This window comes from Chaetodon trifascialis, chromosome 12 (genome assembly GCF_039877785.1).
Source record: "Chaetodon trifascialis isolate fChaTrf1 chromosome 12, fChaTrf1.hap1, whole genome shotgun sequence".
Lineage (NCBI taxonomy): Eukaryota > Metazoa > Chordata > Actinopteri > Chaetodontiformes > Chaetodontidae > Chaetodon > Chaetodon trifascialis.
This window is the reverse complement of record NC_092067.1, coordinates 4,340,971-4,412,088: the sequence shown is the minus strand read 5'-3', so window position 1 is coordinate 4,412,088 and position 71,118 is coordinate 4,340,971. Positions and strand designations below refer to the sequence as shown.

General features: G+C 42.8%; 5 protein-coding genes and 1 pseudogene across 5 annotated transcripts; 2 read left to right on the top strand and 4 right to left on the bottom strand.

Moving 5' to 3' along the window:
- The first annotated feature begins 20,790 nt into the window (after positions 1-20,790).
- Positions 20,791-22,296, top strand: LOC139340518 (trace amine-associated receptor 13c-like). The gene is made up of 2 exons (XM_070976383.1): positions 20,791-20,963; positions 21,477-22,296. Exons 1-2 carry the CDS (start codon positions 20,791-20,793, stop codon positions 22,294-22,296), a joined length of 993 nt encoding a protein of 330 aa, XP_070832484.1.
- Positions 22,297-28,705: 6,409 nt separating this feature from the next.
- LOC139340607 (trace amine-associated receptor 13c-like) lies at positions 28,706-30,087 on the bottom strand. Its single transcript, XM_070976519.1, has 2 exons — positions 29,918-30,087; positions 28,706-29,543 (listed from the first exon to the last, which is right to left on the bottom strand). The coding sequence occupies exons 1-2, from the start codon at positions 30,085-30,087 to the stop codon at positions 28,706-28,708; spliced, it is 1,008 nt and encodes a 335-aa protein (XP_070832620.1).
- Positions 30,088-35,192: 5,105 nt separating this feature from the next.
- Positions 35,193-36,447, bottom strand: LOC139340606 (trace amine-associated receptor 13c-like). Its single transcript, XM_070976518.1, has 2 exons — positions 36,278-36,447; positions 35,193-36,015 (listed from the first exon to the last, which is right to left on the bottom strand). The coding sequence occupies exons 1-2, from the start codon at positions 36,445-36,447 to the stop codon at positions 35,193-35,195; spliced, it is 993 nt and encodes a 330-aa protein (XP_070832619.1).
- A 2,384-nt stretch (positions 36,448-38,831) lies between these two features.
- Positions 38,832-42,453, bottom strand: LOC139340605 (uncharacterized; annotated as a pseudogene).
- A 4,888-nt stretch (positions 42,454-47,341) lies between these two features.
- LOC139340604 (trace amine-associated receptor 6-like) lies at positions 47,342-48,530 on the top strand. The gene is made up of 2 exons (XM_070976516.1): positions 47,342-47,511; positions 47,720-48,530. The coding sequence occupies exons 1-2, from the start codon at positions 47,342-47,344 to the stop codon at positions 48,528-48,530; spliced, it is 981 nt and encodes a 326-aa protein (XP_070832617.1).
- A 12,578-nt stretch (positions 48,531-61,108) lies between these two features.
- Positions 61,109-62,183, bottom strand: LOC139340603 (trace amine-associated receptor 8a-like; the record flags this gene model as incomplete). The annotated part of the gene is given in 3 exon segments (XM_070976515.1): positions 61,109-61,835; positions 61,837-61,917; positions 62,116-62,183. Coding segments are annotated over 3 exon segments (876 nt in total), but the record flags the coding sequence as incomplete, so codon positions are not given.
- Between the last annotated feature and the right edge of the window lie 8,935 nt (positions 62,184-71,118).

The following is a 71,118-nucleotide window of genomic DNA, read 5'->3' as shown; positions in this document are numbered from 1 at the left end:
TAGACCACAACCGGTGCCACACCTGACTCCACATAAACTGCAAAGTACTGCAGGGCCCAGACCAAGGCAAGGGCCTCCTTTTCAACCACGGAGTAATTCACCTGGTGCCGGTTAAACTTCTTGGAGAAGAAACTAATTGGTCTGTCAACTCCCTGCTCATCTGCCTGCATCAACACTGCCCCTGCTCCTACCTGGCTCGCATCCACCTGCAAAACAAAAGGACAGTCAAAACGGGGGGGAAGCCAACACTGGAGCTGAACACAAGAGAGTCTTGATATTACTGAAAGCCTCCTGGCACTCTGCTGTCCAAACAAACTGAGCCCTGGCCTTCAGCAAGTCTGTAAGCAGCACCACCACTGATGAAAAATTCCTACAGAAACACCGATAATACCCTACCATCCCCAGAAATCTCATGAGTTCCTTCGTAATGGGCTGTGGGAACTGCTCAATTGCCAAGGAGCCACCTGCCCCTGGCCGACCACCCGACCGAGGTAAGTCACAGTACCCCGAGCCAACACACACAAGATTCACTGTGAGCTTTGCCTCGGCCAGCCTGTCAAACAACGCCCTAACCCGCTGCATGTGAGAAAACCAAGAATCACTGTAGACCACTAAATCGTCCAAATAAACCGCACACCCAACCAACCCAGCCACCACACGGTTCATCAGACGTTGAAATGTGGCCGGTGCGTTCCTTAAACCAAAAGGCATCACCTGGTAGGAATACAGCCCTGACGGAGTGATGAAAGCTGCCACTTCCTGTGCTCGCTTGGACAAGGGCACCTGCCAGTAGCCCTTCAGCAGATCAAATTTGCTCACATATCTTGCAGCGCCCACCTGGTCCACGCAGTCCTCCATTCGGGGCAATGGAAATGAGTCTGGCTTTGTCACACTGTTAACCTTCCTAAAATCAGAGCAAAACCTCGGTGTTCCATCACTCTTTGGTACCAAGAGGCAAGGAGAAGCCCAGCTTGAAGAGGAAGGCACAGCAATACCATTATCAATCATATACCCTACCTCAGCATCTAAGCATTTACGCTTTTCAGGAGAAACCCTGTAAAAATGCTGCCGAATAGGCTGTGTCTCACCCACATCAATATCATGTTCAGCCCAATCAGTATGAGACGGCACATCCCCAAACAAACCAGGGTATTTCAAAATCAGCTCCTCATATTCCTGAGCCTGTGTTTCTGGCAAATGACAGAACAACCCCTTTAAGTTCCTGAGGGTCTCTGAATTTTTCAACCAGCCCGACAACACCCCCTCATCAGGCTCAAGAACATCACCCATACCCTCACCCGGAACCACCCCCACTGTACCCACTACCAAAACAGGACTCACTGCCACTGACCCCTGCTGGTCAGTACCAGATACACTGGGAGAGGGAGCATAATAGGGCTTAAGCAGGTTCACATGAAGAAGTTTAACTGACTTCCTCCGACCTGGAGTTGAAATCAAGTAGTTTAGGTCAGAAACATGCTTAACCACTGTGTAAGGGCCCTTAAACCTTGCTTGAAAAGGGGAGCTCACCAATGGACACAGAGCCAAAACTTGGTCCCCCACACTAAACTCACGAAGCTCAGCTCTGCGATCATACCCTTTCTTCATTTTAGCCTGTGATGTAGTCAGCCTTTGTTTTGCCAGCTCCCCAGCAGTGTATAATCTATGCCTAAACCCATTGACATAGTCAATCAAGTTGGTGGGTGGATCTACCTCCTTCCAGCCATCTTTAAATACAGCCAGTGGCCCCCGTACAGCATGACCAAACACCAAATCATTTGGGCTGAACCCTGTGCTTTCTTGCACTACTTCCCTTGCAGCCAAAAGCAACCAGGGGAGCCCCTCCTCCCAGTCCCCATTCAGTTCAGTACAGTAAGCACGCAAAAGTGATTTGAGCGTTTGATGAAAACGCTCCAGGGCGCCTTGACTCTGAGCGTGGTAAGATGAAGACTGGTTGTGTTTGATTCCCAGGAGTTTTAACACTTGGCCCAACAGGTGAGAAGAAAAATTCGATCCCTGGTCACTTTGGATGACTCTAGGGATGCCAAAAACAGAAATGAACTGTGTCAGAGCCTTAACCACTGCCCTTGCTGTAATTGTACGCAATGGGTAAGCCGCTGGATACCTGGTGCTCTGACACATTACAGACAGCAGATACTGGCAACCAGACCGGGCCTTGGGCAGCGGCCCCACACAATCAATGAGCAAATACTCAAAAGGCTGACTGATAGCTGGAATAGGCTGCAGTGGAGCTGGCTTAACGATCTGGTTCGGCTTCCCAGTCAGCTGACACGTACTACAATGTCTAATGTGCAGGGAAACATCCTTTTTAAGTTGTGGCCCAAAAAAATGACGTAAAATCCTGTCATATGTTTTACGGACCCCCAAATGCCCAGACCCATCATGGGCCAGCTTTAACACATGACCACGAAATTTTGTTGGAACTACCACTTGAAAGATGGGATCCCCAACAAAATCCTTCCTGTGGGGCACCCACTTCCTCATCAAGACATCATTCTGAAGACAATAACCACTGGCAACATTTTTCACCTCACAGGGCATCAGCACAGACCCAAACAGCTCCTCCAAAGACCGGTCAGCTCTCCGCTCCTTCTGTAGCTCACTGAGAGACAGACAAAGGAAAATCAGGCAAACATGGCAAAACAGTCTCACCTTCCCCATCTACCCCCTTGGACTCAGCCCGACACATTGCCCGTGTAGCCACACATGCTGGAAAAACCTCAGGGAAGAGCACTGCACTTTCATCAGGCTGTTCTGCCCCCACAGGAGAGAGAGCAACCACCGGAGGGGGTGACCCCTTGGCCCAAACACGGCTGCCTGCAAGGTCGTTGCCCAAAATGATATCAACCCCCCCTACTGGTAGTGCTGGTCTGACACCCATAGGGACCTCACGCTGCACCAACTCACAGTCCAAATTCAACTTATGCACCAGAACAGGAACCACATCCAAACCCATCCCTCGCATAAAGATTCTGTCCCCAGTATCAGTCTTCTCAGAGAAAGCCAAAACAGACTCCAAAACATATGAGTTAAAAGCACCTGTATCCCTTAAAATTTTAACAGGCACTTTAACATCACTATCAACCTGTGTTACAAACCCATCTGAAATAAAAGGCAGATAGGATTCATCCAACACCCCAGTCAGGCCAGGTTTCCCCCACTCAGTTTGGCATGGCCTGGCAACCACAGGATCCACAATACTCACAGCGAGGGCTGCAGGTTTAACACGCCCACCTCCAGCATGCTGCTTTTTAGACCTCAATACTGGGCAGTCTGACTTCCAATGGCCTGCCTCACGGCAATAATTACACACATTCTCCCCCTTCTGAGGCACTGCCCGGAAGCCCCTACCTGTGGGAACGCCAAAACTCACTGGCGACCTAACATCACCCTCCTTTTTCCCAGCAGGTTCCCATCCAGGCTCACCAGACCAACCCTTATGCACAAGCACATACTCATCGGCCAGCCTCAGTAGCAGTGGTAACCTTGCGCTCATTAAGATATGTGGCAACTTGACTGGGCAAAGAGTCTTTAAACTGCTCCAGAATGAACAAATTGCACAAACTTTCAAAATCATTCAACACCTGAGGCAACACACCAACGATTGAAGTGATTAGTCAGCTCTCTTACAAACTCCATATGTGACTGATTAGCCCTCTTCTCCCATGCCCTAAAACGCTGGCGGTATGCCTCTGGGACCAACTCGTACGCTTTCAGTACAGCAGCCTTGACCGAAGCATAAGTAAGGTTTTCACAGCCCAGACATACATACGCCTCCTGTGCTTTCCCCGTCAAAACACACTGCAGCAGCAATGTTTGGTCAGAATCTGACCAGCCTCTTGCTTCTGCAAGCCGCTCAAATAAAGAGAAAAAAGATCCGGATCCCTCTCACTAAACTTAGGCAAGAGCCGCAAACTACTCGCAACATCATAGGACCTTGACGGTGAAGAGGAACCATCCCCCTCCTGCCAAACCTCTCCAGGCAGCTTACCATCCCTAACCAAGCCCAACCTGGTAGCCTCCAAGTCTATCTTGGCCTGCTCTGTCTCACGCCGCAAGCGTTCAATTGTAACCTGCTTCTCCAACTCCATCTTTTGCCTCTCCCAGTCCAACTGCTGCTTGTCCTTCTCATGAGCCAGCTGCAATAACAGCAATTCTTTCTGCTGCTCAAAAGTTAAATTACCTGATGGAACTCCAAAAAAATTGTGATGCCTGCGCCTGAACAGCGTCTCCTTGCTTAACAACCAACACTCCTTTACTAATCAACTGCATCTTTACTAGAGCCTGTAAATTAGCTTTACGTTTAACACTAAGATCACTTAAGTCAAGATCGTATCTCTCCGTAACCTTCAAAAGCTGATCTTTAGTGCAGCCTTCCAAAAACTCCACACAAGGCGAAGCCACAAAATCCTCTATGCCTGCCATAGTAGGCTACAGACACATCAGGCAAAAAGGAAACACAAAACCAGCAGAAGAGAAACAACCGAACCCCCAAACAGTGATGCCAAGGTCATCCAATGCAGAAAAAAAGACACTACACATATCCCCAAACTAATGTGAAGTCTCCATCTAACCTGCGTATCCAAAACTAATCTAACTCACTGTGCCTAGTCTTCGTGCAGATTAACGGTGGGATATTTAAACACTCAAACCATCAACCCGGCCAAGCCCCCAGCAAGCTGGATACTCACCTGACAGCTGTGGATGTGTACCCGAGACTACTGCTCCACCCGCACACCACACAAAAATAACAAACTAAACCAAAAAAAACAACGAGCCCAAATGGGCCACGTCGCTAAACCTAACCAGGGAAACTCCACAAAAGCATAAATTCACACCAAAAGATACGCAATCACTGCTGACAGTTCACACCTGCCCATGTTTGCAAACACATGAGATTACAGGCCAAAAAAAACTCTCCTAACTGAAACAATCAAACCAAACCAAATAACAAAAACATTTATCTCAAAAATGCATCTCCCAAACACAAAAAACAACCCCAAATGAAACCCTACATCAAAGAGCCACCACAAAACGGCCTCAAACCAAACAAATTAAAACAGGACGAGCCCCCACTTGTCACGAACCGGCCCGCACGGCCATGACAAAAGAGGGAGATGCACACAAAAAAACCAATTAAACAAAGTATTTATTTAAAGAAGATAACCAAAAAAAAGCAACCTAATCTAATCATGGCATGTGTGGTCCGTAAGATCAGTGGTGTAAGTGAGTGCAGGCATGTGGAAGTATGTGTGTGTGTTGTAGGGTGGAATAAAGAAACAAAAGGTCAAACAAAAAGCCAGAGCTGTCGCAGGCCAAGGAAAGAGACAGCAACTGAGCTCCAGGAGAGTCTTATAGGCCCACAACCTCCAACAGCCCAGGTGATGCCAATGACACTGACGACCCTGCTGATGTCAGGAGAGAGGGAAAGCAAGCAAACAGGGAGGGTCGTCACAAGACCAAATCTATACATGTTTCTGACGAGGTTGTTATTCTAGTGGGTTCTTTGATTATTTGTACCAGATCAAAGCTGTTTGTTAATGCTTTAAGACATTTCCGATTTGTTTTATCATTCCAATTTACATTAAAGTCTCCCATTAGAATAATTTCGTTTTTAAAATTACATTTTTTAAGAAGGTCTTGCAGTCCATCATAGAACCCACTAGAAGCTGATGGCGGTCTGTATATCCCAATTAATGTGACAGACATTAGTGGGGAGAGAGTGATGTTGAGCCCAATACATTCAAGATTATTCACACACTGCCATTTTACTTGTGTACACTTTAGGTGTTCTCTGACGTAAAACATCACCCCTCCACCTCTACCCTCAGACCTGTCTTTCCTGAAGATGTTATATCCCATCACATTTAGCCCAGCCGTCGGGGAGTTAGAATGAAGCCATGTTTCAGAGATACAAAGAAAGTCTAAATTTGACTCATATAACAGATGTTGCACTTGTTCACATTTAGATGTTATACTGCGTATGTTCAGATGGCCACCGAGAAGGCCCCTTCTATGTATCCTGAATGTAGCTGGGGGTGGAGTTTGGCAGGGGGGTTGATAAAATGGTCTATATATTCGGTGATGGGGTAGGTTTAATCATAAACACCCAAGTCTGCATTGTTATACATGTGTTCCTTTAGTGAGCCTACTCTATTCAATTCAATTCAATTCAATTTTATTTGTATAGCGCCAAATCACAACAGAAGTTGTCTCAGGACACTTTCCATATTGAGCTGGTACAGACCAAGCTCTTTTATTTACAAAGAAACCAACAATTCCCCCATGAGCAAGCACTTGGCGACAGTGGCGAGGAAAAACTTCCTTTTAACAGGCAGAAACCTCGAGCAGAACCAGACTCTGGGTGGGCGGCCATCTGCCTCGACCGGTTGGGTGAGAGAGGAAGAGCAAGAGAGGGAGAGTGAGACAGACAGACAGACAGACAGACAGACAGACAGACAGACAGACAGACAGACAGAAATGCAGTCAGAGAGAGAGAGAGAGAGAGAGAGAGACAGAGACAGAGACAGAGAGACAGACATGCAGTCACAGTAACAGTGACAGTGGATGTAATAACAGCAGTAGCAGTTGCAGTGGATGTCAGGCAGGGCCAAGGCAGGAGATGCAGCTGAAATCCACAATCCAGATTCAGCCACTGTCTATGGGAACCTGCAAGACGACAAAGCACAGAGACTCCGGGGAAGGAGCTAAGTTAGTAACACGCCGTGGTAGGACATGAGAGCGTGCGGATGGAGAGGGACAGAAGGACAGAGGAGCTCGGTGTATCTTTGGATGTCCCCCGACAGTCTAATCCTATAGCAGCATAACTAGGGGCTGGTCCAGGACAAGCCTGAGCCAGCCCTAACTATAAGCTTTATCAAAAAGGAAAGTTTTAAGCCCACTCTTAAATGTAGAGACAGTGTCTGCCTCCCGGACAAAGACTGGAAGATGGTTCCACAGGAGAGGAGCTTGATAGCTAAATGCTCTGACTCCTGTTCTGCTTTTTGAGACTTTTGGAACCATAAGTAGACCTGCATTCTGGGAACGCAGTGTTCGAGTAGGGCAATAAGGTACTATGAGCTCTTTAAGATAAGAAGGTGCCTGGCCATTTATTGCTTTGTAAGTAAGGAGGAGAATTTTAAACTCTATTCTAAACTTTACAGGGAGCCAGTGCAAAGTGGCGAGTATTGGAGAAATATGATCTTGCTTCCTGGTTTTTGTCAGAACACGTGCTGCAGCATTCTGGAGCAACTGGAGAAGGTGAAAAAAGGCAGTCCTTGAAATTTGTTTTACATGGGAGTGAAAGGACATGTCTTGGTCAAAGATAACTCCCAGATTCTTTACGGTGGTGCTGGAGGCCAGCGCAATGCCATCCATAACTGCTATGTCATCAGAAAGTGACTTTCTAAGATGTTTAGGGCCTACTACTATAACTTCAGTTTTGTCCGAGTTTAGCATCAGAAAATTGCAGGTCATCCAGGTCTTTATGTCATGAAGACATGCTTGTAGTCTAGTTAACTGACTGGTTTCTTCCGGTTTCATTGATAAATATAGCTGGGTATCATCTGCATAGCAATGAAAATTTATTGAGTGCTTCCTGATAATCTTACCTAAAGGAAGCATATATAAGGTGAATAGAATTGGTCCAAGCACAGAACCCTGCGGAACTCCATAGCTGACTTTAGTGAGCACAGAGGAGTCGTCATTAACGTGTACAAACTGAGAGCGATCTGACATGTAGGATTTAAACCAGCTTAGCGCAGTTCCCGTAATGCCAATGAAATGTTCCAGTGTCTGCAATAAGATGCCATGGTCAATGGTGTCAAATGCAGCACTAAGATCCAGTAAGACTAGTACAGAGACAAATCCTTTATCAGATGCAATTAGAAGGTCATTTGTAACTTTAACCAGTGCTGTCTCTGTGCTATGATGCACTCTAAATCCTGACTGGAAATCCTCGAATAAACTATTATTGTTTAGAAAGTCGCACAGCTGATTGGCAACTGCTTTCTCAAGAGTTTTTGAGAGAAAGGGAAGGTTGGATATCGGTCTATAGTTGGCTAAAACCCCTGGATCAAGAGTAGGCTTTTTCAGTAGCGGTTTTATCACAGCTACTTTAAAGGACTGTGGTACGTAGCCTGTTGATAAAGAGAGATTGATCATGTCTAAAACTGTAGAGTCAATTAGAGGTAATACTTCTTTAAACAGCTTAGTCGGGATAGGATCTAAAATACAGGTAGATAATTTTGATGATGAAATTATTGAAATTACTTGGTGAAGGTCAACAGGAGTAAAACAGTCTAAGACTGCGACAGACTGAGTAACAGTTTCTACGATTTCTGCGTTTGAAGACAAAACAGTACCTGTTAACGGCAGGAGCCGATGAATTCTGTCTCTAATAGTTAGAATTTTATCATTAAAGAAGCTCATGAAGTCATTACTGTTCAGAGCTAAAGGAATACATGGTTCAATAGAATTATGGCTCTCTGTCAGCCTGGCTACAGTGCTGAAGAGAAACCTGGGATTGTTCTTATTTTCCTCTATTAGTGCAGAGTAATAGGCTGCCCTGGCACTGCGGAGGGCTTTCCTGTATATTTTAAGACTGTCTTGCCAGGCGGACCGAAATTCTTCCAAATTGGTAGAACGCCATTTCCTTTCTATTTTCCGTGAAGTTTGCTTTAATTTCCGGGTTTGAGGAGTATACCATGAAGCTAACCTTTAATTTTCTTCTTTTTTAGGGGAGCAACAGAGTCAAGTGTCATACGCAACGATCCTGTAGCACTATCAACCAGGAAGTCAATCTGGGAGGGACTAACGTTAGCATAAGACTCCTCTGTTGTATTGAGACATGGCATTGAATTAAATACTGATGGGATCATATCCTTAAATTTAGCTACAGCACTATCAGACAGGAGTCTGGTATAAGAATTTTTGCCTACTGGCTGGTAGTCTGGTAATATGAATTGGAAAGTTATTAAATGATGGTCTGATAAAAGAGGATTCTGTGAGGAGACTATTAAGTCTTCGATTTTAATGCCATATGTCAGAACAAGGTCGAGGGTGTGGTTAAAACAGTGAGTCGGTTCATGTACATTCTGGCGGAAGCCAACTGAGTCTAATACTGAGATAAACGCAGTGCTAAGGCTGTCATTATCAACGTCGACATGTACATTAAAGTCACCTACAATAATTACTTTATCTGCTTCAAGAACTAAACTTGATAGAAACTCCGAGAACTCAGCTATAAATTCGGAGTAAGGACCAGGAGAGCGGTATACTACAACAAATAAAAGTGGCTGCACTGTTTTCCATTTCTCATGAGAAAGAGTGAGAACAAGGCTTTCAAATGAGTTATAGTCGAGTTTAGGTTTAGGGTTGATTAAAAGGCTTGAGTCAAAAATGGCTGCAACTCCACCTCCTCTGCCGCTGCCTCGAGGAATGTGGGTATTAATATGGCTCGGAGGAGTAGCTTCATTTAGGCTCACATACTCTTCAGGACACAGCCAGGTTTCAGTCAGACAAAATAAATCAATATTATGGTCTGATATTAACTCATTTACTAGAACAGCTTTAGAGGACAGAGATCTGATGTTAAGGAGTCCACATTTAATTCTCCTATCTTGTTGTACTATTGCAGAGGTTGTTCTAATTTTAATTAGATTCTTATGTTTAAATCCTCTTCTCTGTACCTTTGGTTTACTTAGTTTACGTGGTCGGGGGGCAGACACAGTCTCTATGGAGTGTTGGGTGGGTAACTGCTCTAATGGAGGCGCAGAGAAGCGTGTAGGACTGCAGCTCTGCCTCCTGGTCTCAACTCTGAGTTGTCAGGGGTTAGGTTCATAAATAAAATCGGTCAGATTTCTAGAGATGAGAGCTGCTCCCTCCAAAGTGGGATGGATGCCGTCTCTCCTAATCAGACCAGGTCTTCCCCAGAAAGTCTGCCAGTTATCAATGAAGCCCACACCGTTTGCTGGACACCACCTCGACAGCCAGCGATTGAACGATGACATGCGGCTAAACATGTCATCACTGGTCAGATTTGGCAGGGGTCCAGAGAAAACTACGGAGTCCGACATCGTTTTAGCATATGTACACACCGATTCCACAACTCTATGCACAATGTTCATATATCATACTTCCATCTTCAAATGATACAGAACGGTGGATGGCACTGATTGATTAGTAGTAATTGTGACAAGGTGTGTAACAATCATTCAATTTGCTGAGTAAGCATATAAATAGTGCGGTGACACTCGTGCGTAATGCTGCACAATGGATGTGCTGGCACTGCTGGAAGATCACGCAAATGGTAGGATCAGGATGGAGAGAGGTTTTAGGGACCACGGAGATTTCCTGGCCCGTGATGATGACTGACTAATAAGCCGATTTAGATTCCCTAGAGCGGTGCTCTTGGATCTATGTGCTGAACTGGGCCCAGTGTTAGATAGACCCACCCGCCGGAACCGCGCCATCCCGGTGCATATCCAGGTGCTGACCACTCTGGGGTTTCTGGCGACTGGCTCCTTTCAGCGGGAATTAGCCGACAGGTAAGTGTTTGATATGATTAATATTATATAATGTTACATTGTCTGTCTAAAGCCCCTTTTGGCTATGATATAGCAGTTAAATTATGTCCTTGGGTCTGGGATATCGCAGCCATCCCTCAGCGCCATAATGCCAGCCGTTTTGGATGGCATTATAAAAATGACCAGTCGATACATCAGGTTTCCTTACACTGTGGGTGAACAGGCCGACATTAAAAGGCAATTTGCAGCAATGTCCGGTTTCCCAAACGTAATCGGCGCAATTGACTGTACTCACATTGCTATAAGGGCTCCGAGTGAAAATGAATTTGCTTATGTGAACCAAAAAAATGTGCATTCACTCAATGTACAAATTATTTGTACCTCAGACATGATCTTGACAAATGTAGTGGCACGGTGGCCTGGTTCAACACATGACTCATTCATCCTGACGCACAGTAGTGTAGGGAGCAGGCTGCAGGCAGGCGCTGCGCGTGATGGCTGGCTCCTGGGTAAGTGCATAAACCCCATTGTATAGATTCTACCCATTAAAGCCTGATGTATAATTACTCTTCTGTTATACCTTGCAGGTGACAGTGGCTACCCCCTAAAGCGCTGGCTCCTCACCCCCTTCACCAACCCGCAGAGCGCAGAGGAGGTGCGCTTCAATGTGGCACACTCTTGCGCGCGCTCCATCGTGGAGAGAGCCATCGGTCTCCTCAAAGCTCGGTGGAGGTAGAGCCACGGTGCCAGGACACGCCGTGCCCGGAACCTCCTCGTCACCCACCGCTTCCAACTCCACAATGACTGGGGACACAAAGAAGTCAACTACCTTTTCTGTACTGTACTTTACCAGTCTCCTCTGTGGTCTCTGCCAAATCTGTGTCTCCTTCCTTCTCTGACACTATGCCATACACGCTGGCCGTACCAAGGATCGAGACTATCTTGGTGTCCAGCGGTGTGGGCTCGGGTGCGCCCTTGCCCCCACCAGTAGCAGATGCGCTTCGACGGTGCCATGCCACTTTCTTCTTGGCCTCCACCTTCAAATCCGACCACTTCTTTTTAATTTCTGCCACAGAACGCTCTGTGGCACTGTAACTGTTCACTGCGGTGACGACGTGCTGCCACTCATTTCTTTTTATTTTATTCGTGACGCCACTACTGTGACCACCAAACAAAATATCTTTTCTGGCCTCCACCTCACCCACAAGCACCTTGATTTCACCCTCCGTAAAATTTCTTTTTCTTTTTTCTGCCATGATCGAACGTAAAATGCCATTGATCAGCAGGCATATTTATATGCAAAGACATTCATGAAGTACTTTGCATTGACCATTCATGGTAAAATGTGGGTCTGTCGGGGTGGGATGTGAGGTGAATCCACCTGCGCAATCTTCCAGGTGGAGTGTGACTTATAAAGGGAAACTTGCGTGCAGGTGTGAGTACGCACGGTTTTATAAATCCGAATATTTTTTTGGCGTATGCCATTTCCAGCTTTTGGGCGTACGCACACTTTTAGTATGGATTCCACGCAATGTTTTATAAATGAGACCCCAGGGGCTCTATTTTCTACTCCGCCGCGCGGCGCAGGCGTGGCGCAAAGTCAGGTCCGCTGCGCCGATGGGGCGTGGCAGCGCAGACTTTGGTATTTTCGTGAACTGCGCCGCTGGCGCATCTCCTCCTCCTTCTCATTTCAGTCCCACCCAGCGGCGCAACTCGGAAAGAGGGAGGGGACAAGGTGTGGAGTGGGTTTGGCACAGCCGAGTCAAATCTTCACCAATCACAGCAGCTCCTCGCCTCACCTTTAAGAACGCCGCTGGCGAGGCGCATGGCAAGTTTCCAGGAGACTGACGTCACTCATGTCTCCTGACATCCCTTTGTATTACTTTGCACAACCATTTGTATATACTGTTTAATTTTTCTCAGTATATATATATATATATGTATATATTGTTTTATATTGTTTTGTTTTTGTGGTATATTTTGTTTATATATTTATATTTTCAATATAAATATTTTGTTTTTATATTTGCTTTTTATATATATAGTTCTCTTTCTTTTCTTTCTTCTCTAATTTTATTCTAATTCTATTCTTGTAAGGAGCACTGCAACAAAAACAATTTCCCCTCGGAGATAAATAAAGAATTCCTGATTCTGATTCTGATGTCTAAATATGAGGTCCTTAGATGGTAAATCCTCGGCCTCCTCAAAGCAATGATGTACTCCATCGTTGCAGATAACGTTAAGCATTACAATGATAACATTCGTATTTGGAATGAAATGACGTGGGTAATAGCGGACAACGATCATCACGTACGTTTTTTCATGTGTCTGTCTCTCTCTGTCTCTCGAGTGCTCTGAGATAGATGCAGTATATATGCTCTGTAGGATGCCACGGCTGTTTCTGGTTAGCACAGAGACGTTAACCGATTAGTTCGCCTCCCTGTTTCACCTGTGTACATTCGGTCAGGGTGAGTGACCATTACGCGTGCCGAACGCGCTTGCGATGTCGTCAGATGAGATACGGATCAAAATATAAATTTAGGTCTGACTCTATGTGCTGACTCAGATAGTTGCATTGAATCATGGCTGTTGCTAATAATTGATCGCAGTGAAATGCCAGACACTATGGAAACCTGCCTGTGAGGTATTGGTGACGTGAGCGCACGACTCCACCGGTTTACGAAAATCCACTTGCGCCGCTGGCGCACAGAGTTGACCAGGTCTGAGGTGGCGAGCTTTCAGCGCACTTTTACGCCGCCGGCGCAGACCGAAATGGTCGCTCATTATGCCGACACCTCCCCCCTACTGCACCGCAACGCCCATCCTGGCGCTCCTCTGTACGCCTCGGTTTACCAAAATACCAAATGCGCCGTGCGCCTGCCTGCGCCGCTCGAAAATACCACCGGTGGAGTCGAAAATAGAGCCCTATGTGTTTGCATGTACCTAGTGTGCTGAGGGTGCGCTTATGTTACTGCCTAATGTTGGGTGCTCTGTGTGGACGGGGATGCCAATGTGTGAGTGCCCTGTTGTTTTCAGTAATGAGTTGTGTTATGGCTGGTGAGATGGTGTCCGGGTGTGTTTGCCATGTGGACGGTTAGGGTTAGGATAAGGCTCCAGGAAATGAATGTAAGTCTATGTAATGTCCCCACAAGTGATATAAACACAACGTGTGTGTGTGTGTGTGTGTGTGTGTGTGTGTGTGTGTGTGTGTGTGTGTGTGTGTGTGTGTGTGTGTGTGTGTCTGTGTGTCTGTGTGTCTTGTATGGCATGCCTTAGAGGCAGATTGTCGCATCTGCGGCATATTAGCTTAATTTAGCATAAAAACTGGAGATGGGTAAACAGCCAGCCTGAATCTTTCCAAACTTCTCCTCACTACTCACCAAGTTGTTGATTGGAGACCCAACACTGATCCGTGCTCGTCGTCTGCCACCATCAAAAAGTACGTCATTCACCGTTGAAATGCTGAAACTAAAAGTAAATAAACTGGGTTTGTCTCTGCTTTTAAAGCTGGTGCGTGGAATGTTGTGACCTCACAACATTCCAAGTACCACATCTTCAAAGAGATCAAAGCTAAAGCAGCAGATTAAAGAAAAAAAAAAAGATTTCATGGTACCTGAAAGACAAACAACAGTAACTGGATTCAGTCATATCAAAACATGGTTGGAGACCAAGTCTCATGATCTGTCTACAATCAATATATGCAGCGCTGTCGCAGGGGGGGTACGAGGCCCTGTACGAACCCGAAATGCGAGGCCCTGCTCTTTGACATGAACGCTAAAACATGTGTAGAGATTTAACTTTCCAGCAAGAGAAAGGCTCACACCCTCTTAACCCTCCTAACTCTCAGCACCCAACCCTCATTTTACCTCTCCTCTTACAGGGACGCTGCTCTGTGTGTGCTCCTCTGTGTGTGTGATTCTACTGTTGGTGTGTGATTTTGACTTACTTGAAGAAAGCTCCTTTCTGACTTCAGGATTTTCATCTAAAATACCACTGCTGTGGCTGAAGGGCAGATATCCATGCAGTATTCTAAACAGCAACTACACTGAGCTGCCACGCTCTCATGGGTTCAGCCCAGCAACGCTGGTACAGGAACCCCTGGGGGGGTATAGTGATAGGTTCCAGCAATACACACACAATGACAAAGGTTAATGGTGAGCAACAGAGGAAGAGAACAGGCACACCAAAGATGGTGGATTGGCTCAGAGAACCAGATTCTTATAGGAAGATGGCATACCTTAATCTCTAGAGTATTGCCCCTGTTTCAGGTATGTACCGCAGCCAAAATCAATAATCCTGACGCGTGGAACGTCAGAGCCAGTCTCAATCACAATGTTGTCCAACTTGATGTCCCTGTGGAAGACATTTTGGAGTGGATCTCAATGAGGGCATTGACGAGCTGTTTGACTGATCTGTGAGGAAGAGAAAGAGAAACACAGACATTGGCTTAGCTTACGAAACATATAGAGTGGATACATGAATCAAAGTGTGCGTGTGTGTGTGTGTGTGTGTGTGTGTGTGTTGTGGAGGGTTAGGAATTCTTATCTTATGTAAAAGAATCTGCTCTCCCTTTTAAGGCCTACCTTTCGCTTTCCTTTCTCTTATACTTGTGTTCTGGGTTTGTGGGGATCTGCAGTCTTCCTCCATACTTCTGTGTTTCCCTGTCCCTCTGCCTCTTGTCTGTTTCTCCCACCAGTCTTGTGTGTATGTGATTACTGCAGGGCGTGCATTACATGCATTATGTTCATGAATAATATATAGCTAAGCTATCATTAAATGGCAGAAACCAAGCTTAGCATAAACAGTTGGCCTAACTCTTGGACTTCTTTACATTAAACCCCACCCCTGGGGAACCTCCAGTCTCTGTGCTGTGTGCCATTTGATATAGCCTGTGTGGCAATTCATAGATAAAAAAAAAAGCAATTACTTTTTCCAGCAATAAAGAAAATAAAATATTACATGTTCTTAAGAGTGGTCCTATGTGTACCCAATGTCTTCTTCACACCAGACACTAAGACATTAACAATAGTTACACTCAATTCGAGTTTCCTAGTAAGCCATGACAGTGTGACAGCATGCACCATAGCAGGACCACTGAAACAGCCACATGGAATTCAGCCATGAAATATGTTGAAGTGTTTTCCGTGAAAAAGGCCTATCTGAACCCGTTATTAAGGTTGACTGAGGTAAATGTGCCATATGGCATAGGTTGAGGGGTTATGTTTCAGGAAAATGAAAGTTTTTGAGAAGTTTAGGGGAAGATTCGTTCTTTTTAAAATGTGCCATTTGTTCACTGAGTTATAATAATTATCTATTAAGGAAACATACTACTTTTCTGTGTAAACAGATTTCTTATTCGTGGTTTTCTGTCGTAGAAGAAGCTATGGCTTATACAAGAGTTTGTAGCTTCCTCCAGAACAAAAGATGATGGCAGGGGAAACAAAGCAGTGCTGAAAATGGGTGACCCCGTGAAGCTTTAAATACAAGTAATATGGTGACATCTGCTGGTTTCATTGCTGTTGCTGTTTATGCTTAGCATAAACAGTTGGCCTAACTTTTCAGCTCCTTTACATTAAACCAGGGGTGGAGAACCTCCAGTCTCTGTGCTGTGTGCCATTTGATACAGCATGTGTGGCAATTCATAGATAAAAAAAAAGGCAATGTTGCTGGAAAAAGCAATTACTTTTTCCAGCAACAAAGAAAACAAAATTTTACACGTTCTTAAGAGTGGTCCTATGTGTAGTGGATGGATCACATCAATGCATCGTGTTGACTGTCAGCAAAATATAAGTAGATGTGTAGTGTGGTGCTTTTCAAGAGAAATGGACAATTACTTTTTTGGCTGAAATAAAAGTCAAGCCAGTGTACCTAAATTAGTTTGTGGGGACACACTCACAATGATGAAAAAGGCCAATCTCAAGAGTCATTACAACTTGAAACATGTTAAACTGGATGAGCTGCAAGGACAGATGTACTCAGATAAAGTTAAGAAGTTTAGTTAGTGAAACTTAATTTAGAAGGAGAATTTGTGAAGGAGAGCTTTGTTGCCTCTGCAGAAGGGCTAGAATCAGAATCAGAATCAGTCGAACTGCTCTTAAGTGTATGTCTTGAATAATTCATGGAGATGAAGTCCCAAACTCAGTAATAGCAAGTGTGTGTGCACGCTTTGGCCTTCATGGTGGACATTATCAGGTACCTCTCAGATTACAATGACAGTCACTTGGCAGATGCTTTTATCCAAAGCAACGTACATATGAATTCACATGGAGCTCCTGATTGGCAGACGACCATTCTACCTACTGAGCCACAGCCTTCGCAAGCTGAACCTAAAGCTCCAAGCAGCTTCTCAGCTCTCTGCTTTCAAATGTGAAATTAAAGCTGCGGCAACTATGAAGAGGAAACATTGCATTTTCTTCCCCTGCAAAAACAAAAACTGCTATGACATCTGAATATACTGGTGATTGTCCAATCTCCATCAGGCATTTGACAACAGGTTTCAGGACATGAAAAGTAAGCAACAGGAAATTAACATTTGCTGTGCCTTGTAGTGTGGAACCAGCTGATGTGCCAGACAACCCACCAATAGCAGCTTCCTGTACCTCTATTGGTTGTTTTGCTTGATTGTTGAGAACCTATTTGAAGTGTTGCTTTCAATGTAGGCTTCAACCACATTGACAGTGTTTTCAGTGTCCTTCCCTTCCCCATTTTCCTCAGCATCATTTCAGAGGAATTCATATCTATTCTGAACTGTTGACATCACATTTAGGTGTTCCTTGGGGTGTTGGTCCTGTTCTTTTCAGCTTCAGTTTCATGTCTGATGTTACAAGGTGGTGGTCACTAGGGATACCAGCTCCCCTGTACAATCTCTCATTAAGTATCTCCACTTGTTGTTGATCACCGAATTGTCAGTCTGGTTCTTGTCTCTACCATTTGGGGAGAACTTTTGGATGTTTTGTCTGTGTGTGGGGTCATCAATAATCAATAATTAATAATAATTTTGGTTAGACAGAATGTTGCTAAATTCTTACCAATGTGACCAACCTACCAATCTCTCCACATCCGTGTTTGCCATGTTTCACACTACCGGCCTTCTGTGTGGTTTTGCCAGAGTCAGTCATTTGAGTTTGGAATTCTGGTAGACCTACACATCCAGCTGTAAAGTTTCATTTATTTATTTTTTCCAGATAATGGATTACAGACTCACACCACATGAGGCCAAACAGGTTTTAGGTTGTGCACAACCTGCCCCAGGATGTGAAGCAGTCGTTGTGACACTTCGGTGATTACCTGACTTTAACTTTGACACACCATGAGGTTGACCTTGAAACAGGTATGCTTAGGACCCAATTGCAGTGCTACCTAAACACAGAGGTCTCAGTCTTAGACGAGGCAGGCTTGATGCTCTGTCTGGAGCGATCAATAGCTTCAGGAAATGTTTGGCAAGCCAAATACTTGACTGTTCCAAACAGTAACAGATCCAGGAAGGGCAAGGGAACAAACGCAGTCAGGTACAGAAGGCAGAAGTAATTACCAGGGGGCAGGAGAACAGACAAAATTAGAGGCAGGCAGGGTTGATAACAAGAAGGCAGTCCAACAATAATTGTTAGAGTCTTGCATGTCACGGACATCAACATCAACACGTGCTGTGTGCAGTTTGACTGTGTTTGCCTCAGTAAAACACACATTTAGGGCATTAAAGTTGCTAGTGTTTATGTGTATGAGCAACTTTTGTCACATTTATGTGTGTTTGAAAGATAATGTGCTATTATTGAAGTGTATGAATCCATCCATCCATTATCTATACCGCCTATCCCTTTCGGGGTTGCGGGGGACTGGAGCCTATCCCAGCTACAATGGGCGAGGGTACACCCTGAACCGGTCGCCAGCCGATTGCAGGGCCACATACAAGGACAAACAAACATTCACACTCGCACTCACACCTACGGACAATTTAGAGTCACCAATTAACCTAATGAGCATGTTTTTGGTCTGTGGGAGGAAGCCGGAGTACCTGGAGAGAACCCACGCATGCACGGGAAGAACATGCAAACTTCACACAGAAAGGCCCCATCTGACCCGGGGATCGAACCGGCAACCTTCTTGCTGTGAGGCACGCGCACTACCTGCTGCGCCACCGTGCAGCCTGAAGTGTATGAATGTGATAAGAAACAGAAAATAACACATAGAAGAGACACATTGTTGTGAATGCTTTAGAGGATATTTTATTTTGCAGAGTTTTATAATGTGAGTTCATGTTTATTGGTTTATGGACTATTTTCATGAATACTTACCTCATATTTTATTTTACTTGTAAAGGGGGGAAAAAAGGACAAGTGTATACTTGCCTACCTACCTGTAAAAGAGATCTGAAAAAAAGATGAAATCAGAAATTGAGTTTGTAATATGAAAAATAAGCATACTACTGTTATAAAATGTTACATATAAAGAAAGATTGTACCTCTCTAAATAATTTTTAAAAAATATTACAATCTCAAAGAAGCTGCAAGAGAGGAAGCATCGTGTCCGAGTACCTTTATTCACATCTCCCTTTTCAGGCTGTAACATCTTGAAGTCTGTAAACCTGCAGTCAAATTCCTCCTGTAGCTTCACAATTGCTTCAGCATACTTCTCACCACTGAATGGTGTGCCCACATCCATGAGTGCCTTGCATGCTGGGAAATGGCAGAGGTTTGTCTGAGAGAGCTGGGCTTTCCATAACACAAGTTTTGTGGAGAATGCCCTCACGTTGTCATAGGCAGCACTGACAAGCTGCCCCTGGCCTTGTAACTTCTTGTTCAGTACATTCCGCTCCTGTGTGATGTCAATAAGAAAAGCTAAGTCCATGAGCCATTTGGGATCACTTAACACAGGAACAGCCATCCCATCCTTCTCCATGAAGGCTTTCACTTATGCTCTCCACTCAAAAAACCTCTTCAAGATGTTTCCACTACTGAGCCAAAAACCTCAGTGAAGTAGAGCACATCCTCATATTCTGACTATTTCCTCCGAAAAGGCACAGAACTATCGATGCTTTAAGCCCCTGGATCTGATATGGTTGATGCATTTCACAACAACAGACATCACATTGTCAAACCACAGGCATTTGCGGCAAAGCCCATGCTGATGGATAATGCAGTGCAGAACAATGGCCTCCTAAACTTTGATGTCAAGTAAGGAGCTACAAAATATCATCCCGTGGGCCTCTGGGCCACGAGTTTGAGACCCATGATGTAGCCCCAATATCGGGATAAAATTGTCTCATACTTTCTGACCAAAATATCAGCACACTAACACTCTAGAATAAGATGGTGAACCTGGTAAACACTATACCTCGCACTGTCATAAGCATGTGGCAATTTCATTCAAATCACTGATGTGCCTAAGTATAGCCTCACAGAGCTACAAGCATGGCTGCAAACTCTTAGTATTGTTCCTTTGTCAACAAAGAAGTCATCTATGGTTTTTTGCCAGGCTTGGTTGAGAAGGCAGGAAGTGGGGGATTGACACTTTTATAGGTCCAATTTGGGAAGAATGTTAAAAACACAAATTCATCAGTCTGCTTAGCAATGTCTACAGTGGGGAAAAGCTGCATTGATATAAAGTAACAAATACAGTTAAATATACCCGTAAAATCAGGTGTCTTTCATTAAAGGCAGTAAAACCATATACAGTCAAAGAAAGCAGAAGATTTCTTCATTGCCAAGGAACCAAAAGAACCGTGTTTTTTCAGTGTTCAGGTCAATATTTTAACTTTTAAATTTTAGATTTTCATTTGCAATTTCTTCTCCAAACTGACATTAATAAATACATAAATTAATAAATAAATAGGGACTGATTTGACTCCCTTGTGGAGAACTTCCATGTATAACACCATGCCATCAGCCATAGCTTCAGGTATTGGTGGGCTTTCTCCCTATACTGCATAAGTAGACCCTTGCGAAATTGAGGACAGGGCTTCATACTGACAGATAATGTACAAGAATCTTAATTTACTTAGTTAATTTAATAATCAAGTTTTGCTTTTGTTTTTGATAAAACTATGAAAATTCAACAGAGTTGAGGAGTCCACAAGTTCAGTCCACAAGGTTCTACTCGCCATAAAGCCAGAGTAAATGTATTTGATGATTGCATCACAGAATCAATGCAATTTCTTTGGTTATTGGAAAAGGGGAGGAGTGTGATGAATCTGCTTTATGACAGAGAACACCTCAACAGCTTCTTGTCCCTTTTTCTCTCTCTGGGTATGGAGACCCTGCAAGGAGCTGAACTCTGCTTTCCACAACTGCACAACACCTCCTGCAGGAAGCCAATGCAGCATCATGCTGAGTCCATTTTCCTTTACATCCTGCTGTCTTGCATCTCTTTGCTCACTGTGGCTCTCAATCTGCTGGTCATCATCTCTGTCTCCCACTTCAGGCATGAGGATAAACTTATAAGCTTAGCTGAAATTCTTTTTTACCGAATATCAAGCACTGCATTTTACATGAATAGGCTTTGAGACAATAGGTGTATTGTTACATGAAGGGATTTTATAAAAATATAACATTTAGAGTTTTGATAAGTTTACATGTATTGCATTCAGTATTTATATATCTCTTGCTCAATATTTCTAGCATTCTTACCAACACAACTAATAAGAACTCAGCCATCAGTGAATGCATTGTTGATATGGATATTGGAGTCCAACCTACTCACACTTGCACACTCTCTAACCTTCTCCTACACAAGTACAGAAACACACACAGTATAAATGCAGTAATATACAGAACTGCTTGTACTGTGTCTGCTGCCATGTCCAGGATTTTGATAGCCATCTTTTTTGAAAATCTTTCTTTTCTGTACTATATTGTATCTGGACATATGTTGCTTGACTGAACTGCTACATATCTAAAATGTTAGGCGATAATATATATATATTTTTTTCTCCAGACAGCTCCACACCCCCACCAACCTCCTCCTCCTCTCGCTGGCTGTCTCAGACTTCCTTGTTGGCCTACTGTTGATGCCGATTCAAATCCTACTCATAGGGGGCTGCTGGATTTTGGGGAGTTTGATATGCAGACTGTTTTACTATGCCTCTTTTATCCTCACATCTGCATCAGTAGGAAACATGGTGCTCATATCAGTTGACCGATATGTAGCCATTTGTGACCCTTTGTGTTATTCAACCAAAGTCACTCAGAAAAGAGTTAAAATATGTGTTTTTCTGTGTTGGATCTGCTCTGTGTTCTATAATGGTGTGATACTGATCGACTTCCTGAAACATCCAGATAAACATAACTCCTGCTATGGAGAGTGTGTGGTTGTGATTAACTTCATAACAGGAGCTGTTGATGTCATGTTGACCTTTGTTGGTCCTATTGCTGTTATTATAGTTTTATATATGAGAGTATTTGTGGTGGTATTGTCTCAGGTTGGAGCCATAAGGTCTCATCTTGTAGCCATTACACCACTGGGTTCAGTCAATGTAACTGCAAAGAAATCTGAGAGAAAAGCAGCCAGAACTCTTGGTGTTGTCGTGGTTGTGTTTCTAATATGTTTCTGTCCTTATTTTTATCCATCTCTCACAGGCCAGGACATGTCATCAGGTGTGGAATTTTCAGTTTTTGGGGTCTGGCTTCTTTATTGTAACTCCTGTCTAAATCCAGTGGTCTATGCTTTTTTCTACCCCTGGTTTAGGAGATCTGTGAAAGTCATTGTTAGATTCCAGATATTGCAGCCTGACTCTCGTGATGCCAACATACTATAGAGATGTCTGTATATATATGTTTGTAGTATGTCTGTACTCAGATGACCATCAGTCAACCTGCTACTCAAGGAACAAAGGGCAAAAAAAAAAGTGGGGGGGGACTTGGGAATGCACACTGACAGATTCTTTATTGAGCTCCAGCATGCTGCTAACAATGTGTTTTTCATTAGCTGTGTTTTTATATAAAATTGGACATATTTTTCACATGTTTGGGTCACTGAATTTAAAAACTTGAAATACCTGGATAAGCACAGATTTTTTTCCTTTTTTTTTGCTACCTTGAACTTGTATGTGAATCATGACTCATTTACTGTATTTATTCTTAGTATGTGAACTAATATACATGAAAAATGGCAAATTGTTTTTCTTCCTGTTGCTGAGGTTGTCAGCATGGTTTTCAACTATATTTCATTGATAATATTTGGAAGGAATACTTTGTTACTATATTACAACGCCATTTTCAAAACACTGAAACTACATACTTAATTGAAAGCAGCACAAAGACAAAATATCAAATGTTGAAGTTGAGAAATTTGTCTTTGAAATTTTGATTTTCATTTAGAATGTGATGCCAGCAACGTGTTTAAAAAAAAAAAAAAAAAAAAACTGGCACAGGATCATGCTTAGCACTCTGTTGCATCACACACTTTTCACTCTGTAAGAATTTGGAAACTGAAGAGACCAATTGCTGTCATTTTGGCAGTGGAATGTTTTTCCATTCTTGCTTGATGTACACTACTGTTCAAAAGTTTGGGGTCACTTAGAAATATCCTTAGTTTTTAAAGAACAGCACTGTTTTTTCAATGAAGATAACATTAAATTAATCAGAAATACAGTGTAGACATTGTCAATGTGGTAAATGACTATTCTAGCTGCAAACTGCTGATTTTTAATCAAATATCTACATAGGTGTACAGAGGCCAATTTCCAGCAATCATCATTCCTATGTTTAATGCTACATTGTGTTAGCTAATCGTGTAAAAAGGCTAATGATCAGAAAACCCTTGTGCAATTATGTTAGAACAGCTGAAAACTGTTGTGCTGATTAGAGAAGCTATAAAATTGTCCTTCCTTTGAGCTAGTTGAGTATCTGGAGCATCAGCATTTGTGGGTTTGAATACTCTCAAAATGGCCAGAAAAAGAGAACTTTCTTCTCAAACTCGACAGTCCGCTCTTGTTCTGAGAAATGAAGGCTATTGCCAAGAAACTCAAGATTTCCTACAACGGTGTGTACTACTCCCTTCAGAGAACCACACAAACAGACTCTAACCAGAAGATGCTGGAGGAGTGCCTGACGTAGTGGTGGTCAAGCATGGTAGAGGTAATGTGATGGTCTGGGGCTGCTTTGGTGCTGTTAAAGTGGGAGATTTGTACAAAGTAAAACGGATTTTGAATGAGGAAGGCTATCACTCCATTTTGCAACGTCATGCCATACCCTATGGAAAGGGCTTGATTGGAGCCAAATTCCTCCTACAACAGGACAATGACCCAAAGCACACCTCCAAACTATGCAAGAACTATTGAGGGAAGAAGCAGTCAGCTGGTATTCTGTCTGAAATGGAGTGGCTAGCGCAGTCACTAGATCTCAACCCTATTGAGCAGTTGTGGGAGTAGCTTGACTGTATGGTACGTAAGTAGCCCAATCAAGCCAATCCAACTTGTGGGAGGTCTTCAGGAAGTGCGGGGTGAAATTTCTTCAGATTACCTCAACAAATTAACAGCTAGAATGCCAAAGGTCTGTAAGGCTGTAACTGCTGTAAATGGAGAAAGTTTGAAGGACAAAATTATTATTTCAATTAAAAATCATTTTTTCTAACCTCGTCAATGTGTTGTCTATATTTTCTATTCATTTTGCAACTCATTTGAAATATAATAGTGTGCGTTTTCATGGAAAGCATGAAATTGTCTGGGTGACTCCAACAGTAGCTGCTCAACAGTTCGGGGTCTTCTTTGTTGTATTTTACATTTCATAATGCACCAAACTCATCGGGTGACAAGTCGGAACTGTAGGCAGGCCAATTTAGCTTCTGCATCTCTTTACTACGGAGCCATACTGCTATAATACGTACAGAATGTGGTTTCTCATTGTCTTGCTGAAATAAGCAAGGCCTTCCCTAAAAAAGACATTGTCTACTTGGAAGCATATGTTGCTCTAAAACCTGTATACACCGATCAGGCATAACAACACAGGTCAAGTGAATAATGCTGATTATCTCTTCATCATGGCCACTGTTAGTGGGTGGGGTACATTAAGCAGCAAGTGAACATTTTTTCCTCAAAGTTGATGTGTTAGAAGCAGAAAAATGGGCAAGCATAAGGAGGTTTGACAAAGGCCACATTGCAAAGGCTTGATGACTGGATCAGAGCATCTCCAAAACTGCAGCTTTTGTGGGGTTTTCCCGGTCTGCAGTGGTCAGTATCTATCAAAGTGGTCCAAGGAAGGAACCATGGTGAACCGGAGACAGGCTCATGGCTCATTGATGCACGTGGAGAGCGAAGACTGGCCCATTTGGGCCGATCCAACAGACAAACTACTGTTGCTCAAATTGTCAAAAACATTAATGTTGGTTCTGATAGAAAGGTGTCAGAATACACAGTGCAAACAAGTCTGTTCCATGGTGGCCGTACTTCGCAACTTACAGGACTTTAAGGATCTGCTGCTAATATCTTGGTGCCAGATACGACAGCACACTTTCAGGGGTCTAGTAGAGTCCATGCCTCGACAGGTCAGCACTACAGAACCGTGTCTGTTTTCGGTGCAGTGCCAAAGATCACAGTCTTCCAATATTGGTTGTGGCCTTGTCCCTTGTGTGCAGTGTAGCAGAACCGGCCTTTAACTGACCCCTTCTTTCCCTCCTTTTCTGGTGATAACTCAAGGGAAATGGAGGTGTAAACCCGCCAACTGATTGAATTGTAGACCATCTGGTTTACCTATAATGCAATCTGATTTCGAAGAGAGACAAGATGTCTGGACAAGAGACATCTCCTCCATGTTTTCTTTTCAGGGAAGCCAGGGACACAGACACCTCAACATCAAAGGTGGCCTTCTCCTCACCTTCTCCTCACTATGTTTTTCATGGCAATGCTAATTCTCTCCTGATAGCCCCAAGAGAGATCAAGACAATAAAACCGTCTGGAGAGACAAACGCCAGGCTCCAGAGGAACATCCACAAACATCAGCAAATGCTGATGGGTCGTAAACCAGACATCCATTGAAGCAACTTGTGTATGCTTGTGTGATTTTCCTCAACACTCCAAGATAACCAGATTTTATGTTAAACTTAACTTTTCATGTTTTCAACTTGTAGGACTCGTTGTACGCATAATATTGATGTTTTCCCAGTATCTCTGACCTGAAGTATGACCAAGTTGTGATTTTAACGGTTTTATAAAAGTTTGTCTGAATTGCCACCACAAAACCATACTGCCATCCAGAGTTTCCTAACCATCAGATTGAATATGCTTGACTTGGCACATTTATCGATAAGTAACCGTAATCGTGATAATCATTTTTGGCAAATATAGCCTGCCTTCTTTATTCCTGTATTTTTATTTGAGTATTAGTTATACATTGAATCATTATACCTGTTGAGATGAAACTGTACCATGATTACCATTTAATGTTGTCACCCAACCATAGTAAGTGTCTAATGCGTGCTGTGAACAATATTGAAATGTCATTGAAATTTTGTCATTGAAATTGTATGTGATTGACCATAGTGAGAAGCAGATGAGCCCCTCGTATGAATCATTGATTAGTTCAGCTCCTTGAGGCGATCGCGCGTCACAGACCGTCTCACGTGATTCGATGGCCTGCCCTTTCGACACGCCCCTGAGCGACCTTTAAAAAACAGCGTGTAGTGCGCGTTACTCAGTTTTTAGTCTAAGTTTTTAGTTTAGTTTAAGTTTAGTTTTTTTTGTTTTTAGTCTTGTCTTGTCTTAAGTAGTTGTTGTTGTTTTTTTGTTCTTTTCTTTACTTTTGTCTTAAGTTTTGCACAGTCGTTTTGCTCCTTAAGTTTTCGTCTTCGAGCTACTCCAAGCCATTCCGAGTAGCGTAAATTATCTTCAGAAGACGTATTCTTATAGATTGCCGTAAGCTTCAAAGTTAACTTTCTCTTTAGCCAAACGTTTTGTTTTTAACATCAGTAAATTTAGGCAAGTAATACTAATTTTGTAGCCTTCTTCGACCGGCCATCGAAGAGACTCTTAATTTGTACTATCAGTCTAAAATAGTCCGTCACGGACTCAACCGAACCAATCCCTGCGGCCAGCTGTTGATCCTTGGTCCGGTTCACAACCATCCGGAGCAGTCCCTCATCTGTAACCGACACCGCCGAATCAGTTCCAGAGACGCCCCGTTCAGCACCAGCTCGTCATCTTGGGGGCCTGGGCCTTCCACCAGAACGCCAAGCAGATCGAGCCACGGACAAACATCTGGAACGTCTTCGAGCCAGTTTGGAGCAGAGCACAACGGGACGCCAGCAACCAAGTAGGCACGCTAAGCAGGTTTGAATAAGAGTTGGTCCGTGAGGTTAAGAGTAGGTCAATTCGTCCAAATTCTCTCCATTAATTGTTCATTCCCTTAACTCTGCGTTCGCGTCCCCATTATTCCCTTTCGACTGCCTCTCACTATCGCCAATTTATTTACCATTGTTTTGCCATAAGTTTCTTGTGTGTTCTGTCATATCACCTCCCATCTTCTGTGTTATTACTCATGGTACATTACCTATTATCCACAATTCTGCTTAATAAATGATATTTTGATTTAAGTCCTGGTTAGACGGTGTCCTTTTGAACTGAATATCTACGATCCCTGTATCCAGAATTTACGCTTCAGGTTATCAGACTGGTTTACTGTTAGTCCATTCGTTAGTATTTATCAGCGTTATAGCAGTTAATTTCTGCAGTCCTTCTTAGCTGAGGAAGGTGGTGCCCCGACATTTTATCAACGAATGCAACATCAAATTAAGGTAGTACACACTACAGCAGAATTTTTTTCTAGATTCTCGGAATCTTTAAACATTGATATTTCAAATATGTTATGGCACAACTGGTGTAACAGGGAAGATTTTATACTATTCAATTAAATTAAATTCAATTTATTTGTATAGCGCCAAATCACAACAGAAGTTGTCTCAGGACACTTTCCATATAGAGCTGGTACAGACCAAGCTCTTTTATCTACAGAGAACCAACAATTCCCCCATGAGCAAGCACTTGGCGACAGTGGCGAGGAAAAACTTCCTTTTAACAGGCAGAAACCTCGGGCAGAACCAGACTCTGGGTGGGCGGCCATCTGCCTCGACCGGTTGGGTGAGAGAGGAAGAGCAAGAGAGGGACAGACAGACAGAAATGCAGTCAGAGAGAGAGAAAGACAGAGAGACAGAGAGACAGACATGCAATCACAGTAACAGTGACAGTGGATGTAATAATAGCAGTAGCAGTTGCAGTGGATGTCAGGCAGGGCCAAGGCAGGAGACGCAGCTGCAATCCACAATCCAGATTCAGCCACTGTCCATAGGAACCTGCAAGACGACAAAGCACGGAGACTCCGGGGAAGGAGCTACGTTAGGACATGAAAGCGTGCAGATGGAGAGGGACAGAAGGACAGAGGACCTCGGTGTATCTTTGGAGGTCCCCCGACAGTCTAATCCTATAGCAGCATAACTAGGGGCTGGTCCAGGACAAGCCTGAGCCAGCCCTAACTATAAGCTTTATCAAAAAGAAAAGTTTTAAGCCTACTCTTAAATGTAGAGACAGTGTCTGCCTCCCGGACAAAGACTGGAAGATGGTTCCACAGGAGAGGAGCTTGATAGCTAAATGCTCTGACTCCTGTTCTGCTTTTTGAGACTTTAGGAACTATAGTAGACCTGCATTCTGGGAACGCAGTGTTCGAGTGGGGCAATAAGGTACTATGAGCTCTTTAAGATAAGAAGGTGCCTGGCCATTTATGGCTTTGTAAGTAAGGAGGAGAATTTTAAACTCTATTCTAAACTTTACAGGGAGCCAGTGCAGAGTGGCGAGTATTGGAGAAATATGATCTCTCTTCCTGGTTTTTGTCAGAACACGTGCTGCAGCGTTCTGGAGCAACTGGAGAATATTCAGCAACGAATTTGGGCAACCTGATAGTAAAGCATTGCAATCATCCAGCCTGGAAGTTACGAATGCATGGACTTTTATTTTATTTTATTACTGTGAAAAGAACACAATTAGAAAATAATTTACATTAATGTGCATTTTAAAAATACAAAATACAGCAAGAGCAAGTCATTATATATCATAACTGTGCCAGTGTCAGCTACAATGCATGGGGTATTATCACACGTAACATGTCAAAGTATTATGAGCAGATGATGATAGAGAGAATAAAAAAGCATATTGACAACAGCAGGGAAAAAGGAGTGTTTCTTCACAGAGAACGAATGGATTTGATCACTCTTTCTCTACAGCAGTTGGCTTCATGTGTCCGAAGTGAAAAAATGTCAGAAATAGATTTTCTGAACCAGGGGTAGAAAAAAGCATAGATCACAGGGTTTAGACAGGAGTTTAAATACAACAACCAAATTTCACTGATTGCAGATGACAGCCCTACACTATTGCTCTCAGCTGCAACAGTGAAACAATAATATGGACATGAACATAGAAGAAACACAGCTACAACAACACCAAGAGTCCTAGCTGCTTTTAACTCAGATTTCTTAGCATGTGGTCTCTTTGAATGCTGGAGTGTGACAGGTGCATTTTGGGAGCACATGGCACGAGCCTGAGACACAGCCACCACAAATACTCTCATATACAGAACTATGATGACAATAATGGGGCCAGAAAATGTCACAACAAAGTCAAAAACTCCATCAACATAATTGATTAGAACTACACACTCTCCATAACAGGAATTATACCTGTCTGGTCGTTTTAAGAAATCTCTCAGTAACCAGCTACTGTGAAAAGCAGAAAATATCCAACACAGACAAATACAGAGTTTAACTCTTTTCAGAGTGACTTTGGTGGAATAAAACATGGGATCACAAATAGCCACATAGCGGTCAACTGATATAAGCAGCATGTTTCCTACTGAAACATTGACAACAATCATACCCAAAAAGTAATTTACAGCACATATAAAGTCACCCAGGAACCAACAACCTTGGAAGAGGAGAATTTCAACTGGCATCTGTAGGAAACCCACAAAGAAGTCTGCAACAGCCAGAGAAAGGATGAGTAGGTTGGTAGTGGTCGGGAGCTGCCTGAAATGGGGAAAAAAAAAAAAAAAATTAACAACAAGCACATTGTTATATGCAGTAAGTATAGAAACATGTATGTAAAGCACAGTATTGCAGATATTAAAGTGTTACTAAAAATGATTTCAACAACACCTTCGCTGCCAAGCTCAAAAGCAGCATCATAGTTACCATTAGCTGTTAAAGTAACCTTGATACATGCAGAAGTATGAGTCATATGCCATCTAGTAGATAAAAAAGCCCAAACTGTCAAAATGTATAAATGTTTTCATCAGAGACTTATGCAACATTACGTTGCCTAGCTCAAAGCTGTTTCTTCATGCATCCAACTGTAACTAAAAAAACCATTCTATAGACCATGAAGAAGAGTTTATCTCTGCCTGAAGCGGGAGAGAGAGATGATAACCAGCAGATTAAGAACCACAGTGAGCACAGTGATGCAGGCCAGAAGACTGTAAATGAGCATGGCCTCCAAGTGAGGGCGTATAATCTTCCTGCAGGAGGCATTGATCTCAGGAAAGCAGAGTTCAGCTTCTTCAAGGCCTTTCATTATCAGAGAGACTGAGGAGAGGCTGCTGAGTTTTGGCAGCTTCCTGATCAGTACTCTGTCTTACATCTGATTTATCTGTATTCTTCCTCTCCTCCCCTCCTCTCCCATATGCAAATTCTTCCTATTCAGATGGGCAAAGACAAGTACATCATACTCTGACTCTTGGTATTTCTGAATGTAGTCAGGCACAGTAAAATATGAATCCTTAAAAAGCAGACAAAGAGACAAAGTGACCACATGCTCCTTTGTGGGCCCTTGGTAGTCATGTGATGGTGTGTTGAAAACTTGGAAACATATGATTGCACTCCAGACTATGTTGACAGAAAATGAATTGAACAAAAAAGACTACATTTTGTCTAGCAGCATGTCAATGGACATCAATGGACTTTCCCACAGCACATGAATGCATCACAGTACAACTTAACATGTCACTATACTTTACTTAGAATTACTAAGCAGAGCCAAGTTCATTATCTATCCAGCAATATAATTTCATAGGCAGCCCACTAATGCCAGTAAACTGTGAGTCCTTTGATGATCAATCAACAGGGTTTACAAAGCATAAATTAGCTTTGGGGAAGGAATTACCTTTGGGTCAGATAAAAAGAAGAAAAATGGTAAAATGGTTGAATTTAAGCTAACTTTCTTAATTCAAGTCACCTTCTACTTCTTTTCTACTAACTGACTGAATTGGTTTGGTAAGGAGTTTCAGAGAAGCTTCTGATCAATGACGCTCCGTCCAGTTTAGACGAAACAATGCCAACTTCCATGTGATGAGTGCCTCCACGGCTGTCTCCCAATGGAAACTGCCCTCATGTGGGTCAAATAGTGACCGAGGCAACAAGCAAAAATTACATCATGGAAATGCTACTTGTAGCGGGTCTAATACAACGTTGATGACTGATAACGCTCAGGAAAACTTCCTCATGTCACTAGCAGATGTCACAAACAGTGACAGTAACTGTGGTAGGCTGTTGGCATGTCCTCTGCTGTGATGGAAGCTGCAAGCAACAGTAGGAAGTTTCACAGCTAGCTGCCGCTGCCACTATTTGACCCATGTGAGGCCAGTATGACAAAGTCATTAGTCAACTGCAATACCTTGTATGTAGTCTACAAACTTGAATGTCCATGTAGTTGTTGTTATATTGGATGAACTAAGCGTAAACTGAATCAGGACTGGCCAAACATAAACATGCTATAGGAAATGGCAACCCCCAACACTCCATATCTCTACATTATTAAGAGGCTGACCATGGCGTTTGACTGTATAGAAAACTCAAAACTCAATGGACATAGCTTAAAAAGGCTCTTACAAAGAGAGTCGTTTTGGACATGCACACTGAAAGAATTGTTGGTTTCTTTGTAGATAAAAGAGCTTGGTCTGTACCAGCTCTATATGGAAAGTGTCCTGAGACAACTTCTGTTGTGATTTGGCGCTATACAAATAAAATTGAATTGAATTGAATTGAATTGAATTGAATTGAATTGAATTGAATTGAATTGAATTGAATTGAATTGAATTGAATTGAAAGCTTTGCAATACCCAGGTTTGAATGGGGAACTTGATTTCTCTCCTTTTCTGTAACTGCCCTTTATTTAGAAATGATGATTTGCCTTTGTGTAGTAAATATTAGGATTCTCTGTATTTCTTGCTTCTGTGTATATATTTGTAGCTTTTTTGTGATTGTTCTTGTTTTCACTTGTGATTTCTTCTGCTGAACATGGCTTTTCATGTTACTTTATCTGCTTATACTTATCATGTAACTTCTTTCATTGAGATCATGTGACTGTCAATCTGTAGATAAAAGTGCCTAGAGGAAACCATCTTGTATTTGCCCTGAAGACGGCCTTAATGGCTGAAACACATAGACGTGTGCTTACCAGTATTTTAAATTAATAGCCATGCATTATTAAAGATTTTTTAATACGCTACCTCCTTGAGTGGCTCAGACTTATTTTGTCAGGCTTTGGCCAATAATTTTACTCAAGTCAAGTCAAGCTTGCAAACAAAAAACACTAATTTACAAAATGAATAAACAAAGTGCACTCTCAAGGAGCGGATACAGGCACAAAAATGCACTCAAAAGGAGCGGGAGAAAAACTGACAAAAAAGAGCACACAGGATGAGCTGAGGCAAAGCAACACTGGAAGTGGCTGGTAGGCACTGAAAGAAAAGAGCACACCTGAGTGGCAGTCCAAAAAACAAAAATTAGCACAGACAAGGAAGTGACAAAATAGTCTTGGCGATGCTCACACAGTAAACTGTGTCACCAGAGCTGATCATCTGGATGTCAACTGGATGTTGGTGGTTTTCCACAGTGTGGGGGCATGGTTTCCTGTTAGCTGATAATGTCCTGCAGTCCTCTCCACACTTACACAAGGTCAGTGGCAAAAAACCTGTTTTCCAGCTTTTCAGTCATGATGCAAAAGAAGATTCGTTACTCAGTGTCATGAACAAGGGAGTGATTTCAGACATAGTCACTGAATAGATTGTGTCAGTTTAGGGTGAATAATGAAGCTGTGCCTCCATCCACTGACTAAGTTCACCTGTTTCGTTCATGCTTCACCATCAGTAGCTCATTCATATATCAGATGTGCACAAATATCCATGTGTCTTTTATGCTGCGGGTTTACATCTCTCATCAGAAACCTTATTACTGTGCAGATTTCTTCAGCGCTCTTTCAAAGAGTCAGATTTGGTTATACAATTAGTTTGTCAACCAAATGTCATTGTAAAAGTGATCCTACATATCAGATAATTCCTGTATGTTTGCTATTTGCACCTTTTGTGCTTCTTTACTCATGCTATTTTTCCTAATTTCTACTCCAGTTGATGCCTGTTTCGGCTCCTGCAGCCATCATATGTTTCATATCATATTATTGATTCTAAAGAACAGACATTCAGCAACTTTCATTTTCCCTCAGTGCTTCCTGTCACTGATCAGTAATGCGCTTGTTCTCTGGTAACTACCAATTGAACTATGTTCTATGACTAAGTTGCCAGACAACAGAGATTATATTTAAACAAAACGGTTTATGGCCAAAATGTCATTATTGTATATAAAACATGAGCATGCATTATTTTATATATATCTTTATGATTTGAAAAATATGGTTTTGCTTTTTTAAGAACTGTCATTTAGACAGAAGATAAACTAAGCTTTTTTTTGTTTTGTTGTGTTTTATTGAGATTATATTTCTGGCTTTATAGAAAGCAGAGTGACAGAGTGAGAGGAAAGACAGGACAACATGCAGCAAAGGGCCACAGGTCACAACCAAATGCACTCTACCAGGTGATAGTGATGTTCGATACCACCAATTTCCTTTCCTTTCCGATCCAATACTGAGTAAAATTCAGGCTGGTATCGGTGATACCGATTCAATACCGATACTTTATGCAAATACACCTAATGTGTCTGTGTCTGTATCTTGTGAGTGCTGTTGCTCTTGGGGAATCATCTTCAAACGATACAAAATCACAGGGCAAAACAAATGATGGGGCTATTCTGCATTTAATGCTTAATCATATTTAGATTCAACTGTGTATGTAGTCTCTCCAAATAGCCTACAATAAGGGGATACAAACACTTGCTGTTTTACAATATTGGGTGACTCAAATTGAAATTGCCAGTAAAATATTTAAATGAATGCCACAATAATTGCACAAGTTTGTCAATACCAAATACCAAATTAGACTGTGAATATTAACAGATATATTTTTCAGATAAAATGTTATTTTTTTTATCTTTTCTGGTATATATAAGTTCACCATGGCTGTTTCACAATTGCTCTGTATAATTTAATCACATCTAGTCTCTGAAATTCACTTCAAATGATCTATTCTTTAGGAAATCATACCTGAATAAATCTAGGCTTTTTTGCGTATGTGAGATTATCTCAGTGATAAACATATTATTACTCCATGCTGAACTCATGCAGTTATTTGTTGAAGCATGTATTTATTTTGTTACTTATTTCATAACCATATTTATTAATTTGAACAACTCCAACAGCAACAGTGCTTAGCGCCGCTTAAAGCTCCACATTTTCTTCCTCTGTACCTGGATAGTGCCTGCCTGCAGCACCGAAGGACTCCGCCAGAGACGTCTGTCTTGCCCTAGCAGCAGCACCTGACACTAGGCTCTCCTCCTCTGTCCGCCTCACCAGAAATGCCTCGTATTCTGTGTTGTGGTTTAACCTGAGGTGTTTCACAACGTTTGCTGTGTTGTCACAACTCCTTACTGTTTTTCCACAGATATCGCGTGACTTGGCTGTCTGTGGAGCTGAAATAACTCCAAACGTGACTGCAAGTCCGCTGAGCCATATTGTCTACAACCTGAGACGTAATGACTGACTGACTGACTGACTGAGTAGTGTGCTGCTGCGCTTCCCCATTACGCTCTTACCCAGGCGGAAGAAAAAGTAGTTCCCACCAATCGCGTGTCTTTTAGACAAAAACTCAATAGTTTAGTTACTTTCCACTGTGTTCCTGTTAATGCTATACATTACCTCAAATGACTGAAGTATCAAAAGTATCGATATTTTGATCTGAGAATCGATTTTAGAGCACACAGATCTGGTATCCAAGGTATCGATATTTTCAGTCAATTCATCCGCACATCACTACCAGGTGAGCTACCCTGGCACCCCAGGCTTCTGTTTTAAGCAGAAAATACTCATGAACATTTCATTTCTTTAAACTGAATGTGTGGAACTAATAGGTCAACAATACCAACAACAAGTTTAATATTACTGTATGCTTCTGGCTACTATAACATCATTATTACAAATGACATACAAATAAAATAATCCTTTTTGATCTCAGATTGAAGATTCAGTTTACATATGATTGTATTATATATTATTTCAGCACTTATTATTAAAGTATATTAAACTACTGTAAATGATCTGTTGAGTTTCCTCAGTAAACTTCAGTGTGTGTATCTGGATGTCCGTGGTGAAAGTTAAGGAGAATGCTTTTTACAGACCAAGATTAATCAAGCTTTTAATGTATATACACGTGGAGTATACAAGGTTTCATGAAGTATTTCTCCTTTCATAAAGAACATCTCAGCTTACAGACAAAGTGTAAACACCTCTGCATGTCAGTATAGCATTTTAGCATCACAGGATCCAGACTTGAATATCTGAAGTGTCAGGATGAGTCTTACAGATTCTCTGAACCAGGGGTAGAAAAAGGCATAGATGACAGGGTTCAAACAGGAATTAAAATGAGCCAGCCAGATCTCAAAAGCTGCAGATGAAGCATCAATTGACGTGTCTTCACCTGCCAGAGTCGGGTAATAGTATGGACAGAAACAAAACAAAAATACAACTACAACAATACCAAGCGTCCTAGCTGCTTTCATCTCCATTCTTTTCACAGTTACTGCCCCTGAATGTTGGCCTGTTACAGCTGCAATATGAGACCGCATGGCACGAGCCTGAGACACAGCCACCACAAATACTCTCATATACAGAATTACAATGATGGTAATGGGTATGATAAAGTTGAAAATAAGGTCAATGACTCCTGCAATGTAACTGATTACAACCACACACTCTCCAAAACAGGAGTTAGACCTACCTGGTTGTTCCAGGTGATCATTTAAAAGAAGAATCCTAAAGAAAACAGAACAAACCCAACACAAACAAACACAAATTTGTGCTCTTCTCTTCGTGACTTTGGTGGAGTAATGTAGAGGGTCACAAATAGCTATGTAGCGGTCAATTGATATGAGCACCATGTTGGCTACTGAGGCAGAGGTAATGATGTAGTCTACAACATAATACAGAGTGCACAGAATGTCACCAAGAAACCAGCAAGTCTCTATGTAGATGATTTCAACTGGCATCAGCAGGAGGCCCACAAGGAGGTCTGAGACAGCCAGAGAGAGGAGTAGGAGGTTAGTGGGTGTATGGAGCTGCCTGGAGAAGGAGAATGCCATCACTATACATATTGAAATCATATAGCCATAAGTAAATTCATTAGTTTCTTTACATCAAGTAATGCAGCAGTGTATACAAATTCAAGAGGGAAATGGCAATGAAAAAAAATGTTTACACACTGTAAACTGTTGTCAAATAACTACAGTTTTGCTCTTTTGTCTTTAGTGTACAAACTTATACACTAGAACAAAACTATGTAATTCATTGTTATATAAATAACATTTGAGATTATTATAACTGCCTGAAGTGGGAGATGGAGATGATGACCAGCAGATTAAGAGCCACAGTGAACAGAGAGATAGTGGAAAGCAGAATGTAAATCAGCATGGCTTCAGTGTGAGGCTGTGTTGGTTTCTTGCAGGAGGTATTCAGCTGTGGAAAGCAGAGCTCAACTCCTTCCATTGTCTCCATCATCAGAGAGGAGAAGCTGCAGAGCTCTGACAGTTTTCTGGCAAGAACTCTCATCACACAGCTCTTTTATCACTCTCCACACTCGTTGCCTCCTCCACACTACAGCTCATGTTTTCTCACATCTCATCTACTGAGGTCCCTCCTCCCTCTGTCTTGATGTCATACTTTTATTGTATACTCAAGCTCTTTTTTAACTTTTCTTTGTCTTTTCTTTGACTGGCTGGTGTGTTTGAGGTATATGGGTCACTGATGGTGCTCTACTGCTTCTCCTATCTTTCTTTTTCACTATTTATGCATTATGGCCACAGTAGATCCAAAGAGGACTTTAAGAACCAGGCCTATTTTGTCTGTCTCACAACTACAAGGGCTGTATGAATAATCTTGGTCTCAAAGAGAGCTAAGACCTGTGAGATTACTACAGAAGTGTCAGAATCAAAATATATGTTACTATGTCAGAGTAAATTCAACTTGAACACAGTAGAAATTATTCATTAAAAAAAACCAAAAACATTATTTGATGAGTAATTGTGTAAAAGTACATGCCAAAATAATGAACCTGAGCAGTTTTACGGAGGCGTTCCCACAGGCGCTCGTCTGAGCGGAGTACCGTTATCTCGGCCTGCTTAGCAAGGTCGTCTGTGAGCCTCTGTAAGCGCTCTGCCTATTCACTTGTGAACGACACGGAGAAGTGAAACTAACTGCACACTTACAGTAGTCAGTAGCCCAGCAGACGCTCTAAACTGGACGTACAGTACACTGTTTTCGTGTTTTCCTTATATGCCCATATAATTTATTGCAGTATGAATTAAGTTTTGTTTTGGTGGCAATGCTTGGTAGAGGCTTTTAGCTGAGTTTCTCCCCTTATTCTGGTATGCTACAAGTTAGGATTGGTGCTCGTGAGTGTGACCTTCGATCATCGACGTGCGTACACATCCCAGGTTTCCCCCTGTACAGGGGGCACCGTACTGAAGAGGTTAATCATCCAGAATGTCACACTTCTCTTTGCCTGACAGATCTGAGAGGTTAAACCATCTTGCTTTTTCATATGACACTCAGAATTCACGCTGCTATATGGAAAGCGCACCTGGTGAGGGCTGATCTTGTCTCCCAAACGGTGTGTTTCCATCCACATCTTGCATTTTCAAGTTGAACACCTGTAAGGGAAAAACAAGTTTTCACACACGCTGATGAAAATGTCAGATCTGTGTGGAGTGATGAAACTGTAACGCTCCTCACATCAATACACTAAATAAACATAAATGTCATATTGCTAACATGTTTCTACGTTGTTTTTCACCATTTTGGGTTTGACTGATGCTCATTTCATTTCGTCATCTTGTTTCGCCCTCTTCCTCTGCAATGGCATAATCACCCCTGACTGGGGAATTGCCACCACCTATTCCTCATCTTGACTGAACCAACTTAACAAATAACAGTAATGAATGTAAATGTTTCTATAAAAGTAATTTGTTTTCTTTTGGTGAAATTCTCAAAATTGGGTTAAAATGTATTTATGATGATAATATCAGCACTGATTATGTCTACATTCAGCGGTAGTGTGGGATCACATGAGCCTGAGACACAGCCATCACAAATACTCTATCAACCTTCATTGCAGCATTCACACAGCTGAGCAGCCACTCAGATAGCTACAGAAACAAGAGCACCAAAATTGACAGGTTCACCCTGGATGGCAAATTCATGCTTCAGATGTTCATTTATTCCAGAAAATCCCCTGGAGAGCATTATAATTTCAACTCGTATTGGCAGCAAGACTGCGCAACTCAACTGAGTTATTGGCTGCACTCTGGTATCCCTGCAGCAGTTTTACTAAATTTCCACCATGAATCAGGTGATCAAAAACTGGACCTGGGAGATAAACTGATTATGAATTATGCTTCTGAAGCTTTAGGAATCCCAACATGTATTGTACCTTTGAGGGATCAGTGAAGAATGTCAGCGGCTGCTGAGAAAAAAAACAAAGTGGCCATAAGAAGAAAACTTCTGTATTTGTCCAGATGCCCATCAAATGCGTCAGGGTCCAAAGCATGCGATTCGCGGAGAGGTTAGTGAGACGGTGGTGTGTTGACCTTGGGGGCCAAGCTGGCAGTGGGAGTCTGGGAACTCAGCTGGAGGATAAACAAGAGATCTCTTGGGTTAGTTGAAGGAGTTGGAGTTATTTCCAGATTTGAATATTCTCAGAGTCTGTGTCTGTGCAGTCCATATTGGCCAGATTGGCAGAACTCCAAATGCAGAACATAGACACTGGAGGATTTGAACAGTAAAAAGGATTTATTGTCACAGAAATTGATGTTCACAGGGAGACATTCCTAGCAGGTCCAGACAAAGAGCAGGCAGGTAGGTGAAGTGAGTCAGCAGGTTCTTCAGGTGGTGGAGTGGAGCTGGGCAAAGGTAGCAGATTTGAGACACAAGGAGATGATCCTGAGACACAAAGAAAATAGATTAGTCACACTATTTTATTTTTTGTAAAAAGCAACCACAATACAGTCACATTTACTGGCCATAAGAGGTTAACACAGGTTGTTTTCAGTCTATTTTGATCGACATGTTGACACTTTTGACTAGTTAATAATACATCTGCTGCTGCACAACCTTGGACACATCATCAGTGTTGTTTCCTGGAGTCATTAGGTGTTTTGGGCCTTACAACAGACACCCTCCTCGCAGGCCACCCAACCGATGCTGATCAGACCCCAGCCTGTGTCCAAGTGGCATGCTGTGCTGCTGCCCCCACTGGTCACCCCTCTTCAACCAGAGCCATCTGGAGGCTTTTTCTGCTGCCTCCATGTTGTTGTTTATGGCTCTTCTTTGGTGGGCACCTGCTATGCCCAGTGTGCCATAGGCCTTGCTCAGGGAGTGATTAGCAAATCCCCCAGTGCCCACCTCCACTGGCATACACCAGGTCCTCCACCCGTTCCTCCAACAATCCTCTACCAGCTCCTGTTACTTCTCCCTCTTCCTTTCATGTGCTTCCTCCATCCTCTCCTCCCAGGGAACCGTTAGCTCCAGCAGGATGAGTTGTTTTGTGGCCTCTGAGACCACGATGATGTCAGGTCTCAAACTGGACTGGGTGATGTGTGGTGGAATTTTTAGTTGCCTCTCCAGGTCAACTGTCATCACCCAGTCTCGGGCCGTAGACAGCAAAGCAGCAGAACAGTTCTTGGGTGTTTTCTCCAGCCTTTGTCCTTCCTTGACAAAGTAAATGGCCTTTGCTGTGGCTTGGGTGTATCGGCTTCCCTTGATCCCCTTGCTGATTGCTTCAGCGATGGATTTGAGGACCTGGTCGTGCCTCCATCAATACTGGCCCTCATCCAGCACCTTGGAGCAGCTGCTCAGTATGTGTTCCAGTGTCCCTATTTTGGAACACGGGGGGCATGCAGGTGTTTCAATTTTGCCCTATCTGCACAGGTTGGATGGGCTCGGGAGGACATCGTAGACCCCCTGAATCAAGAACTTGATCCTCTGGGGCTTCCACTTCCAGATATCCTTCCAGGTGACACTCTGCTCCAATGCCTGCTCCCACTTCATCCATGCGCCCTGCTGCCCCATGGCCACTGCTCTGCTGGTTCGCTGTTCCTCGAATGAAGCTCGAACCTCCTCCTGCACCAGCCTCTGCCTTTACCTCCCACTGGCAGTGTTGTATCGGGTCGCTGTTAGGCTCCCAAGTCTGGCTCTGCCTTGTGCCACTGTTCCAAGGATGGCCTTGTGCTTCAGTCGAATTTCAGCTTGCTGGACTCCCTCAGCTGCCCTCCACTTTCTCCCTGTCCTCAAAACAATCCCTGTCCCGGACACTTTGGCATTGTTATGGCCTGGTTTCTGGTATCTGCTCTGATTTTGCTTTTGTGTCTCTCCAGTGCTGGCGCGTGGCAGGGGCGGGGCTGAACTCACCTGAGGCTGAACAGCGACCAGACGCACCTGTGATTAATTGTCCGCTGATCAGAGCTTCCCTTCTTAAGCATGCTCCTCTCTATCTCTGGTGCCAGAAGATTACGGTTCATCCTAGTGTGTTGCCACAGGTGAAAGTCTCTGGTCCCTGTCACGCATCTTCCGCAGTTGTGCATTTCGTGTATTTCCCTCGAGATTTCTGAGTTTTGGTTTGCCTGAGTGCCTGTCTCCCGTTAACGGTGATTTTTCGTTTTCCAGCAGTGCTGTCGAGTTTCTCCAGTACGTTTTGTTTTTTGACCACCTTAGTTCCTTTTTTCCCATTACAGTGATCTTTCGTTCCTGCCGTGCTGTCGAGCGATTCTCCAGCACGTTTTTGTTTTTGTCAGCTTGTTGTGCTTTTTCCCGTTAACGGAGATTTGTGTTTTTTCACAGAGCTGTTTTGAGTTTCCTCCAGCTGAGACTGTCTCCTCAGAAGAGCTACGGAATTCGGCCTCTGAGAGTTTTTTGTTATTACTGACTGAAATAAACTGTTTTATTCTTGGTCACTCCGCATCTGGGTTCTGCGTCTTTGGTTTACCATCACAGGCATTTCTAGATCCCGAGTACTGCAGATGTTCCCACGCCCATGCCACGGTGCACTCTTCCCTGTCTGAGCTGAAAGGGAGCCTGAGTTTGTTGGTGTTTCCATACAGCACGATGTTATTAAGGCCATGAGGCAATCCCAGCCATCTGCTTAAGTAGCTGCTCACCATTTGCTCGAAGCCTTCGACCACAGTCATAGGGACCTTGTAGATGAGCAGAGGGCAGAGGATTCTTGGGAGGATTCCATGCTGATAGACCTAGGCCTTGAATCTTCCAGGGAGTCCAGACTTGTCCACTGTTCTCACCCAGCCCTCCAGTTCTGCACTGGTTGCCTTGACCGAATCTCTGTCATTCAGACTGCAGTTGAAGACCTTCCCCAGGCTCTTCACTGGCTTCTCAGTGACAGACTGGATCTGGTGTTCTCCAAGCCTGAAGTGGAATTTGTCTGTCACTTTTCCCTTCTTTAGAACCAAGGACCTGGACTTTGCAGGTTTGAAACTCATGCATGCCCCTGTCATCTGCCTCTCCAACCCCTGGAGGATCCACCTAGCTCCCGGTACAGCTGTTGCTGTCACTGTAAGGACATCCATGAAGGCTCGGATGGGAGGTTGCATTTCTCCAGACTTACTGAGGGGGCCTCTGTATTCTGTTTCAGCTGCCTTGACCAGCATGTTCATTGCTAGTGTGAAGAGGGTCGCTGAAATGGTGCAACCAGTGATTATGCCCACTTCTAGCTGGTGCCAGTCAGATGTCAACTGGCTAGAGGAGACTCTCAAGCTGAACTTCCTGTAGTAGTCCAGGATGAGGTCTTTCACCCTCTGGGGGGCATGGTGTTTCTCCAGTGCAACCTCCACCAGCTTGTGGGGTATCAAGCCATAGGCATTGGTGAGATCCAGTCATAGCACAGCCAGGTCTCCTCTGCCTTGTCTTGCCTCCCTGATGAGCTGGGTTACCACAGCTGTGTGTTCCAGGCAACCAGGAACTCCAGGTATTCCTCCCTTCTGCACTGACGTGTCGATGTATTTATTGCTTAGCAGGAAATTGGAGAGTCTCTTGGTTATGATACTGAAAAATATCTTGCCCTCCCCACTAAGCAAGGAGATGAAATGAAATTGGTTGATGTTCACAGACTCCTCATCGTTCAGTATGCACACTCCATCAGCATACTTCCATGACTGGGTGATCTTCCCTCTCCTCCAGATTACCTTGAGGGCCCTCCAAAGCCGATGTAATAGCTTTGGGCAGTTTTTATACACCTTGTAGGGCACTCCAGTCTCTCAGCGGTTTTTATGTAGGCCAGGTTCTTATGGTCAGTCCAGACAATGAATGATTGCTCTGTCCCCTCCAGCCAGTGTTGCCACTCCTCTAGCAAGAGTTTAACAGGCAGTAGTTCCCGGTTACCCACGTCATAATTCCTCTCTGCTGGGGAGAGACGAGAGGAGAAGGCACAGGGGTGCAGGCGGTTCTCAGCTCCAGTGTGCTAAGACAGTACTGCCCCCACTCCGGTATCTGAGGCATCCATCTCTACTATGAACTGCTTGTTAGGGTTGAGTTGGACCAGTACCGGAGCGGTGGTAAAAAGTCTTTTAAGCATGAAAAACACTTTGTCTACCTCATCCGACCAGCTAAACTTCACTTTGGTAGAAGTCAGCTTGGTCAAAGGGGCAGCTACTTTGCTGTAGTCCCGGACAAACCTTCAATAGAAGTTGGCGAAACCCAGGAACCGCTGCAACTCCTTTTGGGTCTCCAGGACCAGCCACTGCCCCACTGCCTTCACCTTCTCAGGGTCAGCTTTAAGGCTCCCCTCCTGAATGACAAATCCAAGGAAGGAGACACACTGCACATTAAATTCACACTTCTCAGGCAAATAAACCAAATATATTTACCATAATAACAAAAGGACACAGTGCTGTTAGGTTTTTGAAATGTCACAAAATAGCATTCACCTCTATTGCATTGATCTACTGTATTATCTGACCACCTATACAAATCACACCAACACTATCTTGGTGGCTTGAAACTACTCGGCCTAAATGAAAAATCTTTTGTGTGATTTGGATGAATTGCCCCATTAAACAATGATGTGTTGCAATGATCGATGTATGATGAGTTGATGTGTTGAGGTTGCATCACAAAGGTCTAAGGGTTATAATCTTTAAACAAAGCATCTGTTTACATTGATGAATCATTTGTTTCTTCAGCAATGATTGCATCATGTTTTGGTGTGAGGACACTGTGTTATGTTGGAGTTTATTTTTTTTCTTTTGCACTGATGTTATCATGTGACACTAATGAATGCAGGTGTGTAAACTTTCTTAGCCATCCACATCCATTAGGAGCAAATAATGGGCTACACATTGAGAGTTGTTCATTGTCCAGAGACAAATTAAATGTGAAAACTGTGACTCTGTGTGTCTGTGTGTGTGTGTGTGTGTGTGTGTGTGTGTGTGTGTGTGTGTGTGTGTGTGTGTGTGTGTGTGTGTGTGTGCATGCTGTCTGTTTACACAGTCATATTGAGGAGACTCGCCTTACTTACGGGGACAAAATGCAGGCCACCGTAGACCTGCATTTTGTCCCCACAAGTAAGGCGAGTCTCCTCAATGTGACTATGTAAACAGATTTACAACTTGAGAAATACATGGACGCACACAAACACACCCACACACACACACACACACACACACACACACACACACACACACACACACACACACACACACACACACACACACACACACACACACACACTGTCACAGTTTTCACATTTAATTTGTCTCTGGACAATGAACAACTCTCAGTGTGTAGCCCATTATTTGCTCCCAATGGATGTGGATGGCTAAGAAAGTTTACACACCTGCATTCATTAGTGTCACATGATGACATCAGTACAAAAGAAAAAAAATAAACTCCAACATAACACAGCGTCCTCACACCAAAACATGATGCAATCATTGAATCATTGTCAATGTAAACAGATGCTTTGTTTAAAGATTATAACCCTTAGACCTTTGTGATGCAACCTCAACACATCAACTCATCATACATCGATCATTGCACACATCATTGCTTAATGGGGCAATTCATCCAAATCACAGAAAAGATTTTTCATTTAGGCCGAGTAGTTACAAGCCATTAAGATAGTTTTGGTGTGATTTGTATAGGTGGTCAGACAAAACAATAGATCAATACAACAGAGGTGAATGCTATTTTGTGACATTTCAAAAACCTAACAGCAATGTGTCCTGCATAATCCATACTTCTTTGTCTCAGTTAGAAATGAAGACAGTCTGTCCACAATCTTGAGTAACCAAGAGCAGCACAAAGACGATCCTTATCTCATAATTATGAAATGCTTATCTCAATTAAGAGAGAAATATGTTGTGATTATGAGTTACAATATGTTGCAAAATCTTTTTTTATTTCGCAGGCAGAGTTTTAGTTAAATGTTAATGACCTGATATTTTTGTGTAGAGAGTGTGGAGAGCAGTTCCAAACCTGTACTGGAGATTTGTCTTTTATCAAAGGCATCTTACATGTGCCAAATCACTTGGATCCACATCAGTATTAAATTACCAGTGTAAACACTATTGGTGACTTTCATCAGCATTACATCACAATGGAAACCTCTTGGATCAGAGTTTACCTGCTGTTATTATTGGCAAGAATACCCCATTAATCTAACCCAATTCTACGGTGGCCGACAAGGGCAAACGTGCCGCAAACGGCAAGACACTGCAAACACAGGAATGATGCAAAGCCAAAAACACACAAACACATAAAACAAATGCAACAGAAAAACGCTGCTAGAGAAAAATGCTGCAATCACAGAAACGAAGCAGAAGCAAAAACTTACAAACACACAAAACAAATGCGAAAGAAAAATGCTGCAAATATCAAAACACACACAACCACAAAATAACTGCAAGAGAGAAACGCTGCAAATTCACTCCACAAAACGGAAGTGCGCCAGGCCACTAGGGGGACTTAACCTGAGGGATGGACTGGTCCTGTAGGACCAGACCATAGAGATAAAAAGAGTAGACGCCGCATCGACCGCCATTGCCTATCGGCGCTGACCAGCCGTAGGGCCGCCATCTTGGACCGGTCACCCGCTTCACTCAGTGCTGTTTGGCAGGCGCAAAGAAATGTCAGCGCATTTAATCCACCGTAACTCTCTGAATACTAAACTGATTTTCACGCGTTTTCTTTGCTGCAAACGTCATACATGTAGCTATGATACAGGACAAATGGTTCGGCGTATTTTAATATTCATATGGGATTAACAGTAATAAAATATTCTGATGTAGCCTAGACTGTAGACAGGTATTTTGCAAACACCGTAAACACACACATTACACACACACACACACACACACACACACACACACACGCACACACACACACACTAATATATGATAGAGAAGCAGAGAGTGGCAGTAAAGTCAACTATTTTAATAATTTGAAGAGACAATATATGATTAGGCATTAGAAATATAATGTGTTCATTAGTTGGTATTTTGTTTATATATGTAAATATTTATTTTTGGCCTAATAATATGTTCCATCCATCCATCCATTTTCTATACCGCCTATCCCTTTCGGGGTTGCGGGGGGGCTGGAGCCTATCCCAGCTGTCAATGGGCGAGAGGTGGGGTACACCCTGGACCGGTCGCCAGTCGATCGCAGGAAAACACACAAGACAGACAACCATTCACACTCACACTCACACCTAAGGGCAATTTAGAGTCACCGATTAACCTAATGAGCATGTTTTTGGTCTGTGCGAGGAAGCCGGAGTGCCCGGAGAGAACCCACACATGCACAGGAAGAACATGCAAACTTCACACAGAAAGGCCCCGCCCGCAGATCGAACCGCCGACCTTCTTGCTGTGAGGCACTACCTGCTACGCCGCCGTGCAGCCCCTAATCATATGTTGTCTCTTCAAATTATTAAAATAGTTGACTTTACCACCACTATCTGCTTCTCTATCGTATATTAGTGTGTGTGTGTGTGTGTGTGTGTGTGTGTGTGTGTGTAATGTGTGTGTTTACAGTCTAGGCTACATCAGGATATTCTATTACTGTCCTAATCCTATATGAATATTAAAAATACGCCAAACCATTTGTCCTGTATCATAGCTACATGTGTGACGTTTGCAGCAAAAAAAAAAAAACACGTGAAAATCAGTTTAGTATTCAGAGGGTTACGATGGATTAAATGCGTCTGGTCCTACAGGACCGGACCATTCCTCAGGTCGAGTCCCTCTAGTGGCCTAGCGCACTTCCATTTTGTGGAGTTAATTTGCAGCATTTCTCTCTTGCAGTTGTTTTGGGGTTGTGTGTGTTTTGATATTTGCAGCATTTTTCTTTCGCATTTGTTTTGTGTATTTGTAAGTTTTTGCTTCTGCTTCGTTTCTGTGATTGCAGCATTTTTCTCTTGCAGTGTTTTTCTGTTGCATTTGTTTTATGTGTTTGTGTGTTTTTGGCTTTGCATCATTCCTGTGTTTGCAGTGTTTTGCCGTTTGCGGCATGTTTGCCCTTGTCGGCCACCGTAGAATTGGGTTAGATTAATGGGGTATTCTTGCCAATAATAACAGCAGGTAAACTCTGATCCAAGAGGTTCCCCATAAAGTCTGCCAATTATCTCTGAAGTCCACATCATTTGCTGGACACTACCTCGACAACCAGTGACTGAATGATGACATGCAGCTGAACATATCACTCGTCAGATTTGGCTGGTGCCCAGAGAAGAGTCGGAAACTGTCTATGCATATGTGCACACTGATTCCACATCAATTTTAGTGTCATTACTGTTGATGTGAATAGCAATCACTGTATTTAGGCTGATCCTTGGCCAGCAGTTTCAAATTAGATTCAATATCGCCCACTTTGGCCCCAGGAATGCATTTGGCTATGGTCGCTCGTATCACTAACTTACTAACACTAACTCAAAATGGAGCAGCCAATACTCAGAGTTGGTTTCTCAGCGGGTGTGTTGCTGAGTGGGGAGAACCTCTTAGAAACGTGGTTGGTGATGAACCGTGGGCTTGAGTTTGGGACTATGCTACATTCCAACAGTCACCCAGCCTCCCTGGTTTCCCGGCTACTTGAGAGCTGCCAAGGGATGGCTGGCCAGTGATACACTTAGTCGGTCAGCACTGGCTAAGGGGGCCAGGCTAACCACACCTAATGATTAGGTAGAGCCGTGTTTCCAAATCGCTAAGCCATTTCAGAGCAAGACAGTGCCATTTTGCTGAAAAAAAAAGCTAGTGCTGTAGAAAGAGAAACAGATGTGGGTGGGATTTTAGGAAAGGAAAAGAGGATAGAAATATGTCAGTATGTCAGAGAGCTTTTCTTAGAAAGCCATCTGAGCTCAACAGTTTGTCTCCTCCTGCTCTATCTGGTGATGGCGCTAGAAAGAGTTGAACTCTGTCTTCCACAACTCCTCAACACCTCCTGCTTGAAACCGGAGCCTCTTCATTCTGTCACTGTGCTTTTTTACATTTTCCTGTCCTTCATCTCTCTTCTCACAGCAGCTCTCAACCTGCTGGTCATCATCTCCATCTCCCACTTCAGGCACATAACCTTGCTGTTACACTGTTTTTAGATTTACAGGAAGGAATGATTTCAGCTTTGCACATGTGCTAGCTCTGAGATTAGTGCATACTGGTTGCTGGTCTGCTATCTTAAATTATTGTGATTTTTAATCATTACTGCTTTTTGCACAACTACTGTTAATAATATTGGTGGTAGTCTTCACAATGATGATATTCTTTCACTGCAGGCAACTCCACACTCCTACCAACTTCCTCCTCCTCTCTCTGGCTATCTCAGATTTTCTTGTGGGCTTTCTGCTGATGCCAGTTGAAATACTCCTAACAGAGACCTGCTGGATCCTGGGTGACTTCATGTGTGCACTGTATTATCTGTTACCTGTCACTATAATCATTGCCTCTGTAGGAAACATGGTACTCATATCCATTGATCGCTATGTTGCCATTTGTGACCCTCTGCATTACCCCATCAAAGTCACTCAAAAAATTGTTACAATATGTGTTTTCCTGTGTTGGATATTTTCTGCTTTCTATAGCATTATCCTTTTACATGACAACCTGAAGCAACCAGGCAAGTATAATTCATGCAAAGGACAATGTGTGGTCAACATTACAGGAGCTGTTGATCTTGTTGTCAGTTTCATTATTCCCATTACTCTCATCATAATTCTCTATGTGAGAGTATTCGTGGTGGCTGTGTCTCAGGCTCGTGCCATTAAGCCCCACATATCAAATGACTCACTCAAGCGTTCAAGGATTATCAAAGTTAAGAGGTCTGAAATAAAAGCGGCCAGAACGCTTGGTATTCTTGTAGTTGTTTTTTTGATGTGTTATTCTCCATATTACTGTGTCTCTCTCACAGGCCATGATATCTTGATCGGCTCTTCAACTGAGACTTTTATGATTTTCCTGATATATTTTAACTCCTGTCTAAACCCAGTCATCTATGCCCTTTTCTACCCCTGGTTTAAAAAAGCTATTCGACTTATTGTTACATTCCAGATAATACAGCCTGACTCCCATAAGGCCAAATTACTGTAAAGAGACACTGTGGTTAAGTGAAAATGCTGTTGTCTTTATGTTGTATGTGTGTGTATGTGTGTATAGTATACTAATGGATATTAGAGTGTCAATATCATCAATATCAATATCAATATCAATATCAGTGTTGATGATAACATAGGTTATAAGATCTTTTACTGAGTCAGAGAATACATCATATCGCATATTAGTCGTAATAGAAAGTCATTCTTAATAAGATCTGATTGATATTTGAAAATTCTTTTTGCCTCTAAATGTGTTGATTTAGCATGTTTGTGTGTCATTATAAATATGAATGCATCAAATATAGATTTCCTTTGGGAAAAAGTGCTCATCAGACACATCCATAAAATATATAATTTAAGAACATAACCTGATGACCAGTTTAGACCAAAACAATCTGTTTTTCTTGTACACATTACCACAGTAATTTCATTCAATGTACATGTGCTGACACTGAAAACCCTTAACCAGAAAATCTTCTCATCCACTTGGACCCCTCCTCTGGCTTTGTGAAATTGAAGCTGGGTGGTAGAAGCACTTGAAATCGATTCATGGCTGCTCACTTCTTTCACTTGCTTTGCACTATCCATTAGCTTAACTTAGCCTTGCAATCAGCAATGCTGCAAAATAAATGAAAATTAAACCACCAGTCAGCTGACTTTTTCTCTGTTGTGGACAAAGGACACTAAAACCATGTTATGTTAGGATGATAAGAAAGAAACGTAGACATGAGAGTTCTTTAGCACACATCTTGCGTTTCATCCAGCAACCTGTGTCTTGTACCACCACACAACTCTGATAACACGACATTCATAACTTTGTTTTGCTGCCCCAAAGAGGCCAAAAAATTAGTTGTTGCAAATCTAAAGAAAGTTACATGATGAAGGCCAGTTACATATATCTTCATATACTATATTATGTCTCCTCTCTGATCAAAATTTTAAAAATGCAAAGATTCATAATTGGTATCCACTCTACTCCAATCCACCATTCTTTCTGGTTTACAGTAAAGTCTGAAATAATCAAAGCAAAGCGAAAGAGGCAGGTATGTTAATTCTCATGGAAATTAATGGGGAACAACATCTGGTTCAAATGTGCCATTAGGAAACATCAAGAAATGAATAGTCAACTGATTACAGGAGTTGTATCAGTTAAGCTGATAATGTTGAAGGCCTTATGGTAGAACTTTAACTTCTGTCAACTGAACCTGAAAATTAAGCAGTGTCAATTTTTTTATTTTTTATTATTATGGCCTTGACATCTGTGATTAGATTATTATTTTAATATTGTAGATTTTTTGACAAACACTTTTTTAGACAGTGGTGTCCAGTCAATTGTGATCCACTTATCACTCACTCACAAAATAATTTTTGGATAATAAGAGAATATATCACAACCAATTGTAACATAAATTTTGTAATGGCAGTGTCTAAGATTCAAATAGTCAGTCCATGCATGTTCATTTTGTTATGACACACTGCCATTTACCAGTAGAAAATTAAGACATAATGTAGCAACTGTGGCAGTCATATAATAATGCTAAGACTCATAAGTACCATATAAGTACCAAATAATGCATATATGAGGTCTAACACAGTAATGAGTTGTAACCAGAAGTCTAGGTTTTGCTCAAGGAGAGAGTGGACAAGAGACTGAGGTTGCTTTTGGATGGTACCATATATTGTGGAAAAAATAGTAAATGACATACAACACAAAGTGAAAGTATATACAGTGGATAACAATCAATTAATATGAAACCCGGAATAAGAATGGCCATTAAGGTAATGCAGTGCTTGTTCAATGTCTTATGCACATTAAATAATCACAAGGCACAATAAGAAATTTCAGATACGACAGCACAGCTTGAGAATCACATGCTTCCAAATCTCTGATATCCCAAGTTCAGAGTTGACACAATCTTAACCCACCAACCACCCACAGCTCCATGTCTGGGTTTGAAGTTGAGTCCGGGGGGGATATTGGTGAAAGAGTGTGTGTGTGGGGTGGAAATGTGTGTGGGGTGTGGCAATGGGCAAAGTGAGTAGATGATCAGTCCGGCAGGAGAAGTGCGACTCTTCGGCGATGTGCCAGTTCATAGGCTCTAGGCCTGCTCCTTTTAGCTCACCATCAGTCTGGAACCTGGCCAGTTAACACACACTCCTTCTGGGTAAGTGCGTAATGGGAAAGCGCAGCAGCACACTGCTCAGTCAGTCAGTCAGTCAGTCAGTCAGTCAGTCAGTCAGTCAGTCAGTCAGTCAGTCAGTCAGTCAGTCAGTCAGTCTCAGGCTGTAGACACTAAGGCTCAGTGGACACGCTCCTTATTGTAGGCTATTTGGAGAGACTACATACATAGTTGAATCTAAATATGATTAAGCATTAAGTGCAGAATAGCCCCATCATTTGTTTTGCGATTTTGTATCGTTTGAAGATGATTCCTGGAGAGCAACAGCACTCACAAGATGCAGACACAGACACATTAGGTGTATTTGCATAAAGTATCGGTATCGGATCGGTATCGCCGATACCAGCCTGAATTTTACTCAGTATTAGATCAGAAAGGAAATTGGTGGTATCGAACGTCACTACCAAAAACTGCAGTTCTCCAACGGGCCACTCAATGGTGGCTCCATTGATTCCTGTAAGTGCCCATATTAAAATGGCCAACTTAGCAGCACAAGAAAAAAATGTTTACAGCCTGTTACACAAAAGGATTCAGGATTCCTTTATTGATCCCCGAGGGGAAATTGTAGCAGTGCTCCATACAAGATAGAATTATAGAATTAGAATGAAATTAGACAAGAAAGAAAAGAGAAAGAAATATATATATATAAGCAATCTAAAAAATCAAAATATTTATACAAAGAATACACACACACACACACACACACACACACACACACACACACACACACAATAAAATATACAACAATAAAACAAACATATATACTGAACATTGGATGTGCAAAATTGAAATTGGACAATATATATCAGAACAGGCAGTGAAAATGTACAGTTATATGTACAGTAGTTATATGTACATATGTACAGTTTCATGTACAGTTATGGCTTGGAATTTTGCTTGGAATTTTCCCTCATGAGACGCATAAACGAATATTGAATTGAATTTTGAGTAACAGCTAAAAACTTTGCTCTCGCTCGCTCTCCCAGCCCACAATGCTATGAAAATACAGTAATTGATAATAGTAATATATTTTCCAAAACACAGTTTATTATTCAATTCAATTTTATCTATATAGCACCGAATCAGAAGTTGTCTCAGAATGCTTTCCATATAGAGCTGGCACAGACCATATTCTCTATCTACACAGACCCAACAATACCCTCATGAGCAAGCGCTTAGCGACAGTGGCAAGGAAAAGCAGAACCAGGCTCTGGGTGAATATGATGTATTTACGTATATATATCAGAGTTCAGCAGGGTAACAGCAGGGTAACAGCTATGGGGAAGAAACAGTTCCTGTGCCAGCTGGTGGAACGGAGGCTCCTGAACCGCCTGCCAGATGGTAGGGGGCAAACAGCCCATGGTTGGGGTGGGAGCTGTCTCTGCAGATGCTGCGAGCCCTTCTCAGACTCTGCGCTTGCACTGGAAGTCCTCGATGGCAGTCAGCTTGGAATCAGTGATGTGGATGGTTTTCACCACCACCAACACCATCACCTTCCACTTGGAGGGCCCTGCAACGGGTGGCATATTGCATATTATCAGAGACAATATGCAAAATCAAACTCACATCTTCCACACAGACACGATGAAAGAACACAAGGTTAGGTAGTTCCTTTGTAATGGCTGGGATTGATAAAATCAGACATACATGAGGAGGAATTATGCCAACAAACATGAATATTGAAATCACCAGGAATCACCAGAACCCTGTCACACTGTAACATAATGACAGATGGAAGTTCTGAAAATTCCTGAATATAACCAGATGTAGATAGAGGGGGTTTGTAGATTAATACACATTAAATGGGTAATTCATTTTTTAAGATGACGCTAAGATTCTGAAAGATGGAGCAAGACTGGAGAACATCTAAAATCATTTCTTGTAACAATGCAAGGCTGCTCCTTGGGCTTGAGTCAGAAGTAACAGGAGACAGCATCATAATCACGATGTTCTCTACAATGGTCCAAATTGTGAGGAAACCCTTCAGATTAAAGTTAAAATATATATATATATATATATATATATATATATATATATATATATATATATATATATATATATATATATATATATATATGAGAGAGTTTGTTTTGTTGTACAGTAACACCTCTGATTGCAGTGATGTCATCATGTGACACCAATTAAAGCAAGTGTGAAAACTTTCTTAGCCAGAGTACACATACATCCATTAGGAGCAGTCACACACAGAGTTGTTCAGAGCCCAGTGGGTCATATTAACACAGTGTGTGTGTGTGTGTGTGTGTGTGTGTGTGTGTGTGTGTGTGTGTGTGTGTGTGTGTGTGTGTGTGTGTCTGTGTCTGTGTGTCTGTCTGTCTGTCTGTCTGTCTTTGTGTATACATGTATATGTATGTGTTTTGTGGAGCTGCTTATGGCCACAACATCCTCTGAGGTTATGTACAGTGACTGTGTACTTCCCTGAAACAAATGAAGCTCTAGGGAAAGTTCAGTTAGTATTCTTTTGCATGCTTAGGCCTGCAGTTTATTGGGGCCACGGGACAATCGCACTGAGCCCTGTTGTTATACTGCGTGTTTTTTCTTTTTATTATTCCTCCTCCATGTCAAACTTCCATGTGAAACCTTGTCCTACAGCTTTGAGAGGACCCAGGCAAATTATTTATCAAAACGGGTGTCTTGATCGGGATTGGCGTGCTATTACTTTTCTTAAAAACAGAATCAGAATCAGAAAAGCTTTATTGCCAAGGACGGTTTTACACATACGAGGAATTTGCTTTGGTGAGGTTGATGCATGACACATCCATTGAAAAAGAAGCTATTAAGTAAAAAAAATATAGCAGTAAGTAAAAATATAACAATAAATAAAAAATATAGCAATAGTAGAAAATATAACAATAAGTAAAAAATATAACAATATAAATATATATACAGAAGTCTGTTTTTTTTTTTGTTTTTTTTTTTACAGAAGCACAGTCTGTTTTTTCAAAAGGAAGTCCAAGCAGAGTGTTAATATAGCGCATAGGGTTATGTTTATGGCAGTGTCAATGTGACAAGTAGAGGCAGAGGTGGAGAGTGAAGAGTGTCGGGGGCGTTCCAGGCCTTGTTAACAAGGCTGACAGCACAATCTTTCCTACGGGTCCTGGAGAGACAGGAGATTGCAGCTGATCACTTTCTCTGCAGACCTAATGACAGTCTGCCCTTGTCCTTGGCGGTGGCAGCAATGTACCAGATGGTGATGGAGGAGCTGATGATGGACTCAGTGATGGCTGTGTAGAAGTGCTCCATCATTGTCTTTGGTAGATTGAATTTCTTCAGCTGCCGTAGGAAGTACATCCTCTGCTGTGCTTTCTTGATGAAGGAGCTGATGTTCGGCTCCCACCTGAGGTCCTGGGAGATGATAGTTCCCAGGAAGTGGAAAGACTCCACAGTGTCAATAGTGGAGTCACAGAGGGTGATGGGGGCAGGTGAGGCTGAGTTTTTCCTGAAGTCCACAACCATCTCCACTGTCTGTAGAGCGTTGAGCTCTAGGTTGTTCTGGTTGCACCAGGTCACCAGATGGTCAACCTCCCACCTGTAGGTGGACTCATCGCCATCAGAGATGAGTCCGATGAGGGTGGTGTCATCTGCAAACTTCAGGAGCTTGACAGACTGGTGACTGGAGGTGCAGCTGTTTGTGTACAGGGAGAAGAGCAGAGGAGAAAGAACGCAGCCCTGAGGGGATCCGGTGCTGTTGGTCGTAGCGTTGGAGATGTGTTTCCCCAGCTTCATGCACTGTTTCCTGTCAGACAGGAAGTCTGTAATCCACCTGCAGGTGGAGTCAGGCACTCTCAGCTGGGAGAGCTTCTTCTGAAGCCGGGTTGGGATGATGGTGTTAAAGGCAGAGCTGAAATCCACAAACAGGATCCTGGCGTAGGTTCCTGCGGAGTCCAGGTGCTGGAGGATGAAGTGGAGGGCCAGGTTGACTGCATCGTCTACAGACCTGTTGGCTCTGTAGGCAGACTGCAGGGGGTCCCGGAGAGGGTCGGTGATGACTTTGAGGTGTGAGAGCACAAGGCGCTCAAAGTACTTCATGACTACAGAGGTCAGGGCAATGGGTCTGAAGTCCTGAGGTCCTTGGCTTCTTGGGAACTGGGATGATGGTTGAAGACTTGAAGCAGGCTGGCACGTGACATGTCTCCAGTGAGGTGTTAAAAATGTCTGTGAACACTGGAGACAGCTGATCAGCACAGTGCTTCAAGGCGGATGGGGAGACAGAATCTGGTCCAGCTGCTTTCCAGGGGTTCTGTCTCCTGAAGACTTTGTTGACATCCCTGGAAAGAGTTGTCACTGAGGTGTGTGTGTGTGGGGGGGTCCTTTAAGGTGGGAATTGGTGGAGGTGACTGGAGCTGGAGCTGTTGGGAGGTGTCGTGGGGGATGGTTGCGGGACTGTCCCTTTGTCTTTCAAAGTGGCAGTAGAACTCATTCAGGTCATTGGCTAGGTGTCGATTGTTGATGGAGTGGGGGGGCTTTAGGCTTGTAGTTAGTGATCTGGCTGAGCCCTTTCCAGACAGATGCAGAGTCGTTAGCTGAGAAGTGGTGTTGGAGCTTCTCAGAGAGCAATCGTTTAGCCTCTTTCACCGCCTTGCTAAACTTGTACTTCGACTCTTTAAATCTGTCTTTGTCCCCACTCCTGAAGGCCTCTTCCTTTGCCAACCTTAGCTGTCTGAGTTTGGCTGTGAACCAGGGTTTGTCATTGTTGTAACTCACCCTGGTGCATGATGGAATACAGCAGTCCTCACAGAAGCTGATGTAGGACGTCACAGCCTCCGTGTACTCCTCCTGACTGTTGGTAGCAGTCCTGAACACATCCCTGTCAGTAAAGTCAAAACACGCCTGGAGATCCTCTACAGCCTTGCTGGTTCACTTCCTTGATGTCCCCACTATGGGTTTGCAGAGCTTTAGTTTCTGCCTGTACGCAGGAATCAGGTGGGCCATGACGTGGTCAGAGTGGCCGAGTGCAGCGCGGGGGACGGCATGATAAGCATCCCTGACAGTGCTGTAACAGTGATCCAGAATATTCTCTTCTCTGGTCAGGCATTTAATAAACTGTCTGTATTTGGGGATTTCGTGAGTGAGGTTACCTTTGTTAAAGTCGCCAAGGACAATAACTAAAGAGTCCGGGTTGGTCTGCTCCACACGCAGTATCTGGTCAGCGAGCGCCCGCTGTGCGTCCTGCACGTTGGCCTGCAGCGGGATGTAAACGCTGACCAGAATGAATGAAGCGAACTCACGGGGTGAATAAAAAGGCTTACAGTTAATGATGAAAGATTCCAGGTCAGGAGAACAGTTCTGCTGGAGCACTGTCACGTTGTTGCACCAGCCACTGTTGATGTAGAAACAGATTCCTCCACCTTTAGTGTTGCCGGAAAGTTCTGTGTCTCTGTCTGCGCGGAAGAGTTGGCAGCCAGCTGGAGTGCAGAGTCCGGTATTAATCCACAGAGTCACGTTTCCATGAAGCACAAAACCGCAGATGAGGAAAAGTCCCTGTTTGTACCCGACAGCAGTTGCAATTCCTCCAGTTTGTTGGGCAGTGAACGCATGTTAGAGAGAAATATTCCCGGTAATGCTGTGCATAGTCTGCGCTAGCGGAGACGAACGAGCGCACCGGCCCATTTTCCCCTCCTCCGGCGTTTCACTGCGTGAGCAAAGTTGAGCGACCTTTGACCAGAATGTCCAAAATTTCCACTGTTGGGAGCAGAAAATTAGGAGTGATGTATGTTACCTGTGTAATTATGTTACACAGGTAACATACATCATAAGATCATCACTGCCCTCTCGCTTAACTCACTGTTTCTCATGTTTTAGATGTTCCTGCTCCAACACACCTGATTCAAATGATCAGCTGGTCCTCAAGCTCTGCAGTGGCTTGATAACAAGCCACTTTTCTTAGTTTGTTTGAAATGTTAGTAATGTAATGAGTGATGTTGGCCTGTTAGCATTAGCCACAATGCTAACAATTGACAACGCTGTCAATGCTAACAGCAGCTAATGCTATCATGAGGTCCTAGGAACTTGGTGCATACAGGTTTGACTTTTGATATCAGGTTGTTGTGCTAATATGCTAATGATTAGCATGCTCATGCTAACCTACGGTAAAATGATTTTTAAATGCATCCTAATGGTGTTTGAGATCTTTTCAATGTGTTATTTGACATGCTAATGTTAGCTTAGCATTAATTGTTTGAAATCTCTGAAGAATCTCATCATAATGTACACACTCTGGCAGCCCCCATGGCCCTTTCAAAATTTCCCCAGGGGAAATTGTCTAGTTTCTCATACCATCCTGCATTCACACTTAGAATTTCCTTGCTATCATTGTCAGTTCAGATAGCTGTTTTCATCAAATCATCACATCCAGTTGCACAGAGACACACCTTCATTTATCAATTCATCAGCAGGATCTGGCTGATTAGTCTCAGCGCCAATGACTTCTGACTTAACTATTCATAGATCACCTGTGTAATAAACAATTGTCTCACTTCTCTCTCCTGATTGAAATGCTTATGCAGATCGGCTGATGCACATTCTCTACATTCTCTACATCCAAAACATAAATTGAAAATATAAATTCAATATGCAGTTTCCCCTACCATTGTACAGGCCTGGCGGGCCGCCAGGCCAAGGAGACCCCCGGCCAGGCGAAAAAAAAATAAAAATCAATAAATCAGTTTTCCGTGAAAAAAACTCTGTTTGCGTGTAAACGAGAGGCCAAACCGCATAAAAACATATGTATTTTCCCTAAGTGTAAACGGGGTCTTACTGTAAAGAAGTTTATCTGCCAGACTCCGTAGCCAAGGAAAATAGATGAAGGGAGAGTAACAGAGGCAACTCTAAAAAAAATTACAGGTGCAGGTGAGACGGAAGAAAGGGGGGCAGATTGCAGTGGAGGGGGGGGCTGCTCGAGGATCATCACTGCTGCTGACACCAGTCCGACGGGTGACCCCTCTCCGATTGCAAACCCCCGTCCAACGGGTGACCGCGGGCCCGGTCCGACTGGTAACCCAGTCAAGAAAAAAAATAAATACAGCTAAACACAGAACATCTGGCTGGGATCCCGAATGGCTTAATAACCATAAATTCAGCCCTTGGTTGTACCACACTCCCCATGGTAATTTTCCAATTTGTGGTTTAGCTTATATTTTTGTTCTGATTGAACTTCTTTTTTTCGGTAAGCAATAATGATGAAAATAACACAGACAATAGGCTAGTTTTCCACTAGAACCACTAAGGGGTCATTTTTCCCTAGGCATTGTCAAATGAATGTAACTCTGTTATAATAAAATGAATAAAAAACTTCTATATTTAATGTTTGCTAAATGTTTAAATTATTTATAACTGATAGAATCTCAATTATTTGTAGGAAATTTCCCTACCACAATGCCTTGAAGTCCTTCTCTAAACCAAGAAAAATCAAGTGCAGCACAGAACAATGCACACTGTGTGGTTGAAGTGCCAATGTGTAATCAAGCATGTTCCATTTGCATGCAATAAATGCACCTTATTAAGTCACCCTCTCCTTGTGATCTTTAATACAGTCTGGGTGAACAAAAATTTGAATGCAAATATAATAATTGCAGAATTGCAGACTGCTTGCTGTGCCACCGGACTTAATCCAACTGCGCCAATACACCATCCCATGCACCTCGTCTGTGTAGGGTTTTTCCAGTGGGTGCCACCGGGCCTGAAAAAAATTCTAGGGGAAACATTGATATGATTGGAAGTCTGATGTCTTAAGACAAAAACTCAGTAATCCTGATGATTTCAATCAAGGTCCTAGCCTTATTACAAACATCACAGCATGGAATGCATTTGGAATATGATAAAACTTTATTCAGACAAACCCCACAGTAACACAAAAACCCTCGTAGTAAGATTTGTTTTCTAAAATTCATAACATCCAACCGAGAAGCTGAGAGAGCAGAAAAGATGCAAATAATACAAACTGTTGCATATATTCGCCACAGAACCCTGAAGCTGCTTGTGCCATTGCTGTGTCAGCTAGTTTGTTGTAGTTTGTGTTAATCTACCATTTACCAGAAAAACTAGAGAACAATGTCTAAAAAGAAGTCTGTCAAAAATTAGCGTAATTTATCAGTGCCATTCTCAAAACATCATTGGATGTGCCAAGGCTGCTCTCTCAGACCCTTGCCATTAGGATTAGGAATCATTCTTTTATTGAATCCATTCAGTTGAGGAATGTGAATCATTACATTTCCCAACGCGTGAATGATGTTGTTGTCTTCCTATCACAACCTGAGCAGTCTGTTCCTATTATGCTAGATCTTATAAGGTCATTTGGTGAAGTTTCAGAAAATACAAGTAATTGGCAGAAGAGTGAATTTATGACACTGGGTGCTGATTTCTGAATAACGTCCCTTGGATAAAGTGATTTGATTTGAGTACTTCTTCCAAAGGACCTTAAACTAATTTTCCAGATTTTCCTCCCACAGACCAAAAACATGCCCATTAGGTTGATTGGTGACTCTAAATTGCCCCTGGGTGTGAGTGTGAGTGTGAGTGTGAATGGTGTGTGTATGTGCCCTGCGATCGGCTGGCGACCGGTCCAGGGTGTACCCTGCCTCTTGCCCGTTGACAGCCGAGATAGGCTCCGGCCCCCCAGCGACCTCGAAAGGGATAAGCGGCATAGAAAATGGATGGATGGATTGAAACTTCCTTGAGAAAGTGGAAAAACTGATGGGGGACATTGAAACATGGAAAATCCTTCCTCTTGTTATGGTGGGCTGTAGAATGGCTTCAAAATGATCTCTTTTTCAAATAATTTTTTAAATCATTAGACTCAATAATTATGCCTTTTATCTGGGGCTCTGAAGCTCACAGAATATGAAAAATCATTTACATAAACTTAGAGGGATGGATGGACTAGGATGGACTATCCTACTTTCTGCATTATTATTGGGCAACCAATGTATGGACTTTTGTCATCTAAATGATTCCTCCTTGGGTTACCATTGAAAAGAGTAATGTCAAAAACAACTTTCTTACAGAACTTGATTTCTCAGCACCCAGGTTACCTATAGGTAATATGGTGGATAAATTTCTCATTTTGAATTGCTTGAAAATATGCAACAAATTAACAGAGGCTGTAGATGACCAGATACTTCTATTCATACCCCAGTATATCGCAAACACATATTCATAATAATAATAAATGTAATTTGTAACGCACTTTACATCAAATAAATGACCTCAAAGTGCTACATTGCAAAAAGGGTAAAAAAAAAACACATTAAAATAAAAACAACTAAAATTAGCACAGAGCGAGGCTGCATATAGGCCTACGAAATTAAATCAAAACAAACAAACAAAAATTACTTTAAAATTTGCAGTCTATGCAAATGCTTTTCTAAAAAGATTTTTAAGGTTTTTAAGCCTTTTTTTAAAGAATCCACAGTCTGTGGTGCCCTTAGGTGGTCAGGGAGAGCATTCCACAGACTGGGAGCAGCTGTGCCAGAGGCGCGACCACACGTGTGGGATGCCAATGAGGATGGCTTCCGTTTTTGAGCTGCTGAGTTGCAGGAAGTTAGCCATCATCCATGCCTTTATCTCCTCCTGGCAGGTGGAAAGTGTGGATAGGGCTACAGAGGGGGTTGGATTTGTTCTGATGGAGAGTTGGGTGTCATCAGCATAGCAATGGAAAGATATTCCATGCTGGCTGATGACACGACCAAGGGGTAGGATGTAGGTGTAGTACTAGTGATACAGCAGTGTATTCATTATTTTCTTTAAATTTGCAAGTTTCCATTTTTGTTTTTTTGTACTGCAGTATGGAAAATCCCAATAAAAATACAATTTAAATAAAGATGCTAATTTATTCACAGATGTCAGTCATAACAATATACCTAGTGTGTGATGTTTAACACGGCCTTTGAAAGTGCTGTCAGAAGTCTTCAACACACTTGGCCACATGACTCATGCATCATATAACTGTTTAGATTATGAAAGACAAACAGACATCCAATCATAGCTACAACATAATTTGATTTTATTGACATTTTCCTGAATTATTCAGAATATGTAAAACTGACACAAAACTGACCAATCTAGTAGCAGAGGGTAATGCAGATTGTATTATACAGAAATATGTAGGAATAGTGACTGCATGACACAATCTACATGTACTATGTCTTCTTAATACTTAGGAATTACCCTTTTGTCACTTTTAACAAATATTTAGATTTAATAAGAAGTAAAGAAATAATTGTTCTCTTGTGGAGAAAGTCTTTACTTACTGCGCAGCATATCTGTAGTATATTGAATTTATTTGGTTTGATTTTAAGGTCTATTAAACGGTTGACAACACAAAAACAGCTCCCTCAACACAGTAAACGTCTAATTTCAGTCACCTTATAGTGTCTTTTTACAGTATGTTCATTTCAGAGGAGTCAGGCTTCAGTATTTGAAGTGTAACAATAAGTTTAATGGATTTTCTAAACCATGGATAAAAAAAGGCATAGATCAGTGGGTTTAGGCAGGAGTTAAAATAGAACAAACATATTACAAAGGCAGAAGATGAAGCATTGAGCATGGTGTCCTGGCCTGTAAGTGTGACACAAAAATATGGGCAGAGGCATAGTAGAAAAATGACAGTAACAACACCAAGAGTAGTGGCTGCTTTCAGCTCTGATTTCTTAGCCGTTGCTTTCACTGAATACTGTACCGCGACAGTTGCAGTGTGGGACCGCATGGCACGAGCCTGAGACACAGCCACCACAAATACTCTCATATATAGAACTATAATGACAGTGACAGGACCAATAAAGGACAATAACAGATCAAAAAGTCCTGCTACATAATCAATAACAATCACACACTCTCCCAAGCAAGTAACATACCTGCCTGGTTGTTTCAAGTTATCCTTCATTATGAGACCATTATATAGAACAGAACAGACCCAACAAAGGCAAGAACAGATCTTAACTCCTCTCACAGTGATTTTGGTGGAGTAATGCAGGGGGTCACAGATGGCTACATAGCGGTCAACTGATATGAGCACCATGGTTCCTACAGAGGTAGAAGTAATAATGAAGTCTAAAATATAATACAGAGTACACATTATGTCACCAAAGAACCAGCAGCCGTTGAAACAACATGAGGAGGCCCACGAAGAAATCTGAGACAGCCAGAGAGAGGAGGAGGAGGAGGAGGTTGGTGGGGGTATGGAGCTGCCTGTGGAGGAAGCAATATATTTATCAATATCTTTACAGCAATTTATTTATTTATGGTATGAATTGTCATTCAGATAACAGCAGATTGAGCAAAGACTGAAACACAAACATTCTCTGGAAAAAGGACTGTTTTCATCAGTTTCGGATCAGTTTTTATTGCTCACTACCAATTTTGTAAATTCATGAAATATTAGTCTACTTGAAGTGCGAGATAGAGATGATTACCAGCAGGTTAGGTGCTGCAGTGAGCAGAGAGATGAAGGATGTATGTAAGCAGTATGTAAATCAGCATGGCCTCAAAGTGAAGACGCATCGGCTTCGGCGTTGAGGAGTTGTGGAAAGCATGCTTCAGTTCCCTCTAAAGTCTCATTGCCAGAGAGAGGTGAAGCTGCCAAGCTCTGTAATTGTTCTGACCAATGCTCAGACCTTTTATAACTTATCTAGCTTTTTTGTCCCTCTTCTAAGATATTGTCTAACTGATGTCCCTCCTCCCTTGCTCTGTACAGTATCTTTATTACTCTCTCTGCTGATGTGAGCCTTTGTAAATCATGTCCAATAAATGGAATCTGCCACAGCTGAACAGAAGTTCTGGAAATATTTAAAGGATCAACTGTTGTGGCCGTGGTTGGTGATCTGCTCTGATTGTGTTCTGTGTGTTTTTTCAGGGCTGGAACAAGGCAGGGGCAGGGCTGATCTTTGCTGGAGTTGAGCAGCTCCTGACACACCTGTCACCTATCTCCCCTAATCAGGGCTCTCCTTCTTAAGCATGCTTCTCCCACACTCTGATGCCAGATGGTCATATTGCTCATGCTTGTGTTTCTCGCCTCAGCATTGATCTCCAGGTTCCTGCCTTGTGTTCTCCAGCCGTCTTGCCTTCGTGCACGCTGTGATTTTGTGAGTTTTGTTTTCCTGCCTGTGTGCTAACCCGTTACGGAGTTTTTTTTTTTTGTTCTAAGTGTCTGTCGAGTGGTTCTCCAGCACTTTTGGTTCTTTTGTTTGCCTGTGTGCTTTTTCCCTCAGCGGAGCTTTTGTTTCCCATCAGTGACTGTCGAGTTCTCTCCAGCACCTGAGTTTCATCCTACCTGTGAGTTTTTTCCCCGAGTGGAGATTTTTGTTTTTTTGTGGTGGCTGTCGAGTTTTCTCCAGCGTTTATTTTTTGGACTGTTGCCTGTGTGCATTTCCCTTAACGGAGTTTTGTGTTTTTCATCAGAAGCTGTCGAGTGTCCTCCAGCAGAGACTGACTTCTCCGTTCCTGTTATATCGGCTCCCTCAGTTGTTACTTCTTTTGTTGTTACTTTTTCGAAATAAACTGTGATTACCGTCTCTGCATCTGAGTCCTACTTCCAGAGTCCGTAACATCAACAGTGAATACATGATGCACATGAGGTCAAGTTGTTGTGCAAATGTTTGGAATGCGTATGAAAATTTGATATTCCAGTTTTTAAAATTCAATAAATTTGAAAAAATCCAAATAAAGCCCATTCTCATCTTTATCTGTAAGTTATTAGAATGATGGTCAAATTGATGTCCAAAAGGTAAATGTAGAAGCCCAATGAACCCAAATGTTGCCTCGTTCAATACTTACTAAAATCAAACCTCATTGGATTGATTTCATTTTAGGTACCACAGGAGCAAAAGTTTACCTCCTTTTCACAGCATCACAAGACAAGTGTTGACAAGTTGTCCCCTGTTTTGTGACGTTAACCTCCTATGTAAGAACTGTGGTGCCTCCTCAGTTGTGGGCTTAATATTAAAGAGCTCTCCTTTAGCCACAAAAGAGTATCAAGAAGTGTAAATGATGTATGTATGTTTTAGGCATACGGATTGGGTGGGTGTCTCCAAGCCTACCTGTTACTTTGAGTTGACAGGAACAGATAGTGCAGCTTGAAACTATTGTATCTTGAACCTCCTTTGAAGATAAGCTTGGATCCATCTTTTTTTCAGAACAAAATATGTGTTCAATCGTCATTATGTGCTAATCTTAACATGAACGTATAGGTGATATGTTGGTTTCAAAATGGCTGTTGCACTCTGACCTGTTGATTGACACCTCATCTTAAAGCAACAATTTCTGTGCACTTATGAAGTGTTGTTTTTGCAACTGGCATTTCCTCAGAGCTCTGACAGGACTTATGTTTATCATCATGAAGCTCTTTGTAGCTGGAGATACTTCCACCTGGCAGAGAGCATGCAGCTCTTTATTTTCCAGACTATTCTTGTCAAGTGTATCTATGTTCTGCCGGTGCAAGCTTTCCCACACTTGAAAAGGGAAGGGCCTCAACTCTTTCAAAACAAATGCTGGATGTCACTCAGTGCATTTAATATCTTTATTTCTTGGCACAAGTGAAAAACCTTAGATAAAAGAAAAAAAACACACATACATCCAAAATTAGAATGGCCATAGCAGCACAGCACTGCTAAATATCATATATCATAGTGGACTATGGGCGCACACACTACTTTAACTTTCACAATTTCCTGAAAAAGAAGAAAAAAGGATTTTAGCAGTAGCTACAAATGGAATGATGATCAATTTAGACTCATTAATTATTTCTATATTTTCTAGATCTTTGACTAAATTAAGTGTTTTAAACTACATGTTCCAACAGATTTTACAGTACACACTATAGTTTTTTATAGTTCAGTTTTACTGATAATTTACCTTACTTTTACTCAGTTTTTTTACTTTTACTTTTACTAATAATCTATTTTAATGCATCATGTCAACTTAATTTAACTTAACTAACAGTGTATTTACATGAATCACATCACTGCGCACGCCAATATAACTACCTGGGTCACGGATTACGATTAGCGGAGCAAATTCCATGCCTCATAATGTTTATGAATCAATTAAATAAAACAACAGTAAACAAAGAAAGAAACAAAGAATACCGGCAGTCCTTTGAGAGTTTAGAACCTTTTCCTTGCCCGTTCCTCCACGAGGTCCATCTACTCCCGGCGTGCACACACAATGCCGACCTGTCCTGCGTGATGTGTGTCCTAGTGATTACTTGATTCACCTCACCTGTGTAGCCTCGCACACAGCGGGAGCGCTGGCCGTGGGTGAGTGATTGCCGGCATCAGTGTGCGTACGCGCACCCTGCTGTGCACACAGTGTCAATCAGCTGAGGAGCAGGAGCTGAGTGTTTGGAGCCGCCTCTGACTCCATCCATCCATCCATTTTCTATACCGCCTATCCCTCTCGGGGTTGCGGGGGGGCTTGAGCCTATCCCAGCTGTCAACGGGCGAGAGGCGGGGTACACCCTGGACCGGTCGCCAGTCGATCGCAGGACAATACACAAGACAAAGAACCATTCACACACACCTAGGGGCAATTTTTAGAGTCACCAATTAACCTAATGAACATGTTTTTGGTCTGTGGGAGGAAGCCGGAGTGCCCGGGGAGAACCCACGCATGCACGGGAAGAACATGCAAACTTCACACAGAAAGGCTCCGCCCGGAGATTGAACCGGCGACCTTCTTCCTGCAAGGTACACGCACTACCTGCTGCCCCACCGTGCCGCCCGCCTCTGACTCACTGCAACAATTCTCCTGCTTTCCTACAGTGCATGATTAAGTTTTTTAAAACATGTAATCAACTCTGGAAAAGAGTTGTGATATGACCTGCTGAGGCTTTTCTTGTGGGGATCCAGTTTGCTGTCCTTTTTCCCCATTGTGTCTTTGATTTTCCCCTTCTTTCTTTCCCCTGTCTGTCATGTTTGAGTTAGGTACACTGCAGGGTGTGGCTGACATGTTGGGTCCAGCCTCCTCTCCTCCTCAGTACAGCTGCTCTCTACCAAGCAATCTGACTCTTGATTTTTGTGCTCAGGTGCTGTATCTCCACCTTTCTGCGTCCATACCTTTCCTCTCTACGTCTTCAGAAAGGATTGGATTCGACACTCCTATGATTGTTTCTCCTCTGAGATTTCTGAGTTCTGCTGGCTTGACCATGCTTGGGCTGTGTCACTGGGAGCCGGCAAGCCCTCTACGCATTTGGTGAATGTTCAAGTGACTGTGAGGAAACACTTAGTTCCTCTGATTTGGTTACAGGTTCCACCCAGTTAAGCTGATCTGAGTTCTGACTAAGGGGAAGGAACAGGCAACAGACCAGGCAGGCTTTGATGGAGTCTGCTACATTTTTCTGCACATGTTGGTAATTGGTTACCTGAAAATTACTGAAGTGCCTTTTATGTTGACTTTGACTCCTTTGTGGCCTGCACATGGCCTGCATTAGCCACAAGGGGGTCCCTGTGGCTCTGAGACAGCTGAGGGCTGAGAATCAGATATCTGAAGTCCAGAGATGAAGATCTAAGCATAGACAGCAGTGAAAGAACCCCAGCGGTTCTTCACACCTTCCCCCAGGAGTCAGGCTTTGCAGCAACTGCCTCCTCAATACTGGACACCAAGCGGATGGCACAGCTCTGAATTTTCATGTGTTTTGGACGCTGAACAGAGGATTTCAATATCACTTCCAATGGCAATAGAAAACACCTACTAATTATACATTATACACTGTGTCAAGTGTACGCCACACCATGAACATTTCAGGTGAACCAAATAATGATTGTCATTCAAGACAAATGATTATGACTCTTAATTGGCATGTAGATGTCCTCAAGCTGGGGCTTTTCTCAAATGTGAAGTTTGGGTCAGATTGAACTATATGTATTTGAGTAAGAACAACAGTGAATTCAGTAATAACAAAAGTACATTTTCCCGGTGCAGGATCCATTTAGTCTTATCTCTAAGTTATCTTATTAACTTTTTGTTTCATAGTGAAACATAGAAATTTGCCATGCTGCCAAGGCTGCACCATTGAACAAAAACTCAAAACTCAAAAAAAAAAAAAAAAAAAATTCATTGATGATATTATTGTTAGACTGAATGTCGGAATAATTTGTTTGGACCCAAGGATGCAGACCAGAGAGGAATTTAAGATAATAAACAATATTTATTTCAATAAATAATGTGGCAAACAAAAGCAAACTCAAAAGGAGTGGAGGGAAATAAAGAAAAGCGCACTCCAAAAGAGAGTGGTGAAAAACTAAGGAAACTCCATTGAAACGGGACAGAAAAATGGCACACGCTGACACGGCAGGCAGTCAACTGAAACACAAAAGAATAATATAAGTGGCAGTTCATGAAAAGACATTAGCAAACTCACGAGGAGAGGAGATGGTGTAGCAAGTACTCACACTTGTAGGAATCACAACACCAAGAATTCAGGACAATCCAACAACAGGTGAGAGAGGTCTCTCCTTTTATCCTGTGCCTTAATCAGTGTTATGCGCGTCAGGTGTGCAGGCCAAGTGTAGAGACCCCCTACCCCGATGGATTGATGTGTGGGGTCGAGGATGAACGAAAGCAGCACCCAAGAGCACTCCTCAGAACCAGAACCATAACCATAACCCTCCCAATCCACAAAGTATTTGAGTCCTCTGCCCCGTCATCTGACGTCCACCAGGCAGCCGACTGTAAAGGCAGGATTGCTGCAGATGACCTCGGAGCTCCACTCCATCCATCCATCCATCCATTATCTATACCGCCTATCCCTTTCAGGGTTGCGGGGGGCTGGAGCCTATCCCAGCTACAGTGGGCGAGAGGCGGGGTACACCCTGAACCAGTCGCCAGCCGATTGCAGGGCCACATGTAAGGACAAACAAACATTCACACTCACACCTACGGAAAATTTAGAGTCATCAGTTAACATAATGAGCATGTTTTTGGTCTGTGGGAGGAAGCCGGAGTACCCGGAGAGAACCCACGCATGCACGGGAAGAACATTCACACAGAAAGGCCCCGCCTGACCCGGGGATCGAACCGGCAACCTTCTTGCTGTGAGGCACGCGCAGCCCGCTCCACTCCAATAGATAGCAAATATTTTGGCTGTATTATGGCATACGTGTGGCATTTTTGGCTTTCTTTTGGCATTAGGAAAGCCCTTTGGCTTATATGTGGTATGATTAGGGTTATCCATAATAGATAAAAAGGCGCCAGCAATATATGGCTGAGTAATGGCATATGTCTTTTTAACCAAAAGACTGGGCAAGAGCAGGATCATAAGTACAGGGATGGTATGGCATGTTTATGGCAAGCCAGAAGATTGGGCAAAGAGCGGGAACAGTTGATTCCATATATGGATGTGTTTTGGATGTGTTTTGGCATATTTCTGTACAGCCAAAACACTGCACAAAGAGCGGGAATTTCTACACAGAGGAGAACGACATTTTAAAAGCTGATCGATCAACACTGGAGTATGTACTGTATATTGAAGTATTATAAATGCATAATTAGCAAAAGTTAATTGTAAAATGAGATTTCTGTCATTGCCTCATTGAAATACCAGGTAAAATTGAAGTTTTCCATAAGATTAGTATTGTTATATTAGCCTAACTGTAACTGTAATGGTAGGCTAACTGTGTGGAGGCTAATAATCGAGCTAACTGGTAGCAAACTTGATTCTTATTAAACAGGCACACCCAGCCCATTCGATGTAACTACATTATCGATGTATATATATAGATATGTTCTATAACATGTTTACAGTTATATTGTTTTTTTTTTCTGTCTGTCTGTGTTTTTTTTGTCTCGGTCTGGTTTTTTGTCTCTGTCTGTCTGTCTGTCTGTCTGTCTGTCTGTCTGTCTGTCTGTCTGTCTGTCTGGTTGTCTATGTCTCTGTCTGTCTGTCTGTCTGTCTGTCTGTCTGTCTGTCTGTCTGTCTGTCTGTCTGTCAAACTGCATTACTTGCCATGCAATTAATAAAATGAAATGAAATGATTTAAATCTTCCTATTTGTTTTTCAAATACAGCAGTAAATAGTTATTACACATACACATACAGGGGCTTTAATGTAGGAACAGTCATGCATTATGGCCTTTCAGTTTGGGCTATTTTTTGGCTGAGTTGTGGGGATTTGTGGTTCTTCTGGGACAATCGTGGCTCTATTCTGGAAGTCCACAATTAGTTTTGGGTGAATTTTGGCCCCCTTTTGGTCCCCTTTTGGCCTCCTTTTGGCCTTTCTTTGGCTCAGTTTGGCTACGCATTGGCTGGGTTGTGGGAACCTGGGGGTTCTTCTGGGACAATTATGGCTATATTTTGGAAATCCACTATTAGTTTTGGGTGAAGTTTGGCTTTCCTGTGGTGTGATTTTGGCTTGCCTAATTTGGGCCATGTAGGGCCCAGATATCCACCCATAATCTTGCCAAAATGACAAGCCAGATTTGGGCCAAACTGAAGCCAAAAGGTTTTTGCTATCTGGGTGTGGTGCCTGGCACCATAGCTTCTAATCTTGGTTTGCCCTCTCTGCCTGCCTGTTAGACTGGGGATGGAAACCGGAAGTAAAACTGACTGTGGCCCCCAAAGCTTTTCGCAAATGCTTTCCTTACCTGAGAGATGAATTGGGGCCCTCGGTCAGAGACATGGGGAATATCATGTAGTCTGATGACACGGAGTGTGATAAGTTCAGCCGTTTCCAGAGGCAAGGGCAGCTTCCGTAGAGGTACAAAGTGAACAGCTTTAGACAAACGATCAACTACAATGAGGATGGTGGTTTTACCTTGTGAAGGTGGCAATCCAGTGACAAAGTCGACCGCAATATGAGACCAGGGTCTCCCAGGTATGGGCTGGAGGAGGAGACTGGCTGGTGCTTTATGTGAGGCCTTGTTGCAAGTGCAGGTGGTACAGGCAGCAACATACTCCTGAGCATCAGCCTCTAGTGATGGGCACCAGAATTGCCGCCTAAGCAGCAAGATGGTGCTGTTGGCTCCAGGATGGCAGGCCAGGAGGTTAGCATGGGTCCAGTTCAGCACCTGTCAACAAACAGTGTGTGGTACGAACAGTCTGTCTGTGGGTCCATTACCTGCATGCGGATGGTGCTGCTGGGCCTCTCTATTCACCCCCTCAATCTCCCAAGATCTCCTGCGCTGACTCGATCCTCGGGGGTGATGGTTCCAGGCTCAGCCTCAGAGCCTGGGAGAGCAAACTGGTGGGGCAGTGCATCAGGCTTGGTATTCCTGAAACCCGGTCTGTAGGTAAGTGAAAAGTTAAACCTGCTGAAGAACACCCACAGGGCCTGGCAAAAATTCAGTCTTTCAGCCAATTTGATATAGGCTAAGTTTTTGTTGTCAGTCCACACCACAAATGGATGCTCAGTCCCCTCAAGCCAGTGTCTCCATTCCTCCAGTGCTAGCTTAATGGCCAGCAATTCCTGATTACCAACATAGTTCTGCTCAGCTGGGGAGAGACTGCATGAGAAAAAAGCAGGTGCAAGCAGTTATCTGGATCCGCGTACTGGGAAAGTACAGCCCCTACCCCAGTGTCAGGCACATCCACCTCCACTATGAATGGTTTGTCTAGGTTAGGTTGAACCAGAGTTGGTGCTGATGTAAACAGCCCCTTGAGTTTCTTAAATGCCCTGTCAGCCTACATTGACCAGCTAAACTTCACTTTGGAGGAAGTCAGCTTGGTTAACGGGACGGCTATTTCACAATAGTCCCGGACAAACCTACAACAGAAGTTAGCGAACCCAAGAAAACACTGAAGCTCTTTTCGGGTTTCCGGGACCAGCCACTTCTTCACCACTCTGATGTTTTACGGATCAGCCTTCAGGCTGCCCTCCTGAATAGCAAACCCCAGAAAAGAGATGGTGTTAGTATGAAATACATTTCTCCGCTTTGACAAAGACAAACTGATTTAGAAATTCCGTAGGTACATCATTAATCAGTGCTTGAAACACTGCTGGAGCGTTAGTGAGCCCAAAGGGCATCATCAGGTTGAGGAGGAAGGGACAGCGCATGCTCCTTGCTGAACACATCCTGGAGATTGTGGGGGTGTGGAATGGAAGAGAGATCTGGTGGATCTGAAGGAGAGACTGTATTGCAGGTGGCTCCACCTGCAGAAAGGAGGGCTGAACGGAGACAGAGAGAGTGACACCGGGAACTCCACCTTATAATTTTCCCCTGCACCCAATCGATCCAATTATGAAAACGTAACCATGGATGCCCTTAGTCCAATGGGGAATGCGGAGATTAAATGATGAGGAAAGAGATTTCCTCATGAAGACTACCAGATATGATCATCTTGATAGGGGTGGTGCGTTGTGTTACCTCCCTCATGATTTCTCTGTCCAGCACATAGGCTCTGACAGGTTTCTCCAGCTCTTCCAGTTGACAGCGTCCTCTGCAGACCCTTTATCCAGCA

Bases quoted from the DNA above. Each gene is read 5' to 3' on its own strand.
- LOC139340518 (XM_070976383.1), top strand. From the start codon at position 20,791: ATGGAGACCCTGCAAGGAGCTGAACTCTGCTTTCCACAACTGCACAAC. The intron at 20,964-21,476 runs GCATGAGGATAA...TTTTTTCTCCAG, and splicing joins ATCTCTGTCTCCCACTTCAG to ACAGCTCCACACCCCCACCA.
- LOC139340607 (XM_070976519.1), bottom strand. From the start codon at position 30,087: ATGAAAGGCCTTGAAGAAGCTGAACTCTGCTTTCCTGAGATCAATGCC. The intron at 29,544-29,917 runs GCAGAGATAAAC...TCCCCATTTCAG, and splicing joins ATCTCTCTCTCCCGCTTCAG to GCAGCTCCCGACCACTACCA.
- LOC139340606 (XM_070976518.1), bottom strand. From the start codon at position 36,447: ATGGAGACAATGGAAGGAGTTGAGCTCTGCTTTCCACAGCTGAATACC. The intron at 36,016-36,277 runs GCAGTTATAATA...CTCCTTCTCCAG, and splicing joins ATCTCCATCTCCCACTTCAG to GCAGCTCCATACACCCACTA.
- LOC139340604 (XM_070976516.1), top strand. From the start codon at position 47,342: ATGGCGCTAGAAAGAGTTGAACTCTGTCTTCCACAACTCCTCAACACC. The intron at 47,512-47,719 runs GCACATAACCTT...CTTTCACTGCAG, and splicing joins ATCTCCATCTCCCACTTCAG to GCAACTCCACACTCCTACCA.